We start from the raw sequence: 72,089 nt of genomic DNA on the forward strand, positions 1-72,089 counted from the left end.
ATGTCATGTACCGCAGACAGGGCATGGGGTTTTTAGTGGTTAAGACGACAACAAATGCACACCTCTGTCATCAGTCCCTAGTAGAAACCCGCATCCGTGGAGAAATTTAGAGAAACCAAAAAGGTCCTCAAAAACAACTGAGGTTTTGTTTTTCGAATAATGATAATGTACCGAGGAAAGCCATTATCCTATTTATGGTTTGTTGTTGAGACTCCCAGCCAACAGCACACCCATACTCTGTGCATACATACATTCTAATGATATGATGGAGCAGAATAAAGATATTGCAGGTTTGTCACATAATCCTGCACGGTCTGGCTTAACCAGCATATAATCACCAAGCATAAGAAGCCTTTGCAACTTTTAATGACTGCCAGGCCAGTGCCTACTAATTGCTGTAACACGACTGCACGTGACACCTAGAGAGAGAAGAAGGAAGAGATGGAGGGAAGGGTTCCGGGGACAAGTCCAAGGAACAGAAAAACTGAATTCAAAACAATTAAGTTGAAACCAAGTAGCAATTTTGTACTGTTATGCTAAAGGACAACTGAGACTAATTTGATTGACTAAAGGATGAAAGAAAAGTCTGATCTCAAATACTGTAGAAAACCATCCGCTGCTTTTATCTAGGGATGGCCAGTCAATAGGAAATTTTAAATATTAGGATTATGTACCACTTTGTCTCATCCCAACACAACCACTGAGGTGCAGATGGATTTCTGAACGATCATTCTTATCATCCTTTACTTGTGTGCCTTTGTTGCCAAAGTTTCCCATTTTAAAAATTTGGGCATTTTAAATATAGGTGCCCTGCCTCTCATGCCCACCTAGTGTGACATTCTGAACAGTACTTTTAAAGGTGATAACTATTTGGAGTTACCCTTGACTAGGATCGCAGATTCCTTTAAATTCTTGCTCTACAGTCCTCCAAATACTGGAGGCACTGAAAATTAGAGGTCACTATTGTCAGTTGAGTTTTTCATGAGTAGTCCAGAAATACATAACAGGACAAATTAGACAAATACTCAAAAGAGTTTTATTAGAAAACAACATGTGAATTTTTGATACTGCACAAGAAGGGACTGCCTTGTATTTCAGGGTGTATTTTCAAAGAGCATCAAGTTTTCCAGCATTTTAATGTTAGATTCCCACCTCTCCTGCATAGTTCTGTGCCTTAAGAGATAAATGAAGGAAGGCCGGGTATGCTTGAAGTGGCATCTGAGGCTCAGATGGGTTTTTATCCTCACTGCACAAATCTAAGTCCCCTTTATAGCAGGTTTGCCCTGGATACAGCCTCTGAAGGATGTCTGAAACAGCACGGGAGAGCAAAACAACTCTTCAGTATCGTGGATTATTAGGGCTCAGTGCTCAAGCTCATTTCCCAGCTCTTTTCTTTATTTGGCAATGTAGACAGACCCTTAGAATCCTAGCACTGTCTGTGGAAATGGACAAGTACATCCAGAAGCCAATTCATACCCTGGTAAACTTGCCTTGTCGTCTTCTGGAAATGCCTCTGTCCCTCCACGGGCCATAGTAGGAGCCAAGGCAATTTGGTGACTAAATCCTCTTGTAAATCTAGTCATTTACAAAAGAAAAGAACAAACAGATTCCTGTGGGATTTTAATTTTTTTTTCACAAATATTTGAAGAGCTATCACATATTTATGAAGATGTTAAAAAGTCAATAACATTTGAAGCACTTTAGAACATATTAGCTTATCTGAAATTTCAACCAGAAATACATTGTTTGTTTTCATTATTAACAGGCTCTAAGGGCTTCTGATCAGAAAAAATAAACATTTTGTATGACTTTGATGACCAAACATATATTGTGAGTTTTTCAGCTGTCAGTTTTGAACAGTTTTTCAACAATCTGTAAGCAGAAATGTCTTTAGGCTAACAGCTTCAACAGTATTTTTGAGCACAGCTCACTAAAAAGAAGAATTTCTATGTAATGAGAAAACTGGACATGTCCAAATCTCTTCACACTTCCAAACGGGGGAAGAAGTACAAAAACTGTATTTTAGCGAAGTTACTACTCAGGCAAACATCTAGGCTATAAGGTCAGATCGTATCTCTGCTGCATGACACCCACAGATATCTGTGATACATCTCATAGAGAAAACAAATTGCAGTATGTCATGAGCCTTGAATGGCAACTGGAAAGCTCTGACCTTCAAAAACAATGGGGCTCCAACTCTCAGGAAAGAATCCCTTTAACATTTCCAAGGACATGGATTAGCATTAATACCAAATCAATCATTATTTTTTCCATTGGGGTTCTATCAAACTTACCAAGCATCTGGGTCTTCCCATCTTGAGGCATCAGATGTTATGCATTGAAGGAAACATTTCAGAAAAAGAAAAACAAAAACCAAAAAAACCCCATTTTCCTGTGGTAAATTTTGATTTTTACTAGAACCACATTTTCCATTTTTAAGACAGAATTTCCAAGCAACTCTTAAGTGTACTTAAAAAACATATCCATAATCATCAGGAATCATTGGTTGGCAAACGGAAAGAAATCTCAGGTAGAAAAACAAACACTGAGGGTTTGCAGCCTTTTATGGTTTCATCATAGGTATCACGATAGCTAGCCTTTTTCCCCCCTCTAACACCCAACAGCATGAATTCGCTCACTGTCTCAGAAACTTACAATGAAAGTAAAAATGTGAGCCATGAATGCTCAACCACCAGCAAGCAAATAAAAAAAAACTAAAATAAAAAAACCCAAAGCACATTCTTTGTACATCTCTCAGTCTCTCAGTTTTGGCTGGTTGGGGTCCTGACTCATGAGGAGTGTCGAAAGTCTGGGGTTGCCAAAACTGCTTTCGTTTGTCACTAATAATCACTCATCCCGACAAACATGTGGTTTACTGTCTCACGGCAGGCCTCCAGTGCTAGGGGCTGAGGTTCCTTGGTGAGACAGCGTCTCCCAAGCTCTCACGCCAGGCCTCCAGTGCTATGGGCTGAGGTTCCTTGGTGAAACACCATCTCCCAGCTCCAAGACACATTCTTCTGCATTATTGGAATACGGGTTTTTTTAAGCATCAAATGTAAAATAAATAGGTCTTTCCATTGACAGATATTATGATTTTTATTTTTTTTTTTTAAGATTAACTTTGTTATCCACAGAGGTTTTGCAATATTTCAAGACCACTGATAATGGAGCAGGATGGAAAAGAACACAAGTACATCCAGTCTGCGCTTGAGTTTAATTACTTTTTCTGCTATGGCTAGGGACTTCTGAAATTGTTCTTTTGGTGGAAATAAAGTTAAGCAGTTGGCCTTTCCTGACAAAACACTCAGCTGAGCCATAAGGGCTGAGGAAAAAGTAACACAGGATGAGCTGACAGTTCTATTGAGTAATCTGGCAACCAAAGGTACATTCTTCAGAAGTGCCTGGATGAGCATAAGATTCCATGATTCTAACATGGCTTCATTCTCTACCTTCTCCCTGCTAGGACAGTCCCAAGACTAGTTACTTGTTTTCTATACTGGCTCTTGCAGACAGATTCAGGCTGTCTACAAATCCCATCTGCCTTAGAACAGGCAATGCAGAGCCCTTCTATGGCAGCCGTTTCAGGAAGAAGCTCCTGCAAAAAATAATCCAGTCTAATCTCTGTTTGAGAATATCTCTATACAAACAGGCATACCTACTTCAAGTGCTGACCACAATCAATATCCATTTCCTCTTTCTAGATTCTTCCAGTAATGTGATCATCTCAGAACTGACCCCAAAAATAGTCCTACAAACACACCATGTAAACAGAATTTTAGTGCAAATAGGAACAATTGTACCAAAGGTGCTCTGGGTAAAGATGCTAGGAGCAGGATTTATGTCTGATAACATCAAATAACTACTATATAATCATTCTGATATAAGAATGTTTTACAGCAAGTACAGTCATTCACTGGAACAACCTCCAAAACAATGTGGTAGAGCCCTACCACTAGAGGTTTTCAGGATGTGACCGGACAGGGTGCTCAATAACCTCATTGAGGTTCCCTTTCCCATGAAAGGTTGGAAGGTTCCTTCCAACCTGGGCTAGCCTACGATTCTATATATCGGCGTATTAGCTAGTAATCCAAACTCCTTTATGGTTATAAAGATAGAGCAAAATTAATTTGACTTCTTTTTTAAATGTCTACATGAAAATGAAATGAATTGAAATCAGAAAAGGAGACTTTTCTGGGTTTTTTTGTTTCCACAAGGAATTTATGGCAACCGATTCCAACATATGCTGCAGTCCTGTAGTAACGCAAATCACTGCTTTTGTGCCTACATTTCCCATGAACATTTCAGCTCTCATCAGACTTTGCTTTTGAAGTCAGTGACTTTTATTATATTGCAGGTTTTATAGCCAGGGTTTTAGCTGTACCTCAAATCTCTGCTGTAGTTCAAAACAGGAGAGGGAAGGACTCCGAAACCCTGCTAAATTCACTCGGGAGGCCAGATCTGGTCTGCTCAAACAATGCCTAAAGGACATGGACTCATGGAGAGCCTATCAGAAGACAAGTGAGATGCCCCTAATGGCATCTCTGTATTCTATGGCATTTCTGATTCCGAACCTCAAAAAAACTAATAACCCATTAAGGAATGCTAACTATTTATTTTCTTCTGGATTCTTATCCATTAGTGTACCAAAGTGGTTGTTTTCCTAACAGGCGTTCATTTTGATAAATGCATTTTACTGACCCCTTTTACAGAGGCCAGACATTGGAGGATGTGTAGAAATTTCTGCAGAAAATCACCTCCCTGTTACATAGCAAGGACACTGGATGGCTCCATCTCAGCCATCCATAAGTCATCGTAATTTGGCAGATGCATTGGCTTTTAAAAAAGCTCAAGATAAGAACAGCCACAGGGATAATAAGCCTTGTCAGCTTCATTGTGATGTTCTTAGTAAGTCAGTCACAAAGGCGTCATCTTCCCATAGGATTCTTGTACCTCCAAAAATCGTTTATTTAAATAATACCAGCAGTCTTACAATTTTTTCCAATAACTAAGAGTGATCTCACAGTTTAAATAACTATTAATTGGAAATCAGTACCAAAAATTTGAGCATCCTATTTTGGCTTTGAAACATAGACTGGGGCCATCTGTGATGTCTACACAAACACATCTCTCCAAGTAACCCACAAGCTCTACAAAACTGTGAATTTGAGAACTCTGTCTATCTTCCTTCTGTTTCTATCTAAAAAATCCTGCCAAAAGCTGGAACTGGTGACACTGCAGCAGACACTGCACCACTCTTTTGTAAAGAGCCAAAAACTGTGGACTGCCAAGCTTCCAGCGGTAGAGTCTATACCATATAGTCAGAGATGCAGAACTGTGTTTACACCATGCACACATTTTAAGCTAGGCTTAAGCCTGTGTATTTGCACATTAATAGCAATTCAAGCATTCAACTAAACATGAGCTTATGCTCATAGCCCATTTGAAGAACAAGCACACAGGCATAAGGAAGATGATGCTAAATTTAATGATACAAATAAGCACATTAATCTTTGAAAATCCATTGCTACTGTCGGGTCTTACTAGACCTGTAGTTTTAACTTAAAACCTCTGTCTGAACTTCTATTTCTAGTTCTGCAACTTGTGACATTTTCTTCTTACGTAGTACACTGGCTGGAGGTGTGCATGTACAAGTTACAAGATCCATGTATTTCTCGGAAGATTCATTTTTGAGCACCCACCTTACAGCAAAGGTGTCTGGTTTTGGTTTGGCATTAAAACTCTGACGTGTCATATTGCCTATTTTTTGCTGTCACTTAGATTTTCCCAGCTACAACACCTCTTTGTTGTTCCAGTAATTCCTGCCTGTTCGCTGACCCATATCACCGCGATTCGGCAATCGAGCCACACTGGGTGCACCACTGGTGCATGTGGGTAACCTCATCCACCTCTTGGCTGACTGCTCTTCTCACTCTCTTGCAACACTAATCAAAAGGGAAAATCCCCTTTGGAGAAACCCACCTCTGTCATCTTTGCAGCTGGGTAAATGTGAATTGGCTTTTAAATCTAGCACTGAAATCACAACCTTAATCATAACATTTGTAACAAATTCCTATAATCTGGAATTGCAACTCTTACTATGGTGAAGAGAAAGGTGACAGGATTTTAAACACAGCAAGGATTTAAAAAGTAAATTCAGTTGTGAACCAGGTTTTTATTATGAACCAGGTTTTACTGTCACTTCTAGAGCACAGTGATCAAAAGGAAGTGCAGTAGGACGTAAAGAACTAAAAATGGGTCAATATCGAGAGGATATACAGTCCCTGACTTCTGCTCATTGGACACAGCTAATGCTGAGTCTCTCCGATATTGTTTTGGTACAAAACATTTTCTTCAGGGTCAAGTGGATTGTTTCTAATACAGGGTGGGAAGCAGGTGGAAGATGTGCAGCATCACTTAAGGCTACTGAAAATAAATATGCATCTATCTCTCAGATATGGCTCATGTGTAAAGATTTGATAGGAAAGGTTTGCTTCTTAAGATGTCAATAAGCACAACTTTACCTTAGACTTCCAAGGCTGTATTTTCACTCAATGTAAGAAACACAAACATTTGAAACTTCCTACCTACTAAGAGATCTAAGACCTACTCTAAGGAAAGAAAAAATCTTAGCATAGGCAATCTTTCTATAGCATTTTAAAGTCTTGATTTTGTGTCATTCTTCTCCTTAACAGATGCTTGGAATTGCCCGTGATTAGTGCAAAGATTAGAGCTGAAGCACAAGAACTGGTATAATACCATGTGTGAGCTAGAGAGGTACAGAAAAATGGAGTAATACAAAGCAACAATAAAAACTGCACCGGATGTACTCACTCATCACCGGGCATCTTACATGATTAATCACTTGTCCTCATTGTAACAACGAAGCCAGGAAATCCACAAAACCTCAGTATGTATGTAATAGTGCATTTCTAGCTAACAAATTATAGCTATCGAGCTACAGAAAGAAGCATGCACTACATTTACTATAATTTAACATACTGGCCTTCCCTAAAACCTGGCAAAGTTTGCTACCATGCAAGCCTATAGCATCAAAACTATATATTTCAGTGAGAGTGAAAACATTACTGTTTAGCATGAGAATCAGCCAGAAAGTGGCCAGAAAGCCAAGATGGCCCAGGACAATTTGTATAAAGTAATTCATTGTGAAGGTGTTTGTGATGGTCCAGCTATGCCAACACATCCATCACTAACCATAAAATCAGAGCAAATGTTATAAACAGGTTGTGGTGGTGTTACCTGGAGCCAAAGCGCAAGCCTGGCTGCATTTCCTGTCAAACCACTGACCAGCCCTAGTGCCGTTTGGAAAGTATGGCTGACATCCGATTGCTGGCCGCCCAGTGAGGTTCACCAAACCACCAGCAGTAAAGTGGTTATGCTGCTTTCTTCAAAACATTTTTGTGGTTTTCTTGAGGACGTAGCATTCATCAGGTGAGTAACGTGGCCAGGATGGTTTTATCTTCTTGTTGCCATTATCTGTGTTTCAGTACTGTTCCAGTGGGCCCCCTTCTGCTTGGCCATCTATACATTGTATGAAGAACCATTCTCTGGTGGGGCTGTAGGCATCAAAACAATTTTTCAGGCTAAGGAGGAGCATTTTCACTCTGAACTCCCATTCACCAAGCAGGAAATAGCACCCAGTTATTTATATAACTCTACTTACAGTATATTTTTATTTCTTTCAAACATAACTTAAATATCCCTTTTATTTTTTAAGCTGCAATTTTGTGGCAATCCATAACCAATACTTTCTCAATCATACAGGACTACAATCCTGGAATGGTTACCTTCAGGCATTCTCAAGAGGTGGTTAATTAGCTGTTAAATTGGCTATGCACACCTCAATTAATCCATGACCAGCTCCTAACATGCCTGTTAACATCCATCTGCCACACACCATCCTCTGCTCCTGACCTGTTTCCCTGGAGCCTCATCAATCAAATTCAGCTTGGCAGGAGACAACTCTTTCGCATGGAGAAGAAAGGAAGACCATTCCTACCAGCTTCATGGGCAGAGGGCAGTTAAGTGTAGTCAGCTTCACAAAATGAGAAACAAGGAAGCATAAGACAGGAGACTTGCCCAAAAGACTTCCCAGGAGCTCCATGTCAGAACTGTGTAGGGAATTCCCTTATTCTAGCCAAGCAGTGTTATAGACATCGTGCTCCTTATCACAGTCTTCACTGCTCTGGCTTTTATGCCAATGTAATGCTGTTAAGAAAACGGTACAAAGAAGAATAACAGCACATGGAATTTCCAATTTCATTTCTTGTGTCATCTTTGGGAAGTCCTAGACTTTCTGGCCATGAAGCTACGGGTTTGCTACCACCGTGAAGGTAAGTCATCACCTAGAATAGGAAGACAGACATGTCATCCTTACAACTCATCACAGAAAGATGTCCAAAACAGACTCGGGTACTTGCCTTACAATGTGATCAGCTTCCAAATTATGAGGTCTTTTCTACATTCAACCACTTTGGGACAGTCTCTGGATGATTTCTGAATTTGCCTGAAGAGGCACACAGTTTTCAAGCGTTATTAAAGAAACGAATCTGAAATTGTAAAATACTTGTTTAATTTTATTTAGGAGCATAAGAAAAATGCTAACTACCATGGTATTTGGAAAATACAAGGAAAGTTCCTCATTTTAAAAGTCCAAAGTTCTTCAGAAGGGCCCAGGATCACTGTTTCACTTTACAGAGGAGGACACAGAAGGGCACGATTTGCCTCAGGTCAAAACAAGGCATCAGCTGAGGTAGGTACCAAACACACATTCACAGGCAAATAAAGCCCTGCAGGTCTCATGTATCTTGTCTGTCTCCTCCGACAGACTTCAACCGATTTTTATCAGCCATGTGACTAAGCCTTGTTTGCAGCAGTCCACTGTGCACACTTACACAGAAAGGGAGAGGCTGAGCAGCAGAGGGCTGGCTGTTTGCCTTCTCCTGGCTACTATGCTCCTGTCCAGACTGACTCTTCCCAAAGGAGATCTCGCCTTCTCTGAGGGTATCAGACCACCTTCAGGGTTAGAGAAGTGTCTGAGGTCAAGAGACCCTCTAGGAGCAGCAGAGAGCAACATCAAAGCCAAGTCAGAGAAGCCAAAGGCAAAGAAATTCCAGGTTCCACAGTACCACGTGGGGTCAGTACAATCTGAAAAAGGGGGTTGGTCTGGGGAGAGAGAAGGGAGAAAAAGTACCACCCAGCAAGGACATCATAACCAAGAAGAGAGAAAACCTTTGCCACCTTTACTCTTCTCAACATCCCAATACTGTAGAAACTACAGATATAAAAAACAGATGGTGAATTTATGATGTGTGTTTGAACACTGGACTTGCAAACAGAAGACAGTTGGTAAGAAGTTAATTTATGCTCAAATAAAGTGAGCTGCCAGGATCAAGACTGCGCTATGACCACAGTTGATTATCTTTTTTTCCCCTTGTTAATTATACACAAGCTTTAGTTTTAGTGCACTTCCAGTCTAATTATTGAAAAAAGGTTCATTTTTTAAGAAAAAAAAATTACAAATGAACGATGGTAACAACCAGCCTTCTCGTTGTTGACATGCATTCAGATTAATCATTATTTCCCTAATTAATCTAAATCACTTGTCCAGTGTAATTTAGGTGACTGCAGCAAGGATGACTTCTACATGTACCTAAATTTTCTCTTTAACTGTTTTGGTAAGCTAATACACAGAAAAAAATAAAATGTCAAATTGTAAACACACAAATTACAAGCTGGGCATATGCCACAAGCAGCAGCATTCGAATACTTCAAGTGGAAGAAGAAAATATCACAAAATAATTTTAAACAGAAATTACCATTACTCCTCCTCTGAAACCATGTCTCTAGAAGCCTCTCAAAAGCACTTTGATCATACTGATGAGGGCCCTCCAGACTCCTTGGGGAATTTCCAACACCCACCTCTATTTTCTCAGGCAGCCACAGGGAAAGAGGTTTTCTTGAAGATGTCAGCTGTACTAGGCTCATCAAGATGGCTCAGGCTTAACCCTTTCATGGCCCTGACCACTCTAAAGATACCATCTTCACATTGTAGTTCATGGAACTAAATTAGGACATAAGCCAATTTTCAAATCTTCTAAGCTAACAGGATGAAAACTAGGCATCACCTCTTGTGGCAGAAATATTAGCTAAATATCTCACCGTCCTGCTTGGAATCTCTCTTATGCCCAGTGTCTTTAACTCATCTCCAACACATACTGCAAAACATACTGTAAAGAGTTCTGTTCTACATGACAATAGAGCACTGTCAGTTCTCAACATAATTCCTCTGAATAACTACTTTCTTATGAGCTTCTTTCACAGTTTGCTTTCCATAGAGTCATAGTTCAACTTCCTAAAGAAACATTATGCATCTCCTCTAAATCTACCACTTCCAGTGGGAGGTGGTGGCTCTTGCTGTATTTATGACCATACTGTGTTAGCGTTGAATAGTAGTGTTGATTTTGTGTGGTTAATCAATCCAGTTGCAACACCTGCACAGAGGACAGTATTACAGGGCGATCATTATGAAAACACATTCTTCTCAGAAACAGACCCTGTTTGTTACTAAAAGTTTCTAGCTAGATAATCTGAGACCTGATGTAAGTGGCTGAGACAACTGGGATTTTGCCAGCTTTCAGAAGGAATAAGTTTTGCTCTGTGTCTGGAAGCTGCTGCCATGCAGCACACTGGCTATACACCCACACAAATAACATCATATATTAGAGCTACATTATACTTCAGTATCAGCTTAAAAGTTACTTTCAGATCAGCATAAAATCTAAGGGTTTTGCAAGCAGTAAACTGGGTTCCAAACCAAAGCAACCACAGATTACTTTCCTACAGGAGTGAAAAACTCAGCCAAAAGCAAGTTTAGATCTTCTTCACTGCTTCATGATTTCTGGTAGGCAAGCCTTATTCCATAGCCTTCCAGCTAAGATTACTTCCCTTGCTGGTTTTTAACCACTTCCGCCAGGCAAGAATGAGGCGGACAGAAGTCACATCAGGACAAAGAATAGGGTCAGGAAAGAAGCAGAAGACAACAGCCATACTATAAGACTGGGCAAGGGTCAGGAAAAAAAGCAAAATCTAGCCACAGCCACAAGGAAACTGGAGGAGGAGACTTGGAAGTTTTCTACAAAGTGAAGACTGTACACAATAAAGAGATTGGCAGTTAAGTGGTCTACAGGGGCAGATATCAGAAAAAAATACCATATTATCACAACATTTCTTTCCTCTATATTCATCTTATTCCTGGTTGACGCACTGGAACTTCAGGAAATCAAGTCAAGTGACTCGTACGTATGTTCTCTTTTGCCCGTTCCTAATTAAAAATACAAAACCAAAATAAAAAGGCCATGCACATCCACAAAGCTCCTTCACAGTCCTAAAAGAAGCAGCAGCAACTTCTAGAGAAATAAAGGCAAAACAAACTACGTATTTTAACTACATAGAGGCTAAAGTTTCAGTTTTCACAATTCCTGTGGAAAGGTGTTGCGTGGTCACAGACTAGATAGCCAGTATCTTAACCACAGACATGGTCTCATGCCTGTCATGGTTAGTTCTGCTGCCCCAAGCAGTCACACGCTTTGTGGTTCGCCTCAACAACAGGGGAAGAGACAGCATTTGATTAATATGGTGTTTGATAACCAGTAAGGTTAGTACACTGGGTACATTTCTTCAGCCTTGGCATTACTAACTTTCCATAGCCACCTTCCAACCAGAGGCTTGAAACATGGAATTCAGTCACACCAGAAGCTCAGGCTACAGAGCAACAGGAAGGTCTGAGAAACGGCAGCAGGAGATGGAGTAGCACACACTGAGTGAAGACTACAGAACAGCTGGAGACCTAACTCTCAATTTGATACACCAAGGTTAAACAAAGTGCATGGATGCAGTTCTGTGGTTGAACAAAGCCAGCCAGAACTAGACTGCTGAAAAAAAAACAAAAAAAGAAAAAGAAAGTCCAGGCAGGAAGAAAAGAGCTCAGATTAATCTTCCACATGAGTATCCTCTCCTCTCCCTTCACAAAAATCTCCTTTTTTTGTTCCCAAACTCCCCACTCGTCTTTTTTTTTGGCTGTATAATATTTTAAGAATAAGTTCAATTTGTTTACTTGCTTCAGCTCACATATATTTTCTACATGACTGAACATAAGGCATTACCCAAACAAAAAAATCATCTAAATAAACATGGTAAAGAAACAAAGGAACGTTCCTTTTGGAAATAATCTCATAAATACTACAGAAGCCTCCTTTAAGCAACCACTGCAAAATAAAGAATCAAGGAAAGTTATGCATGCTTACTGGTTTAAAAATAACTTCAGCAAAAATTTCCCAATTCTTGAACAAAAACCTCACTGCAATTATTAAATTCACAACATATACATCAAAAAAAACCAAAACCAAACAACATTAAGAGAACTATTTGCAACCGCAGTACTTTCAAATCTTAGAAACCGTATCTGTGCATAACATCTCTGCTCAGCATTACTATTTTGGGGTACTTGACAATGTGCTGTTTGGCAGATTTCACAAGATACCAAAACATTTGAGGATTTTGAAAAGCCTATGAACCTTTGTTGCATAAAACGTTTTCATTAACAATATATTCTTGCATTTATCCAGAAGAGTCTAAAGCTGGCATTTACACTGATCCCCCAAATACTGTACAATGTGCCAAAAACCAACCTCAGCCCACATGGAAATGTCAAGCCAACCTCCCTAATCTAGCTTCCAGGCAAAATGAGACTGACGTAGACTGGTTATTACGTTCTACTTGTGTTGATATATTAGTGTGGATTTCTTGCCCAGTCTCTCCTCACAGAATCCATGAGATGCATTAGCTTCATGTAACCAGAACTGTGGGTTTACCTTTAAACCCAAGGACGGTAAAACAGCATTCTCTCATTCTTCCTGAACACCAGTTTAATTCTATAAGAAGAATGCCATCTACTGATACACTATTTAGTGTACCATCCTTCAAGAGTCTTCACACAATGACTGAACAAGACCAATGGTAGCTGTGTTAGCTGTCTTAGCTAATAAGAAAAATAATATTCCATGAATGTACAAGAAATGAATGACAATGCTCTCGAAGCCAGTGAAATGTGTTTTATTTTAAGCCACTGCTAAAACAAGGACAAATTTAGTGCAACCTGGAGTTCATTATCAGAAAATTGAGTATAGTTAAATTACTAAAATGGCAAAACTTGTCACCATTATACAGTACGAGACCTTCATATTCATTGAGTACAGTTACACAAACATTTATAGTTATTCAAACTGCTTTTGGTATACAATTGCATCACTAACTGGGTTGTGAATTACTGTAACACTGCACAAATAAGCAGCAGTTCCAGCAAATTATAATAAATTTTAGTATTAAATACTATTCAGACATTACAACAGAACAAAGGCCCTCTAAAACTACAACTCCAGCTATACAACACAAATGTACACAGACGGTACAAATAAAGTGACTACAGTGGCTTTGCTCTGTATTTCCCTCTTCAGAGCTCAAGCACAGCAAATGCTCAACAGTAGTGGCTCTTACTGAAAAGCCAAACTAAAAATCATTCCTGAATCTTGTATTTTTCTTTGCAAATCAACTGCATAAAACCAGGGGGGTTTGCGCTGGTGACAGTGTTACTACTTACTGTGTTCCCATCTCCAGCAATAGGTGGCTCTCTAGAAAAGGTCCCAGGCAAAGTTACATCAGAAAATGTTAACATTTAAAATTTGATACCATTTTTGAGAGACTTAATCAGTCTCGGAATGTCGGTTGCTGGGTTTTTGGGTTTTGTTTGATTTGTAAAAACCTTACACAATCTTTTAAAACTCAAGAAGAAAGACACTATATAGATTACATTCACTTACATATCTTAGCTACTTTTTCACATCCTTATTTTGAGACAGCAGATTCTCCTTAATTTTAGCATAAGGGTTCGAGTTTTGTTTGGTTTTTATTTTAAGGCTTTATGCATACTTTTATAGTATTTATGCACCCCATTCTGAATGTTTAAACTTGTTATGGCCACTTTTAACTTTTAATTTATAGAGGGACTATTTTCAAAGTGCTTTTTCTACAGAATCTTACAAAACATCTGAACACTCCAATTTTTCAGAATACTGAATGTATTTATGAAGTGTTAGAGATAGGGTGTCTTATGGAACAATAACACCATTGCATATATTTTCCTCAACCTCAAAAGTAAATTACCAAGTCAGGTTTACCATAAAGGAAAAACGCAAGATGAAACTAAAGTCATCTTTTTAAGTTTCTTTATAATGCAGAGCTGTCTTGTTTAAACGGACCAAAATGTGCCCCTTAATCTTTTTACAGCTTTCATTTACACTTCTGTATTTGTGGTCAGGAGTTTTAAATAAACTCAATAATAGCATCATTTAAGACTCGCGTTAGCAAAGAACAGCTTTCTCGCCAATACGGCAGTCAGCACCAGTTACCTATAGCCAGTTCCATTATTAAAATTGATAAATTGTAATAATTTTACCAGGCTAGTTTAATGCTTTCCCAGTTTTCATAGAATGATAAAATGGTTTGGGTTAGAATGGACCTTAAAGATCACCCAGTTCCAACCCCCCCGCCATAGGCAGGGACACCTCCCACTAGATCAGGCTGCCCAAGTCCCCATCCAACCTGGCCTTGAACACCTCCAGCAATGGGACATCCAAAACTTCCCTGGGCAACCTGTACCAGTGCCTCCCCACCCTCATAGTGAAGAATTTCTTCCTAATGTGTAAATCTAAATCTAAATCTTCCCCTTCCAATTTAAAGCCACTCCCCGTCGTCCTATCCCTACATGCTGTTGTAAAAAGTCCCTCCCCGGCTTTCTTGTAGGCCCTTTCAGGTACTGGAAGCTGCTTGAGCCTTCTTGAGTCTCCCTTGAGCATTCTCTTCTCCAGGCTGAACAACCCCCAACTCTCTCAGCCTGTCCGTATAGTTAGAGGTGCTCCAGCCCTATGATCATCTTCATAGCCTTCCCCTGGACCCATTCCAACAGTTCCATATCCTTCTTATGCCAAGGATTCCAGAACTGGATGCAGTACTCCAGGTGGGATTCCCACAAGGGCAGAGGGGCAGAATCACCTCCCTGGACCTGCTGACCCTTGCAAGGTTTGATACCCATGAAGAAAAATTTATTTGTCCACAACAACTTTAAAACAATGTGTGCAGAAAGTTGGTTTGTTTTTTCATTTAAGTAAAAAAATAAAGTATATTAGAATATAGTCTCCTCATGTAAATTTGGAAACTACACTACTTTCCTCGGAGGCTAATAAATCAATTTCTGCCTTAATACAGCACCAATCAAGAATTCCATTATGTATTTGATCCAGGCTCAAAACAAGATCCCATTTATAAAATAATTTTTAGTGCAACTATTGTCTACTTAACTTTCAGAACAGTTGTAAGCTTTGGGAATCACACAATCTTCTGCCTTTCCCCAGAAAAGTAATTAGAAATAAAAAAGAGACTTCAAACTTTATAAAACCCACCATACCAAATAAATCAGTTAAAAAATGGTTGTTCCTGTGATGGTGGTGTTTCTTTCGTTCATTTTTCATTTGTTTGTTTTTCCCCAAACATACAGCTTTGTATATTTACAATGCCTTCAATATCTTTCTCAATTTGTTTTAGGACATGTATAGAGACACTGTATCACCAGTACTACTGTATCCTCATGTCCTGAAATTACATTTGATGAAAATGCAAGGGTCCAAAACCCAGCAAAATTTAGCCCTGAGGCACTGTTTTTAGTATTTTATTTTCTTGACCTTTCAATTTTATAGGATAATTTGAGCAAGTACATTATTACTGGGTTAAAGGGAAAATATTGCAGCCAGAGAATGGTTTCAAATTTTTGTCTGAAACAACATCAAAAGTCAAGCTTAAAAAAAAATAAAGTAGAACAGGGCAGGGGGTGAAAAAGAAATACAGACAACTTTTGTACAATTTGTAGAAGATACTTGTTACTGGCCCCGTCATCTTCCAAACACAGGAATTAAGATAATATTCCCACCCACCCTATCCCTGCCCCAGCTTTGGGCTCTAGAGAAAAGTAATTCACGACATGTGGCATTACACTACCTATAAAAACATAAAAGAGCTTGTAATGGTCTTTGGTCTTTTTGACACGTGGCATATACATTTTTTCCATCTGTGAAATGATATATGAAGTGAGGTAATAAAAGCTATAAGCATAACCATTTTAAGTCAGTGGCAATAATCTACAGTGTAAGTTCATACTGGTGAGATCTCATGCCCATAGAAATGCATATATAGATCCATGTATGTACGCACATCAGCAAATATCCATATGCGCATATACAAAAACATTAAAAATCTTTAACTCCGCAAAAAACATGGACTTTGTGAGATCCAAGGCAGAAATCCAGATGACAAATGAGGACTGCAACAAACCAGTTCTCTGTAAAAAGACCAGTTCTCTGTAAAAAGACCAGTGGAATGTCTTCCTGAAACACAGACATTGTGAAGAGAGTGCTCTTAAGTTTATCACTGACACCTCAAAGTAATTTAGGGAGCAGGGGAAGTCAGAATCGTACACATGCCATTAAAATTTATGATTTGATTTAGAGATCTTCTCACTCCTTGCTTGGGGTCAGAAACTTGTGCACCGTATGTATCAACAGTACATTTTCCCATGGAAAATCTATTAATTTTTTCTTCATCCAAAATAACTAAGACTCCAGGATTGTTTTACAAGTGACACGAGATTCAAGATGGCAATCTTGCAATTACCAGCACATGCCTTTTTCTCTGAAAGGATGTTTTGTAAACAAAACCCCAAAAGCATTTTCAAACCACAGGATATGTAAAGGTCCAGATTTCCCTTCAGAAAGAAAGGCAAGTCAGCAGTACTGGTGAGAAACCTGATCAGACTGCTAAAAAGATTTGATTAAAAGTGCCTTTAAAAAAAATTAAGTGAAGGTAGTTAGGAAAAATGAAAAATCAATTTGCAGAAATTTCTCCTTTATATTTTAATTAGCTTTCTTTGTTAAACACTTAAGTGCTCACTGAGTAACAGAATTCTTTTTATTATTAAAAAGAAAATTTATAGAGAGAGGCTAAGATATAAAGAATTAGACTTCTCAATGGCCAAATCCTCAGAGGAAAAGGTTTCTATCTGCCACTTTTAATGGATCAATGTGAGAGACCAACATACAAATTCTTCAGCACAGAGTTAATGTCATAGAAGTAACTTCATATAAAAAGCTTCAGTAAGAAATTTAAACTTGAATGGCAAGCTTCAGGAAACCTTGCTGGAGAAGCATGTATGAAATCATGCTCAGCTACACACTCTGCCCTTCCACCAGCTCCACAATAGTCAACAAAAGGGAGTATTTGCACCCCAGCAGTTTCTTAGCAGACTGTCACGCATTCACATAAAGATAAACTTGATAGATCTGGCTAAGGAAGCCAGACTGTACTAAGTGGCTGCTTGGGCAGGTCACAATTTTCTTCTGGGCAATGGTGCCCTTGGGCACATAATATCTGGTCAACATTGGGGCAGGGAAATGTTTCACTGGCTGCAGCAAGGTATTCCAGAACAGATTTTTGCAGAATACCAGTGCTCTTAGTCCCACTATGAATATAGTACACATACAAGTGGGAAGAAGAGCTATCCTGGCACAGCGGGGATCCTGAATATCACGCCTCAGACTGCCTCTTCTGAGCTACTATCATAGACACGGGATTTTTTCATAAATATTTCAATGGTCTGAACGCAGCAGTAAATACTATTACGCATGAGTGGACAATACCAATTATGGACTGAATAAACATACCGTGTGCACAGTATCACAAAGCACAGCACAGTTATTTGACTTTCACCGCAAAGTCTTTTAAATGCTGACAACTACTTTAACATTCATTAGCTGAAGTTTACTTTACATATCTGTGTTCTTCCTATCTCCTTTCAAAAGAGGAATGAAGTGAAGAGCACTGCATCTTTGGATTTTTCAGACATTTTCCAGAAGCCAGCCAACCAAAGACTTATTTAGAGATTGCTCTCCATCAGACACCTTCTCTATCATTTCACAATATTTCAGCACTGCTTGCAAGAGATCTCCAACTTTCCAATCTCTTTCTCGCAGTCTTCTGGAAAGCTAAAGGGGAGACAGTGGAACACAAAACAAAATACTTTGACTGTCACATCCTGATTAACAGTTACAGAAGTTATTCTTGAAACATTAGCTCATAAGAGATCAGTTATAATAAGTTAATCATTATTCCCACATCTATAAAAACAAAAACTTCCTCAAGAATCAGGCACTTTTCTTTAGGGCAGTTTTCACAAAACTTTCTTCTGAAGGGAGCAAAATTCTCAAATGATGTGGTGCCACAGGTATGAGGGCTGTGGTTCATCAGGACTGCAAAAAACAGGAAATTCTGAACACAAGATTAAGACGTTTGCCACCCCTCCCATGCCAATAATGCATATATAAAAAGACAAAACTCAGTCTTAATAAAAGGATGTGGATTTTCTTTTCACAATATGTAGTGTGGTTTGGGTGGCATAGATGCTACCCTCAAAGAAAACAGTGCCTTCAGGAGCTAGGAAATTATAACATCTTGGGAAGACAAAAAGGTGAGGGTTGAGTTAAACTACTGTTTGGGAGCAAAAAGTAGTGTAGTAGAAAAACACTTTTGGTTGCCCAGGGTCCCAGCAAAAAAAAAAAAAAAAAATCTTCTTTTGCTTACGCATCAAGCTCAGCTACGTATGGAAGAAAGCCTACCCTAAGACAAGGATGAATTTGCCAGTTTGCCCTGGAGTAAAAAAAATCTTTCAGTAAAAAAAAAACAAAACAAAACACCAAACCCAAGACCCACACAAACAAGATTTTTTATTCTCTGTAGCTTTCTGGACAACTGTCAACACTGCATTTAATAAACACAATTTAGACACTTACCCTACTTACTCTTTGGAACTGTAGAAATAAAATTGTCTTTCATAGTCCTTACCATGACATTCTATACATTAAGTTTAGAAAAGAATCAAAAACAGTGCTCAGTGTTCCACAGCTACAAAATTTAAAGTTCATAATGTTTCCTCTGTGAGAATCATCAGACTGCCACACGAAAATCTATTAAAAAATGAAAAGGATGACAATCCTTGGTGATGTTCCAACTGCAATAAGACAGGTGAGGGAAATGACTGAAAGAATGTGGGCAAAAAAATATGTATAGAACAATTAACTACTTGAGCTAACAATTAACTTGAATGAGGTAAAAAGATCCTCTCTAATCTTGAGTGCAATATATCCCGAACTCTGAAACGTTTTCCAGTGAAAAAAGTTACATCTTTTCTACACAGAGAAACTACTTCTGTAGTTATTTCTGTGAATTTTAAAATAGAACATAGGAAGCAAGAGCTTTATAGTCAACAACAGGCCACTTTGTAAATGCTATTTGTAAGTTTATAAAAGAACAGTCATTTTTCTTATGCCAGAGGATAGTCCACCTAATGTCCAAAGATCTAGTTCTGCAAATAAAGTATAAAACTTCTCTCCAAAGAAGAACATACCACCATGGTAACATGACAGACCTGGCACCTGGCTTCACTAACCTTTCTGTTTTAATTTAGAGTTCAAAGTTCAATCCTACTGTTTCTGTAGCAGACTGATTTCACTTGTCAGGCAAGGGAAACATCAGAGTTTAGTCACTACTGGCACCAGGAGACACAAAACAGCTACATAAGGTTTGATTAAAAATTGATTGTATATGTTTTTTTAATCCAATTTCTTGTATACCCACACTTCTCAAAGAAGTCAAGAACTATCTATTCTAATTTACTGGATTCTTATTCTAGCTCCTAATAAATGTAGGTTTTTTTCATAAGTAGGTATTTAACTTCTTTCTGCCTTGCTGAGTATAACATGTCCTTAAGTAAACATTCATCCACAGTTGTAGCAAGTAATACCTTGCCTGATACATGGCAGGAGTGTTTTTGTCTTTTATACAGCCACATCACACCAGTGGCTCATTACCTTCCTGCAATCAGCTAACACAAGCCTTTCCTCTGTTCCAGAATCCACCAACTACTTATAGTGAAAATTAGCGTTTTCAATACGATCTAAAGCCTAGGTTCATTCCCCACATAGCTGAGGTGAGTTACCAAAGTACCTATGAGACGATCAATCCCCCAAAGCTGGCAAGAGATCAGTACACAGGTCAGTCCAGTTTTCTGTGGGGCTGCAGTGCCCTCTGGAGGTGCCTGTCTCACTTTACCAGTGACAGAACTGAGAATGACTGTCTAATTCACCCTCAGCTTGGGTCAGAGATCATTCTAAACGGGAAATGGGATGGAACAAAAAATGGGTAATCCTTCCCTGCCCCCAGGGAGGAAAACAGTATTTCAATTCATTTTAAAATAACTGCATTTGGAGAACTGAAAAGTAATCTATAAAACTAAGCGAATCAATTTAACTATTCTAACATATTCAGGATTGCATGACTAGTGCCTGCCTGAAGGTCTTCTGTTTTATCTTTAGGTGTCAATTCACTATCAATTTACGACTGAAGTGTCAAATAGGAAAATATTATAATTTTTTAGGACTGCATACATAATAGACACTGCTATTTTCCAGAGTGCTCATCTCGGTATATCCTCTCATTAAGGTAGCTAGAATGGTGTTCAGGTACACAGACAGATAATAATATTTTTCGTGTGTGTCTTCAGGCACTGGCTCAAATACTAGCATCACAACTTCAAATCTGAAGTTGGCAGAAAAATAAGACGCTCAAGGGAAAATTAAAATTTAAAAAACAGGCACTTGTCATCTATTTTTTGTCCTTCATGTTATGTTGCAGTGTAAGATACAGGTGTGTGTCTCTCATACACATAGGAGATTACTATTAATATCTGTGGGTCCTACCACTATTCTGCCTGAGTATTTGCATCACTGCAATTCATGTACAGGAATAAATTAGATGGACAGATCTTCAAAAAATGGAAAGAATTACTCATGAGGTCAGAACAATTGCAGTCACTAAACCAAACCCGTTCATACCAAAAGAACTTCAGAGAATGCTGGGCCAGGCACAGGACAACAGAAAAAGTGAAGTATTTTCTTCATTTTGATGCTTAAAGTAACAGTGACAAGGAAGGAGCATATGAATGTAAGGTTAAAACCCAACACTTTCAAACAAAAATAGAAATAGAGGAAAGTATTCTCCAACTGCCTTCCAATTTATGAAAGCGTGAAGTCCACTCTTTAAGTGTCAGAAGTAATATGCCACAAAATAGATTTCTGAAATAATTCCAAATCAAACATACTAACCTCCAGAAATGGAGCACAGGGGATATATTTCAACTTGCCCTAAAAAAAAATTTCCAATTTTCTGAGCTATTTAAAATAAGAATATAAGACTTTGTACTCTTGAGATCAAATAAATATACCATACAGGTAGAAAACTAGCATTCTTTTTCTGGGCTAGAGAAAGAGAAGCCTTTCACATGTAACACAAGTCTACAGTAACTAAGCACCATAGATGCACACATTCATCTAAGTTTGTGAGCCTATTTTGTTACACTGACTTACACTTGACTTATGCTTTCCAGGCCAGTCACTCCCCTTTTCTCCTGAAACGATGACCACAGCTTTGGAAAGCACCAAGCTGAAGACTCAATACTAAATTTCAGAACTAAGAGCAAGCTTTTCCTTCCTTAATATACTGACACATACATTAAGTTGTTTTTGCCAAGATCTTAATTACTAAAGTCATACTAATGTCATCATTTTAACACTTTTTCACACATTACTAGAGCACAAAATATATATCTTTGATAATTTATCATTCCTATCAACATCACTATTAGAGACATTGCCTATATAACTGTTAAGTTAGGGCTTCAGTAGCCAGGTAATGTTAAAGTAATCCCTTGGTAGAACATTAAAAGAAAAATAAGTCAAATGTAATAAATGCCAGGTCATCATCTGGAGTTTGTTGTGCAGCCATAAAGAATAATTTTTATCATTTGATATGAATCAGATGCTTCTCTTGTGATGGAAGCACACATACCAAAATTTTGACCCTTCCCTAAAAGACACAAATTGCTAAAGCCTAATTCTTTAAACTTGCACTCTCTTTAGTCCCGTATTAAATTCAATCTATAAAACCAAAATAAAGGCATCTAAAAACGAAACAATCTTATTGAGGCTTATTTCTTAATAGTTTTGGCTGCAGTTGCTTGCAGACTAAAAACATGCTTAAAATTTAATTACAACTTAAACTGCTTTCTGATGAGAAAATGTGCATTTGCCAGCAAAAAAAAAAACTGAGGCAGAATATCAGAATATTAAGTTAGAAATTAATTTGCATGAGCAAGTTCTGAGAAAGATCAAATTTACGGACAATTAAATACTAAGTAAAAAATGATTGAAAAACTGTATTTTTCACTAAACAGAAGTGTTATATTTGTATCCTCTTCACAGTAAAACAAGGAAAACGACTTGCAAAACAAGTTAACTCAGCTTTGATTAACGCTGTCTTATTCATGGTACATGCGCAGGCTAAAGAGGCTGCTCCACTTTGGCCTCTCAAGATTTAAATAATTATTTTCCTCAGCAGCAAATGTCTCATTATTTTTATTCAGCAGTAAATAAAGTAGTAGCAGCTGGTGTATCACAGCAAATAGAAATTAAGCAAATCCTTCCCTTCCCCCCACCACCCTTCAAACCCAAGAACTTACAAAGACAAATTCCTTTGTAGCAGTGTCATGAAAGTGAAGATCAGACACCTCTGTTTCAGAAGCTGCCAGCCACTGGAGTGCCACTCTGAGCTGTGCGTCCACGAGATTTGGTTCCAGATCAATATTCACTATTTCTAAAGTCTTTCGTGTTTGCTCCAAGCCTAACATTAAAAAGAAAATCATCAAATCCATAGCTTCAGATTTTTTCGAAAAAGTCTGTGTAGTTCAGTGTTTAGACCGTATTATCTCAAAAACCTCAACTTAGTACACACAGATATAAAATGAAAAAAATTACACTATTCTGAATTATTTCCATATTTTTACATAAGGAAGTATGGTTTATCACATTTACAACTGTACGCAAACATAGCTAAGTACTAAGACATCTAAGCTTGAACATGTACTCCAAATGACAGGGGATTTAACACAACTTTTCACAAACTGACCAGGAATGACCTTCACATTATCATATCAGTCATCTCCACTTACAACTCCATAGCTTCATCTACCAAATTTTTTAAAAGTACATATTTCAGAATTCTTTCTTGTACAGGCAGACTGGTCCGACTGCCTGAGTTTTTCCTGACATCTATCCAGTTTTTCTACAACTCCTTTAAGGCATGAGTTCCAAAAATTACCACAGTATTGAAAGAGCAGTTGCATTAGTAACACAGATAACAACACTGTAGCCTCTCTGTTCCCACTCTGAATTTCTGTATCCAGCTGTCACAGCAATCCTTTGTTACACTCTCAGAACCAACCAAGTGTATGTGTGGTGCTCTCCAAGTTGTTCTTGAAGTCTCTACTTTCAGATTACTGGACCTAACTTTCTAGAAACAAGCAATATATTTGGAATAAAAACATATCTACATGTGTAATTTAACTCAATCTCACTACTCTTCCAATAAAGCTTATAAAAATTGGAAAGTTAACCAAGATGGGAAAGTTAACCAAGATGAAACAGATTCTCCCAGGAGGAAAAAGGGAAAGTTAACTAGTGAAACTGTCAGCATTAAGCGTACTTTTGCATAACAGCGTATTTGGCAAGGAGTCCCAAAATCTAATATTTAATAGGAGAAAGAACCAATTATAAACAATTCTTCTGACATTCAGTGGATGGAAAGCATTGTGGTAACGCGTCACTGGGAAATGTTGATATATTTTTTAGTTTTATAAAATAGATATACATTTGGCAATAACAAGGCTTTGTTGCAAATTCTTTGGTGAACAAGACAGTCAGCCTAAAAAAATCCAGATATTGCCAAGCACAACATGAAAAGAACTCACAAATGTGCAAAAGCAGGTACAAACAATTTCTACCCAGAATATTATTTAAATGGTTCTACAATGTGCAACACAGAAGATGTGCACCATGACCAAATACACTGTGTAAGCAGGTAGCAAAAACACTTATTTCGTCTTCAGAATATACCCAATACAAAGAAAAGCTCTGTTACAACTTGCTCTAACATCAGCTCATCTTTCAATCAGCCCCATGCACTGTGTATTCAGGCTTTTCTTATTTGAGTTAACAACCTTTAGCACTACAATCAGACTGGAACCAGTGCAGATATCTTCTACGAACCAGAAAGCTGTAACAAGATTCTGCATAGACCCTGTTTTATATTTTGCTAAGAAGAAAGACTATAGCAAATATATCGAATCCAAGTTTTTTTACTGTTTCTCGTGACTTCTCTTCCAAGGTTGCTAAGGCCAGTTTGAATAACTTCTTTACTATCTCAAACATAGCCATGCAAATGCATTACCATGGCTCCTTATCAAACATTTTACAAAGAAGTTATTCTATGCATATAATTTCACTCTTTCAACAATCAGATCACAGTTCACTACCTTATGTTATTAAGTACATGTGAGCTTCCCAAAGGCTGTAAATCTCAGTGCACTGAGGTGTATTGTAGGGTATTAATCTAAGAATATATTCTGACACTTGATTGACATATGTTATTATGAATAAGAATTACAGGGTTGTCATCTTGTTTTGCAGACTAAAAAGACAAAGTATTAACAAAACAATTCATATAGAGTGCACAGGTCAAGGACAGTAGTATCTGCTGAAACTGACATTACCTTCTACAGCATCCTTGCAGTCTTCATCTTTATCTTCTGTTCCATCACTGTATTTTAAAATTAAAACAAATATATTAAGATAATCCAATACATGCACAATAAATGTAGTCAATCCTAAGACTGTAATGAAGGTTAAAGGAAAGTAGGACCATACAAGAATTAAAAAGTGATCATGAAAAGAAGCTTTGCTTCTCACACCATTTCATGTTGGAAACAGACATATCATCAACTTCACAATATTAGCTCTTACGGAAAGACGGGAGAAGAGAGAAACAAGAGAAGGGTGGTAAAAAGAAATATTGCAATATGGAGACTTTTAAAATAATAAGAAAACATTCATTTTAATCAAGACGGACAGTTTAGTTTTGATTCATATGTGAGAAGATTGAGCCATCTTATGTCACAGGTATGAACAGCTATAGCTTATTGAAATTTTCCACAAGCTAAAGGAAAAACAGAAATCCTGTAGGAAGCAAGCTCTAGTTTGCTTGAAAAAGCAAATCTGCAAGCAAGACCATGCAAGAAAGAGACCTTTCATTTTGCAAGCAGAACACATTCATCAGTTTAGCACAGCAAAATTTATTCAGTATGGATTAATTAATGAAAAAATCATATTGTGATTACGTGAGAGGAGTGTGAATAATGTATCAGCATAAAAAAATGCACCATATTTTTATTTTCCAAAATGATGATTTCATGCATTAATTATGAGGAACCCATCTGGTTTTATATTTCTCAACTCAACCAACCTGTCTGATGTTGGAAAGGATAAATTCTCCTCATACATATCCCCTTCTAAACCAAGACTGCTCCAGCTACTGCTGTTACCATTACTGCCAGGAGAAGAAGAGAACACAGCTGAACTAGAAAACAACAATAGCTCAAACTAGAACCTTCATTTTCCTTAGAGCTGATTTGTCAATACATTTAATGCAAGAGCACTGGAACCTCCTAAATAGGTTTGCTGGAACAGAGTACAAACATGATTGTCATTGTATTTGGAGCAGCAATGTGCACAAAAATGCAAAACTGGCAAGTTTCAGTACACAGGTGAATGTATTCATTTGTTCTCATTAATTTTCCAGATCATTGCTATCAGTAATTCTATCCTCTGGTCTAAGCATATTGCTTGTTACTTACACAAGCTCAACAATTTCAATATGACTACTCAGGATTATGGATTACAACTGTAATATTTGCTTAAGGAATAGCAAAAAGTTCATAAAATTACACATTGTGAAGACAGCTGCACAAATAAAACAGTTCCATCTCATTCAAAAAATTCAGTAATGATCTCCAACAGCCCAATGAGAAGGAACTCTTAGAGCAAATAAAATATACTTTTTTAAAAAAAAAATCTGAATCTTGTTCTACAAGCTGATTTCCTAAAAATAGGGGAGGTTATAGATCACTGAAAACAATACTAAAAAGATACTCACAGTTCATAAACATGCTGCATTTATTCCATGACTATATTCAAGCTCATGCAAATTAAAAAAAAAAAAAATAGCATGTCCTTACACTGGTACATTTTAGGCATTATAATTAGCAGAGTTTGTTTAGCCTGTGCTTATACACAAGACTGAGCCACTCATATGATCAAATTTCCACATCTGGAAGCCTTCCAAGAATAGGATTTCAAGATAACCAGCATTCTTTGAGAAAGTTGGGTTGTCTGCTCTAGATAGTATGACAAGCCACAAAGCAACTCCAGAGAAAACCCACTGCAAGCTGCCTTCTTCACCCAAGTTTTGCGTGACTGTTAAAGCTCTTATTCTCCACTCATTCCACTCAAGACAAATAGTAAAACTTAAAACCAAAAATGTTGGAAAGAAACATTTCAAGAGACAGACAATCTCTTGTGAGACTTTGCCAGTGCATCACCTATCTGCTTTCCAGTATGCCTGCCTGGATCCTAATTTCAAAAGGCTAACAGGAGGTGAGCAAGCCTGAAACATGAACACACCCTAACAGGGAAGAAAAAAAAAAATTAAAGGTTGCTTATTCAGGCTACATGTGCAAAGAACAACCAAACAGCTCTCTCATTATGCAGAGGAAAAAAAAAAAAGGCAAAATAAAAAAAAAATCAAATTGCAGAAGCTTCCAAAGAAACTTGATTTGCACAGAAATGCAAACCTGGTCTTAAGACTGTTTATCAAGCTGCAGTGTGAGACTATCACAGTATATATGAACTATTACATTGGGCTCAAATTACGTGTAGAAAAGATTTAACAGAGCCTATTGATACCAATAATTTGCAGTCACACAGTCTCTTTTCAGTGAAAGTTATAAACGCATAACATCTGTGGAAGTAAAAGCAGCCCCAGTTTGGACGAAAGGAAAGTATTTGCAACCTAACAGAATTGCCTCATGCATACTACTATTTTCATTCGGTAAGAGAATAATATTTGACAGAGGTCAAACCGGGTCTGAAATAATAATACGTTTAACCATATTACACTACAGAACAATGTATCAGACTTTTTTCGTAATGTGACCTTGATTTTGTTGCAAGACGCCAAATTAACAGTCTTGAAAATAATGTCCTGCAACCACAGAACAACCAATAAACATAAAAGAAGTCATCATAATGCTCCTATAATGCTTCATGTAGCTCTTCAACTCGAGCCAGCAGATTAATTACAAGAAAAGCTTTCAACTTTTATATACATTCTGTATATAGGAACTATAACTCAGATTAGCTGCTTTGAGATTCTGTATTATGTACATACAGTCAAAGGCAAGAGGCTTCTGCTCTGAATTATAACCTAACCTGGATGGTCCAATTCACCCCTTGGAAAAACCTGCGTCTATACCCATACCTTTACATCAACTATAGAGAAAGCTTCAGATTATTTTATTTCTAAATTTAAGTTGCTAATGTTAGGCATTTGAAGTAGAAGATACAAGCACTCCTCTGCATAACTAACTTTACCAAGTCCACTAAAGAACCGCAGGGATCATGCTTTAATTCTTTCCAAATTGTCTTGCTCCCGTGTTTAGAGACAGTTTAATCCTCTGAAGTACTGAAGCACCATTTTTAGGTTGATCCCGAGACACAGAGGGCATGTAACATTTCAACAGAGCTACTATAAAAAACAAGTCCTTTATTTCCCGAAATAAAGCAAAGCAAGGAAAATTGAAGAGGATCGCTGTAGCTTGCATTGTTTTATTGTTTCCTTGGGACTGCGTTCCAAAAAAATTTCAGCTACCATTTATGGAATCTCTAGGTTTATTATTATGAAAATGATTTCCAAAAGGTCAACTAAAGGAGTCTCAAGAACCAGTATACACTGAATACTTCAAATGGTCTGGAAAATACTGGGGGAAGGGAGAGGTCCTCCCTCACCAAGCAAAACTCACCTAATGTTCACTATGCCATTCAATTACATCGTACCAGCACCACAATAAATTGGTCTAATGATAACTAGTACTGCAAAGATGGTACACACAAGACTGCTGACTGCTTCTTAGACACAAGGAAGCCACGTGCATCAAGAAATAGCTGCCAGGGGAGCAGTGCTACTAACAGTACATTTAAATGTCCTGAACTGACATGGCTTATGTGTAATCAGCAGAATGATTTTTTAAACAGATGGTCCTGGCCATAATGAAAAAAAAGACAAAAAAAACCAACCCCAATAATCCAAACTTTCAACTGCTGTAACTGCATAGTGAATGCGCCCTCTATGATTGAATGGCATTTTTCTGTTTAATTAACTAGTTTATGTTTAAAAGAAGATAAAAAAGCAATAAATCTTCACCACAGCCACATTTTTTTAATTTCCTTAGAATATGCTAACATTATTCCACAGTATTATTACTGAGGCTTCCTTTGTTACAGGAACATCCCCCCCCATCTATTTACTCCTTTTACCCGAGATCCTGTCACTTCCACCTGCTAAACCTCAGCGACACAAAAGAACACAGGGGCTGTCACCAATTCACAGTTAGTTTTGTAAAACAAGCTGGTCAATTTGTGCATGCCAGTTTCTTCTGCTGATACCTTGCTATCCAAATTATGCCTCCCCTTCTCCAAGTTAAATGCTAATTTAGGCCATTCCTCCTCTAATGAGCCACAGGTTTTCTTGCAAGTTACAGATATTACTTTCTTTTCATCTAAATCTGTTTCGGGGATGATAAAAAACAAATACAACCTGGACACTACAGGTCCAGCAATTTTTTCATGATTTTTTTTTTCCCAGCATCAACTAACCTGTATTTTATTCACTGTTTGTAACTGCCAGTATCCTGAATATTCTTCCTTATACTCTGAATTTCATCATGTAAGTCTAACTTATTTTCACTTGTTCAACAGATAATCCTTGATTAAAATAACTTCAAGGCACTGTATTCTTTTACAGAATTACGCAGTTGTATGAGTGGTAACTTCTAGTAGTGGTTTGATTAAAATATTTAGTTAAGCAAAATGTGAAAAATATTGTAAATATTTAAGTGAGTAGTTTCACTTTGGTACCAAATAACCTATTTGTACATTACACAAGGAAGCATAAATCCATATTTTCTATAATCTCAGTCATGCTGTAAGTACTACCTAAAAAGAAAAAACTCTCCCCCATTTCTGTTGTTCTTCAACAAAACGCTGAACTTTCTACTGTAACATAAGTGGTATATCAATCATAAAAACCTAAAGTTTACTCATTCCTCATATATTCCTTACATAGAAGCTGAGGCCACAACTCTCAATACCACTTCCACAAAGCAACAAGCAGAGACATTGTAGTTATTTTGAATTCCCATCCTAATCTTTGTTAGTTATCAATCAGCCAAGTGTAGTGAGAAGGTCTGTGGGAAAAGTAACTACCCTGACCAGGTAAGTTGCACTATTACACACCTGTAACTTCATGGTTAGTAGTACCTAAGTATTTCACCAATATTTGTTAGAACAGCTTACAAATTCTAGTCCCAAAAAAGGCAAAAAAAGCTGTTAAAGTGCCTCATGCAAACTAGGCTCACATTTCTTCAAGACTACATGAACTTATATAAAACACATGCTTAATGATTCATTTCTAAAATTTTGGAGCACAACTAATAATCAGTACTTTCAAGCTGTATTTTACACATGGTGCTTGTTTTAAAAATGCCGGCATCTTCTGCTAATATTTAAATTATCTATGCACAGTGTCACTTGATGTCACTCCCTGCCTGTCATAAATAACAACATATACTCCACAAATTTTACAGTGTGCGTACTATGAACATTTGTGGACAAAAACATTATGCAGGAAAACAGATTCAAGCACAATATTAGACCAAATTTTAATTAAAAAAAAAAAAAAGTCAGTGTGTTTTGAAGACAAAATAATCTCTTCTTCCCCAGTCCCCAGGAGAAAACTACTTGATGCCAAGTTATACAAAGCCAAGATCACTGCTTAACGGTACTAACACATTTATAGTTACCTGTCACTGAGGTGAAGAAAACTGCTGCTTTCATCAGGATGTTCATCTTCAAAACTCAGATTGGACCAACTGCCAGTGCTATCATCACCAATGCTAGGACTCATCTGCTGGCTAATAACAGATTCAACAGAGTGAAATCCTTCTCTTCCAACAGAGCTAAACAAAAATTTAAGACAAAAATATCACTGCGTTTCGTGATGGTCCGTGTTAGTTCATTTACAGCAATTTAACATCATTGCAAAGACAGTGAATTCCACTGAGAGAGAACAGGTGGGGGAATCCACTAATTTGTAACCTATTCTTAATATAAGAAAGGAGGAAGGAAATGTATGGGAAATTTGAACAAGCTTAGGTCAGGAATTGCTATCTGGAACTCTTTCACCAGAAGACAGAGTGGCACAAATAACTCTCTAATTTGGAAGAATATTTGCTATAAAGCACAGGAGGCAGTTTTGTGTTATAGACTATACCAAAGTACACTTTGGAAGCAGAAGACTGAAGTTGTGTGAACTTGTTCACCACAGACATTTTGGCTATTTCCTCTCTTTGCCTTCAGTACAACCAGCTAGGTGGTCTGCTATTGCAGACAAAGGGCTCAGGTACATGCTGGTGTTAAAAATGTTAGGAAACCATTTTTTTAGAAAGGTCTTTTTGTAGATAAAAATGTGTTCCTGCTTCAAGAAACAATAGCAACATATGACTCACACACAAATTTTTCCCTTGGGAATTAAATTTAAAATTTTATCCAAAAAACAGTCAAGCAATTATGCAGCCTTTAAAAGCAGCCTTTAAAAGATACTTCAAAACATCCAGTTTCATAACTTTAAAGAAGTTTGAACTCAGGAAAAAAGTTAAGCTAGGAGAACATGCAGTTATGAACTAACTTTCAGGGGCAAATCGATTATCTGAACATAGACAACATGGTAGAAAGTTCAAGGAGGATCACCCTACTACCAGGACAGCAAGCAGCAACTGTAACAGTCGCTATTTAAAGAGCCAACCTTAACCACGTCACTGAAAACACTTGCGTCCAGGGAGCAAAATTTTTTTTCAGAAAAACAGGTAGATTTGAAGAAAGAATTTAGCTTTCTGAACTGGAACCCATTTGGGGAACGCAAAGGTGATTTTTCCCGATTTTTATTTACAGTTACAGCAGCATTAGCAACAGTTCTTTTCAACATTCCTGGCAGCGTCTCAAGAAACACAAGCATCACATACCATATATTAAAAGAAAGGAAGAAATGCTTATAAATTTTGTCATGTTAAACACGTAACATTGCCTCCTTGTCACAGATAAAGTAATGAATAGCATCTCTTTAAACCTTACATTTTATTAATGTTGTATTCTAACTAGAAATGTTAAATAATATTCTAAAGAAGCGATTCATAAGAAGTGTCATCTTTGATACCGTAAGTATAGGAAAACATCACCACATTATTACCCAGTGTGTGACAAAAAATGGATGGATTCAATCCTGTTGTGCAGAAAGCCACAATATCCATCTTATTAGCACCTTCACGCTGCTAGAAATTTTAGTTGAATGCTTATACTTTCCTGCAAAAGTTAACCCCCACAAAACAAAAAACTTCCACTCATATCTACGGAACAAAAGCTAGTATCTAAATGTTTCATAACAAACCTTGAAAAATTTAATTCAGTCCCACTATGGCTTCTAGCCACTGAACGTAAAATAATCACTTTTATTATTCATCATGATGAATAATAAAAGAAAGTTTTAGCTATTGTGCAGAATTCACATACACACAAAAAGTAGATTAAAGTCAATATTAGTATAAACTGTAAACAAACATGGTAAAGATTGCTCTTGGACCTGAAGAACAGACTTCAGGTCATTCTGATCACTGCACAGTTTTTAAGAAACAGTTGTTGTTTGCCCCAAAATTACTGCAGCACATATTTCCTGTATTTAAGGAAACAGTATATTAGCCTTTGCTAAATACACAGGAATTTGAAACTCAGTTCCTTGTCTACTGTATTACTATTTCATAAGCTAAATCGTGTTTCAGTATTTTTCTTCTTAAATTAAGGGTGTTGTGGGTTTTTTTTCCCCCCTAGTAATAAGGACACTGTCACAACACAGCCATAATCAAAATAAAGCTTTCATCCATAAGCCAATGCCTACTTTGGCCAGTACCAAATGTTGGTTCTACTGACAAAAGCAAAAATAAATTACTTTGGTTTTCAGCACAGAAGAGGAAATATAGGCAGGTAACAAACCTGGATTCCATCGTGGATCACAGATCAAAATAAACCTGTAAAGTCTACCATTCTCTACCATAGGTAAAAATAACAGCATTTCAAGTTGAAATAGTAATTTGCACTTACTAGTCACCTACTGGAACATACGCACACTGACATTCATAAAAACCTTGGTTTCAAGCTCCCACATGTGACTTTTCTTTCCCCCTAGAGCTAAGTCATTTTAAATATAACCAGAAGAATGAAAAGAATATAAAGCATATATTTCTTGCAACAAATAAGAGAAAATAAATATTACCTTATGTTAATTGCCTGACCAATATTAGTCATAGCTGATGTCATTATTTCAGTAGTAAGGCTTTCAGCAAAACTGACTCCATCTTGTCCAATACCGCTGTCAGCCGTCAGACTTGTGTAACTCAGCTCTCCTGCTTTCCCTACGACCACAGTAGCCCCCTTGTCAGAAAACTCTGTCTTCTGCTCTACATCAACGTGGATTTTAGGAATATCAAGCTGAAACACTCTTTGTCTTTGACAGTCACCACCTAATCCAGAATGAAGGAAATGCCTCACTGGAATGGAGGATTGTTGTGTGGGTAGACGATGAGATGTACTTTCCGTACAGTACCGATGTTCCTTCATGCTGCAGCATCTACAGACAGTTCCAGAAAAAGGAGACAGTTTCTCAGTATATGAAAGCCTATCCCCACTTCTTCTGTTTTCAGCCACATGGAGAACAGCTGACTCTAAACTCATTTCTAGAGTATCGTCTGCTACTTTCCCAGCATATTGTTCAATGGCTTGAATTATGCCTTCACTGTAGCCATTTTCATTTAAACTTCCTGTACTATGATACAGTTTATGATCTGGGGAGAAAGGAAGAAATGTCCTAGAAAACCTTGTTTTAATAAGATCCCCTGTAACTTCATCAAATGCAGTCCTTTTATACAGACAGGAGTCTGTCAGAGACTTTGGTAAACACGCTCCAGACATTTTCAGTTTCTTCCTGACATCACAAGTGATATTGCGAGCAAGGGATTCTGTGAAATATAACAAGTCCGTGCATTCTGTTCTTGGTGTGCTGATACTCCTTTCATATGTTTGGTCATCACAGTGATGAATGCAGCTTTTCACTTGCTGTATCACATCTGTATTCGCTGCTTTGATCTGCTCCAGCTTACCATTTACCTGTGCATTTTGCCCAGGAAACGTCTTTTTGCTGTATCTCCATTTGTTTTTTCTAGCCGCTTGCTGTAACCCTGATTTGATAGACCTGTAAACAAGTTTGCTAGCATACTGATCCATTAACAGCTCTGCGTTACCACCTTCTCTTTTCAAAACTCGAATAATGTGATCTGCATATTCATCAGTCACACTTTCACAGCTTGGGTATTTGGAAGTCAAACCTGTCATGCCTATACCTTGTGGTAGAGGAAGTACAGATGAATCTCTCTTTGCCGGCCACTGGTCCTGCACTGCATCGCACAGCTCCTTTGAACTATGATCCTTATCGCCTTTTCTCAGATAAAGACACTCCACGTGACAGTTAATCCGCTTCAACCTCAACAGTTTACAATGCCTTGATTTCACTATTTTCTTGGCCTCGTTGATGACTTTTCCTGCCATATCACCTGCATAACTCCATAAAGAATTGCATGTCTCTTCTGGGATATTTATAGATGCAGTATATCCACATTTTTTGTTTTGCATAGCTAAATGAACCTGTCTATCTGCTTCTCTTTCATTTGTTTTACCATCTAAATGGGAAGCAGCCATTTCAGTTGCTATTGAAATGATATGGCTAGCTAAGTAATCTGCATACTCAACTGTTTTTTCCAAGTGCTCCTCTTTCTCAACAGGCATTTCAGAATGATCTTCATCTTCACTGCTTTCCACTTCTTCAGAAAGTGATTGCATGAGTCGCAACATAAATTCCTCATTTTCCAAAGAGTCATGCTCACTTTTAAACAAACCAGTAACAGTTGGATTGTATGGGGTAGAAGGCGGTGTTGCAGGTGCAAATTCCTTTGCTAATTCCCCCTTGAGTTTCTTAGATAGTTTTCTTAAGTTTCTTTCAGAACTACCTTGACATGGTACTAAAGGAGTAGGTGGGGGTGTATCAGGCATTACACAGGCATTGCCATCTTTGAGACTTGATTTATGTTCCACCCGCAAAGCATCTTCACTGCCAAATGTCACTGAGACAAAGCTATTTGCAGGCACAAAACAATCAGCCTGCTTGTAAGTCAAAGGTCCTGATGATGGTTTTTGAGTATCGTGTTTTTTTGAGGGCTTGTTTAAACATGTTATTGAGCTGCTTCCTGTGTCAGTAAAGTCCTCCAGAACGTGCCTAACAAGCGCCACAGAGGAACAAGGCAGTGGTGATTTTGAAGAAAACCTGTGTCCTTTTTGGTCCTGCCAACAATCCTTAGATTCTGAAAAACACTGAACAGAATGAGCTGGAGCAACAAGAAATTTACGTGGATTATTCAAAGGCATCTGTTGTTGGTCTTCATTTATAGAAACATTACTTTGTTTCTCAACCTCTTGCTTCTTTATCACACATTGTTCTTTTCTGCCGATATCTGTGTATGTCTGTGAGCTCACATTACTTGCTGAATTCTCGCTGGTGCTGCATAACAGAGTTTTACTTTCCTCCACAGATTGTTTTATCACATACTTGGCCAAATGATCTGCAAACACATTCTTGGGGAAACCTTCACCAATGCCTTGCCCATGAGGTTTCTTATCTGTGATTTTTTTTGTTAAAAAATCTGTATACTCTTCTACCGCTTTTGTTACCCTAGATGAGGTTATGGCTTCATAAGCTTCATTTACTATCATATCGACCATAGTTCCAGAAAAACTATTAATGCCTTTTGACCCACTTGTTAATTCTGAATTATTGTTGGTTCCAGATCTGTTATTTGTTTGTCTGTTAAACAGACAAACATTCTGGTTATGTAAGAGTGATGGAGTATTTTCGGTACTTTGACTGTGATCAGAAGTTAGATATATATTTCTGAAAGAAGTTACTTCCTCCTCTCTCTTTCTGCTTGTGAAAAATGGATGAACGGAGTCTTTGTATGTTTTCACACTGTCATCAGAATTTGGAGCAGTGGATAATTTTGCTTTACAAGCATCAGAGGAAACTCGATGTTGACTAAGAGCTCTTCCAGCTAAGGGCAGAGGTATTGAACTTACAACACCAGAGGTGCAAAACAGAGCTTGCTGTACTGTGTATTCCTTCTTGGAATCTTGGATTGGCTTCGGTGCTACCCTATCATTGAAATTAGGAAAAATTGTGGAAGTCTGCGTTGATTCTAACATACTTTCTGCGCTCACATATTTAACATTGCCTGTAGAAACACTAATAGCTGCTTGTGTTGTGAAGGCGACATCAACCTGAGACAGTTCAATAAAAGCCTCCTGAATGACAGATTCGGACAAATCTCTGGCATAGGATCTTACCACTTTGTCTTCATAATCAAACGATGAAGGCTGCACAGCTATAGGTGTCGAGGGATATGAAAACTGGCATACTTCCATGATTCCTTCAAACACAAGTTCTTCGGCAAGGTCTGCTGCAAACCGTGCAACAGCGTTGGTAAATATTTGTTTCTTTACATGCCGCAGTTCTTTCAAAGCACCAGCTATAGCTTCACTCACCAAAAAGTTTGCTATCCCATTAATGGCACGCTCCTTCAGGGAGATCGCTCTTCGTCTTCCAATCTCATAAAAAGCCATCTGAAAGACCGAAGAAGTCAACCTAGCAGCCAAATGACAAAGTGCATTGGTGCATGAAGAAACACCTTTCTGCAGGTCCTTAAATGCACTCCCAAAACTTTTTTCAACTAATTCAGTTGCAAATTTTTGAATGCTATCTCTAATCATTAGTGACTTATGTTTAGGTTTTGCTTGTTTATCTGGCTCCATACTAGCTTGCAGTTTGAGATCTGGAGCTTGACGTTTTTTCTCTTTCAAAGCAATCCCTTTGTGTTTCGCAACATTTCCTGAACATACCTGTTCTGATGAGGACTCAGAATGAAAAACATAACCCAGTATTTCAGATGAAACACTGTCAGCATATGCTGAATAACTATTATAGACTGCATCATGGTGATTTTGACTTGTCCCATCTCCACCAAGATTAATTCGACATAAACATTCAGAAGAACCACAGCTCCCTAGTGGACTGAAAGCTGACGATCTAATAGGGCTGAACAAGCCTCCATTCTCTTCCCCTGTTGTTTTAACTGGGCGAGGGGAATCCGGGACATCAAAGACGCTGCTATATGGCGATTCTGGTTTACGAGGAGTTGGTTTCTTCACATTGGCTGGGAGAGTGGGGCGATCAGACTTGAATTTCTGAGGATTCATTGTAATGCTTGCAGAAGACAACTGCTCGTGTGCAGTCCTCCTTTTCTGGGAGGGTTTCCCTAGGACGGGATCCCTAATAACTTTACAAGGGTTTTCCAAGACTTCTTCCAGATCATCGAACTGATCAAAACTATCAAAAAATTCACTTACTTCTGAGTCCGAATCCTCTATACCATCTTTCACTACTGGAATTTTTGGCAGCTGAAGTTTTGCCTTCAAGCTTTTTTGATAGCCTTCTTCATCTAAAAAGATGACAGGGCTTGGGCTGGACCCATCTGACTCAGAGGATTCAGCTGGAGAGGAGGAAAACAATGTTTTACATATAAAATTAACACCTTGATCAGGAGGATTATATGGCTTATAGAAACTCCTTTGTATCCAAGGATCAGAAATTGAGGTTGTAACTGAATTTTTTACTGAAGACAGTTCCTTAAGTCCCAAAATATCAATCAAAGAAGATCTGGCAGATGAATTTCTACGCGCAGAACCTACACGGATTTCTGAGTCAACAGCTTCTAAACATCGAGCAGGGATGGTCTGTGAAGCAGCATCTCGATGGTTTCGAGAAGTTAAGCTGCATGCACCTAAAAACAAACAAAAAAAATAAAAAAAAAAACCAACACACTGCTTCAAAACCAAGAATATTTTCACAGAACTACAGAGAACTGAGGACAGATATAGATGGCAATTGCCGGGTTTGTTCTTGCTGCCAAATGCTAATGATCTTTCATGATTAAAGCAACCTTTAATTTTTTTCAAATCCTATTATAACTTATCTAGTCACTAACAAAGTGGTGTATTTTTTTGGTACACGAAGTAGAACGAGATTCTGTTACCTGCATTTGATACTGAGATTAGAATCTCTGTTTTATGAGCTGACAAACTGTCATGAAGAGCAAAAGATAATAAATTTTAAATTTCATAACACCCCTTTACAAAATATGATTAATGTAAAAAAAAAAGCCATTTATTTACATTCACTTTCTCATGAAATCCCAACAGCCTAAATTTCAAATAATTTCTACAACTCAACAGCATGCAGGAACTTACCAGCACTTTGTATCTTTGAAGGCTCATCTTCATCTAAGTGTTCAAAAGCAGTGACAAAATCGTCCTCAATTGAAGAAACTGACTGATTAGTGTCATCATCTTCTCCATGGGACATCTCTGTTTGACATTTTTGCAATGAGTTTATTTCCACTGCATATCTTATGCCTGTGATATACTTGCTCAGCAAGGTAAATATATGATCAGCCTTGATCCTTGGGAATGAAAGAGGCAGTCTCATCACACAAAATACTTCAGGAAGTTGATTCTTGTAAAAAGAGAGCAACAAGAAAACAAACTTGGAATGATTTCAACTGTCAGGAGTAACAAGGGAGTCTTTCAATGCATGTTTATGAACAGTAAACAATTTATGAATGTTTTAAGGATAAGTAAATGAATGGAATAATGATATGAAAATAAGTGATTTTAGCTAACTTTTGTATTCTGAATAAAACAATCAAAGGGTTGTGTAACACAATTTTGATAATACATAGTCAAGAATTAACTAATTAAAGAATCTAAGTTAAAAATCTGTTGAGGAAGACAGTATTTCAAAGCATGTTTACGCTGAATAGTACTTCAGTCTAAAGAATATTTGTTTCTTCAAGGTATTTTTTACCTTATATGCAACATAACTAAATTTAACATATATGATTAGTCAATAGGGCTTTTAAAAGTTCACTTTAAGATTTATAATAGGAAATAATATAATTTAAAACATAATAATAATATTGGAAATAAAAATAAGGGAAATTATACAATTGACATTTATCACTGTAAATAATTTTTTAATAAGATGAGAGCCCACTGAGTCTTATGAATACTTGACCTTCTTATAATTTTTTGCACCTCTGTTTCAAGAACACTCTGCCAAAAACGAAAACTATATCAGAGCAGAGCAGAGATAGGCAACTTGACAAGTTTCATCTTCTTTCCAAATTGGCAGTGAAAGGGACTACAGACTAGCATAAGGATGGGATCAGCACCATAATTAATTATTCGTTAAATAGTTTCTGTTAGTAACGCAGGACTCGAAAGCACCAAGTTTATTTTGAGATTTTCTAACATTCAGTTGAAAGAAACCTCAGAAATATAACGGTAATACTATTGTGGCTAAGACTGCCCAAAACCACAAGCAAGACAAGTTGTGATACTACTAAACTCTTTATTAGGTCAAACATAACGACTCTGTAATTAAGGCAAGCAAGAAGCTACTAAATGTTTACCTGATGCTTCATGACATAAGGTTTTGCCGATGATTTCTTAACATCTTTTAGAAATATAACCTCGTTTTCTTTTAGTTTGCACAACTGGAGTGATTTCAGAACATCTGGAAGCTCCACAGAAACAGCTGCCAACTCCTGATTTAAGTATATAAACGCATTGAGAATACAAAGTGAAAAAATAACATGTAAATCACAATGTTTTTGACCTCATAGCCCCCCCCAAATAGCAACAGCTGCTAAATTTGGTAAACCTTCTCTTTTCTACCCTATTTTTTGTCCCATCCCCCACTTATTCTCTCCAACTGCGTGCTGTGTAAAGCTCACATGTGGTGTAAAGCTCACGTAAACAAGTTTTAATTCAGTCCATACTCAACTCCAGCACACTCTTCTACCAAAAGAAGAAATCGCAGTTGCTCATGGAAAGGAACAGGCTTAAAAGTCACAAAGTAGAATTTTGTAAGCACTAAAAAGCAGCTGCACATCCTACAGGGTACGTAATTAAAACAGAAGACTGAACTCGGCTAACAATGGTTCTCCATGGATCTCTACCTGCTTTTAGTGCGCTTTATTGGAATGATGTTTTAACCCCCAGCATAAAAACAAGGCCAAGGCACTCCTTTAAGCATGACCTTGGATAACTTTTAGGTTTACCTACTACAGAAAAGGCCCATGAAAAATTTAGGATTTTTTTTAAACAATCTCAACACTACTGATCTACATGATAGAAACCAAGCCTCCATAAACCTACTCAGCCCATTTTTTTCTAAATTTCATTTAACTAGACAATCATATAGTTTTCACACATACTTGAAAGAACGTCTAGCACTATTATCATTTGATGAATCAGCAACATTGATACACCTTTGAATACAAATGGATTCAAGAGTTTCTCTTTTTCATTTCCTCCAGCAATTTGTCTACTAAGATCTAGACAGAGTAGAAATGTAGAGCTGCACTGCAACCATGCATGTTATGGGTATATTGATATTTAAACTGCATGGGAAAATCATATCCTTAACTTCTTAAAATGGCACAGCACAACTCCATTAGTTTGAGGCACCCTTTTTAAAAGAGTATTTCCTCATTTAACTTCAGAACAAAACTTTAACGCGGGTCCCACCAGCAAGTCACAGCTAGTAAATTCAGTAAAGTTTCAGCTTTTCAGAAGCCAACTGCACAATTCTACAAAGGAGAAGGTTACAAACAAGAAACCTGATATATATAGGTTTTTAACAACAACAAAAAAAACACTCACAAAAAAAACTCAAAACCAAACCACAAACCCAGAACTAATCAACCCTCTCCCCAACCTCAATAACACCCACCACACAAAACGAAGCCCCCTTACACAATTTAAGTAAAGCGATGCAGACCATTCTAATACAAGACTGCTAATATTTCTAACAACTATAAAACACTGATCCTAATTATTAAAATAATTATTTTTTCAACCTTTCAACGATATTTAGAACTTAATTTTTTTAAATGCTCAAGATACACATGTCATTTCTCAAACACCCAAATTCCTCCATCTGAAAAATCAGGTACTACTAAGAAGAAATGACCAGTGCTAAAAAACATTACTTTCCAATACAGACCAATACATACAGTACCTGCAAATGAGCAGTACCCATCCCTTCAGCAAAACCTATAAATGTAATCTGTAAAATAAACACACAATTATAGTGAAGTACAGAAAGAACTTCAGTTTTCTGCAGATACTTAAAAGGTAAAAATTCAGCAAACTTTACCATAAGGCTTCATTCAACTGCATGAAAACCATACTTTAGGGTAGCATAGTTTGTTCAAACAGTAGCACAAAGTACTGCTATGCCATTTGACTCGTGAAAGGTCAGATCGAACTAAAAAGCCCTTACAACATTTAAAACCTACTACACAGAAATTTTTCTAGTGGCCTATTGGCTGGTATATACTCAGCAACACGTACAAGTCTCATTACATCTGTTAAAATAAACATGATTTTGCAAAGATCAGTGCTCATCTGTCCTTGCTTCAGGCTGGACACAAAAAACAGTTACAGTCTGAAATCTGTCCATGATAACGAACTGTAACACATGTGGATATACTGAAGAGAGCATAATGCCAAACATTATAGAAGTCACCATGTAAACTCATTAGCCAAAAGTCAAAACACAACAGATTACTTAAGCCACGTACTTGCATGCAATATCCAAGCAGATAAACCCCTAAAGTAAAAGAATGAAAATATTCAAATTCAAAAGGTCTTGTCAGGCTCAGAAACCCAGAGTATGCCAGAAATGTAACCTTTACCTCAAGTTTTTGAGCTTGTGAGCGGGGTAGATATTTTATCCCATATTCTCCCTTCCTCTGTCTACAGGTGTCTTGTATTGTTCAACAAGAACAGACCAAAGAGCATAAGTATTTTGTCTTATTCAGTGTCAGATCATGATCTATTTTGCATATTCAAAGTTTGTTTCAAATGCCACATTTCCTCAGTTCTCATTTAGTATTTCCTAATGACAAATCAATATAATGTATCTGCATGCTTAAAAAAAAACCAAAACCCAAAGCATTTAGTTTCAAAACAAAGGTTGTAAAAAAACAAATTTTGCTTCCAGTTTGTAAATATGGAATAAAGTACAAAGATTAAGAACTTCCACAGATGTTTGGACTTAAGGCTGATATGGCTTGGATCCAATTATTGCAGAGCACCATGCAAGAGACTGAAAGACTGAATGTTATGCATTGAAGTCACAGTTCTCAGTAAATTTGTAGCAGCTACTCCCTGTAAGGTAGTCAGTTGGTTCTCAAATTTAAAAACAGTAAAGAACACCACTGTTGACAAATGCTAATTATTAACTGGTTCAGCTACTTGATTGTGCACACATAGAATCATCGAATGTACGGAAGAGACAAATTCAGAAAATAAAATGGTGGAAAAAAGAATTCTGTTTTGAAAGTTATTTGTATTTTGAATATGTTATTTTAATGTGTGACCAAAAAATCCCCAGATTTTCTTTTAAAATGAAACTATACTAAAATATTAAAAATCCTGACTTCTTTATTTCAGAGGGTCTCACACCAGGAACCTACTGGTTATCCTTTATTTCAGTTATGACAAAATCATAAATTAAACAATGCTTTGCAGTAGCATTCCAAATAGCTCCAGACAAATTACAAGTCTCCAGTACTGTATTCACCATGTTAACCATAAACAATCCTGTTTGAGCATCTTGCTCTTCAACTCCTTCATCTTTTCTTCAACTCATAAATGTTTTATCTGTGCAATATCTGCAAGAAACCTTTCAACTTCTACATCTTTTAACCTGTACAGTACCTACAATATGAACTGAGTTTCTCCAGAGAAAAGGCAAAATAGTGAACAATTTAAAGGACTTGGAAAAAAAAACAGCTCTCCGAAAAACATTTTCGGAGGCTTTAGGGTTCATTGTTCTTGGGCTTTAGGGGAAATTTTTTTTCTTTTATGGGGGTTCGCTCTTTTGCCTTCTTATATGACCTTTCCTCTTCCTCAAGAGATTGATTCCAACCCTTTCCTTCTCCCATGGGATAAATTATTGTGTAAGATAGAGCAGTATGCAGGAGTTACAGCTTCACACAGATGAAGGCCAACCAGTTCATATGTACGCTGATGGGCCAGCATATTGCTGTCAGAGATCACACCACTGCTGAGTTTACCTATTTTTGCCTCCATGACACCACTAGCTTGGATTTCTTTCTTGTGCCCTAACTCCAGTTTTCACAGAAAAATAACCACCTTTTAAGACCTCTAAAATGTCTGAAATTAGTACACCAGTTCAAAAGGTTTTGGGGTGTAGAGGCCAGGGAGATGTAAAGGCCAACAGTCATTCACACTACTAGACTTTTCTTTAAACTAAAAATAGTGCCTGAAACATTATATTTGAAGGTTACCATCACCCATGGGTACAGAGGAAACTAATTAAAATGGTACAGGAAACCTAAATTCTGTTTTTTCTGAGTCTGAATAATTATCCTTGCAGCACTAACAACATTCCTTTAACATCGCTGTGCATATAGGTGTCCTTCCCGAGAAGAAAAAAAATATTAGTTCTGTAGCAGGATATCGACCCTTTTACATTTCCGTCAGAGGGCTCTCAAATGCTTGAGCAAATAAGGTAACTAATTATAGTCAGCTATCATTCTCCATAAGGGCCATCACTACAGGCATATAAAGCACGTTGTCAGTTCATTGCCAGGTATTTGCTACACACAAAAAACAAAGTGAGAGCCAGGAGGAAATGTTTGAGGGGGTTCATAGATTCTGGAGCATGGTCTGTCTGAATACACACAGACAAGCTTTTGTCTACTCCCTCACTGCTTATTTTTTTCCTTGCCTCTAATCTGTCACAGCTCTTAATTTTTCACAAATTCATGTTCTTGCCTGCTCCCCAAACATTTCATACCATCACAACCTCACCAACAACAATCCCAAAAGCCCTGATATTATCCAGGCAATCCTAGCTCATCTCTGCTGGTCATACAACCTACCTCTTGCCTTCTGCCTACTGCTTTTTATCCAATTATCCATCTTCTCTAAGCATTTCCTGAGTCTTTTTTGATTTGTTTCCCCCTATCTTGCCTCCACCACCTGGAAGGTCCAGGCCATCCTCTCCTTTAAGCTCCTTGTCAGGCCTGTCAACCACTATTTAGGAGTCTTCTAAATCACTTATTACAAGATACATTGTACATGTCGCTTCTTAATTTTTTCTTTTCCCTTTAGAGAAGCTGCTGTTAGTCTGGTAACTCAAAAAGCTCTAGTCATTCCTCCTCACAGCTATAGATTTGCCTAGACAGTCCTGCATTCTGCGTTTCCTTCTCCAAACCTCGTTTAGCTTTTGGCCCATCTGTATTAATGTAAAAGATGTCCAGATCTGCAATGCTGAGACTTCAGCTTTTAGTGCTGAGCACAGAGCAAGCAAGCACCATCACTTTAACTTTTATCTTCAGACTTGGATCACAATGTTCCGCTGCTTTGTTAGGATGCCATCCATATCACCTGGATCACAGGAGTGCTCACAAATCCAGTAGACCCAGTTATACAATTCTTACCAAATCATCTATCTACACATTTGGGTTTCTTTTAGTTTCACAACTAAATCCTACAAAGCAGAGAAACATCCTCTTGAAATGTCACAGCTCTTTTCAAGACAACAGTGACTATATTCAAGAATGACAACAGAGGGTACAGATTTTACGGCCAGTAACTTGCAACATTGTTCACATTTACTATTCTTCAACTTCCCATACTGCTTCAAGCTAAATCATTTCCTATCATGGCCACAGAATATATATAAATGGTCAGGTTATGCCAAACCTCAATAAAATTTTCTTGATCTTCCCGATTCAGACATTCTTCTGCTGACAGACTGCATAACTCTTTCCTGCTGTGTATCAGTGACTTCATAGAGTGCAGTACACCTTCACCAAAACTCTGAAAAACAAACAAAAAACATAAGACAAAAAAAATGCATTTTCAGTTTTGGATACAGGCTCCTTCCATCTATTCCCCACCTTCCATAGGTTTCACTATTCTAAGTACTATTTCAAGTTACTTTGTCTATAGGTCACCAGGTTTAAAGTTTAAATTTACTTTAGGACATGGAACCAAAGCAGGTGATTTGTTTTCTTGAAGAAAAGAAAGAGAGACAACTTTATTCCAGACGAAGCTGATCATTCTGTATTAAAAAAAAAGGTGAGAACATGCAGACTTGGAAAAAAGAAACAGATATCTCTACAAAGAAATCCAAGACCCATCTATTCCTTGAATTAAAGCCTGTATATGGAACTCTTCCATCAGCTTTTCCTTATAAAGGATGAAAAGCAATTTAGCCAAGAAAAGTAATGGAAGTGTCTTTGAAAGTTAGACATTCTCCTTTCCCATTCTTTGAAGAATATGAAACAATTACGACTTAATTCCATGTAAAGTGTAAATCCCATGTCACTTCTTGAAACACTTCTTATATTTACACTTATGGTGGCATGCAAGTACCCACAGATGGCTAAAAAAGGCTTAAGAATCTAAGACTTTCTCCCAGAGCAACAAAGTGCAGCAGAACAATAGAATTATCATCATTGGTATCTGAAGTCAAATAAAAGAAGAAAGAACAACAATAAAACCCAGTTCCTTCATCTTGTAGGGGAAAAACAACATCCTCTCACTTGTTTTAGGGAGTCAGCAATCTTTTTTATTTTAAAATTGTCATTTGCCTAGGAAATGGTAAGGTTAAGAAGGAAAATAGAGTCATATCGTTATAAATTTTCATCCAGTTATTTATTCTTTTCACAAGTGCCCTGTTAAAAATAAAGCAAGAAATGAGTGTGTCCAACTTATTACAAGTTATTTCAAATTTGCACTGCTTTTTAAACAATAGTATGAGTGTTAGATAGCCAAACTTAGTCAGAGAATGTTTTGCATTTCCGCAAGTGCCACAGCAAAAACAAACCTTCTGTGGTAAAAGCCGATCTTCCATATGTCCTGGGTTTGGCTGGGATAGAGTTAATTTTCTCCATAGCAGCTGGTACAGTGCTGTGCTTTGGATTTAGTAAGAGAATAATGTAGATAACAGAGCGATGTTTTCAGTTGTTGCTAAGTAATGCTTACGCTAAGTCAAGGATTTTTCAGCTTCCTGTGCCCTACTGGTGAGCAGGTGCACAAAAAGCTGGGAGCGGATAAAGTCAGGACAGCTGACCCAGGCTGGCCTAAGGGATATTCCATACCATATGACATTATCCTCAGTATATAACTGGGGGGAGTTTGCCAAGAGGACAATTGCTGCTCGAGACCCAGCTGGGCATTGGTCATCAGGTGGTGAGCAACTGCATTGCGCATCACTTGTTTTGTATATTCTTTTTTTATTATTCTTTTTTTATCATCATCACTATTGTTACTACTACTTACTACTATTGTTACTACTACTTCCTTTGTCAGCCTATTAAAATGTCTTTATCTCAACCCACAAGTTTTACTTTTCCTTTCATTCTCCCCCCCATCCCACTGGAAGGGGGCAGTGAGCAAGGGACTGAATGGTACCTGGTTGCTGGCTGAGATTAAACCACAACATATTACAGTTAAACCTCAAAAAATATTTTTTTACCTCTGTAGAAAAGATATTATCAAGTGGGAAGCCCAATTATTATAGCACAGCCAGTGTCACCATGCCTGCCCCCATGACGATACAAAATTAGCACAGAATTTCTAGAATGAGCAGACAAAAGAAAAACAAACTTCACTTCAGGATCCTTGAAATTACCTAAATGTTTTTCAGAATGTTAGCAAATAAGAGCCAGGCTACTACCCAGACAGTCAAGGAAAACTGACACTAAAGCAGTCAAAACAGTTATTTTTATGGAAAAGTAACAGTTGAACTATTTTAAAACACACTTAAGGCATTTATCAGGACATATAAAGTAAATTAATGAACTGTTCATCTAATTTCTACTTTCATCTATTCCTTTGTCCTCCACGTGTTTTGTTGCCATTTACCTTCACATTTTATTAATATATCTTTGTACTTTCCAAAATGTGCTGGCAGTGCATTCCTCTCTGATTCCCTGGATCTTCCAAATTTACAGGGGTGCAATACCAATATTGCTCAAAGACTCTCCCCCAGTAATTCCTCCACTCGTGTCAAACAAATCCTTTCTGACATCAAGCAAGCATGTTGAAATGTCTCATTTTCAGCTTCTACAATAGTTACACCAGCCATAGCACTCAAAATAGTAATTAAAAAAAAGTCATACAACATGACCTGCTAATTTTCTGCAGATCAACAGTGACACAGTTTGAGAAGAGCTCATCATTATTCCCCAGAAGTTAGGTTTTCTAAGGCTACAAACTATTACATATATCTTATTTGTAAGCAAATACTCTTCCCTAGTTTAGGATCCTGAAAGGCAAGATGGATAATTAGAACGGAGTATTAGGAACTACTGAGGTGAAGAAAAATTCAAGTTTTTTAAAAAATACTAAGCTTAAGTGGGAGAAAAAGAAAGATGCAACAACTGGAAAAATCTCCCTCAGGTCTGGAAGAACCAGCATACAAGACTCTGTAGGTCTGCTATCACACTGATGGTGGCACTACATAACGAGATAAGATATCCATATTTAAAAAGGAGAAGGAATGAAGTGATGCGTGTTTTTAAGATCACCCTAATCAATATAAAAAAAGTTCAGAATACAGGAAAAAAAAATGTAAACTGACAGGCACAATACATATATAGAGAAAAACAATCTATCTGGACTTTCATAGATTATTTACAATGCAATAAATGAAGAGTTAACAAAACCAGAAAAAGGCTCAGTTTACTGAAAAAGCTGGTTTTGGAAAAGAAGAATTTGCCCAAATGGACATAGCAAAGGGGTTTTCTGAGGGTATAGCAGATGTAGATCTTTAACTGGGTAACCAAATTCATCACAATTTATCTTGAGACTGAAGTCAAGCATCATCTTCATTAATAAATTTAATGAGGGGGAAAAAGCAAACATAGATGAAATCTGACGATAATTCGAAGTAAGCAAGCATTATCAGTTAAGAGGAAAAACAGTGAATCACACAGAAGAACTGGCTCAATGCAAGAGTATTTTAAAACACAGCCAAAGAGAGTTCAAACTTATGCCCTTAAAAACTAAAAGCAAGCTTTAAAATAAAATTGCAAATTCAGAAGCTGGGAAAGACTTGAGTTGACTTCCTAATCACATTATAGCAATGAATGGTCAATATGATACAACACTGCAAACAGCAAACACGACCGTAGTACGCATCCTCTAATGAAGTTGCTGACAGAGTCACTGAGAAGGACACTCTGGGTGATTGCACATACAGTATCATCCACATGTAAAAAGAAGATTAACTCACAACAAGCACAGAAAGTAGGACTATGAAGGATAATCTCTGGAATGCAGAGGCTTTCATACAAAAGCAGACTAAAACATTAGTTTACACAGTTTCCAAAACCCAAGGCTAACAGAGGACAGATTTATTGTAAAAATATCAAAAGAGTGAACACCCGGAAAAGAAAAAGCAACTGTTTAAGCTGAAGAATGACGTCTACGAAGAGGTATACAATTGCTGTGACTAGCTTCAGGACAGAGTTCATTAAATTCTTGGCTATTATAGCAGTTTGGTTCAAAAAGACTTAAAAACTGCAACAGGGCAGTTTGTGGGTTTTTTTAATTCCCCTTCGTTAACTGTGAGATTATGTTTCATAACTTTTTCATATTCTTATCAAAATTGTGCTTGTGACACCAAAGGGCTGGACTCAATTTCAGAGAAATCCTCCTATCCAACAGACAATGAAAGCACGTTCTCTCACAACTCCCATCTAGGAGACACACAACTACATTAAAAACTGAAAAGCAGCAAGTTCCCAAGACTATCAGCTCAGTTCAGGTGAAGACAAGAGGTCATTTTCACAAAAAGCTTGATTTCTTTTTATAAACAGTACAACTACTTCCAGTATACATTGACATATGGGGTAAAAAAGCCAAGCAATCTACAAAGCTGTACTTGCTGGGCCTGTGTACTCCCTCCTCACACAAATTTTAAAGTCACAAATCCCACAAGAAATCCTATTTCAATGGTGAGCACAGATTTCAAACTTACTAAGCTGTACTAGCGGGAAAAACAAAAATATTCTCAAACGTGCACAGAGCAAGACATATTTGAACAATGAAAACCCTGTCATGCCACCAGCTCAAATAAGCAACTCAAAAGTTTTGCATTGTCTCCTTTGTGGTGAGCAAATGAAGATGTCATTATCTACAGACCCTTCACAGTCCACTAGAGGAAATTTTGTACTAATTGGTCTCATGAACTGTCCTAAACTGCTCTCTAACATTTCAAACAACCCACAAACTTGTAAGATGCCACAATCTGCAGAGAAAGCAAGTTCCGTGCAGGAGACTCATCTTTGCTCTTAAGTAACAAAACAGCCCCTCCGGTTTTGATGTGCAGTGAGATTTAAACAGACTGTATATTTTGAAGTAATTTTGTAAAAAAGGAAACTTGGGCTTTAAATTTGCATACCACAACCATGCACTGTCTTCTAAGAGCTATTGCTGCAACAATTCTCACTAAGAATCACTAAGAGACGTAAATCAGAACTGAAGCTGTGAATCAACAGAAGATGAAACTGCAATTTTGACCACCCTACCACCTGGCTCTGCGAGAAAGGACTGAAGTTCCACTCTATAATCTAAGTAGCTGCCTCTCAGGGAAAAATCAAGAGGAGACAGCCACAGGTCAAAACATCAGAGTCTGACTATATGAAAATGTAGAATCCTGCAAGACACCTGTGAAGGGTCAAATTGATGCTCCTAGAACCACACAGTCCAGAATGCTCAATAGCAATTGACTGAGCAGTTCACAAAGCTAATATTTTAGGTTACCATGAGAATTACTAAGGGATTACTGGTCACCGTCATTGTTAGAAAGATGTTTCTGCAACCCAAAGATCAAAAGTCCTAGGGGGGTTGGTTTGTCTTGTTTTGTTCTTTAAATTGAAGAGGAAAAAAACCCAAAAAGTGTAGACTGAAGAAGTCCTCTAAAATCCAGCTCATGTTCAGGTTAAGAAAGCAAAATTACTTGACTGTAGTTAAAGAACTATACTTGAGCTGGAGACATAAAACAGAAGTTTTTATACCGTGTGTCTTAATGTGAAAGACTATCATTCATAATTACAAACCGCTTAATGTATGACAGTTAACATTCCATATCAGGGCCTAGAATAACTGAATACCTGCCTGGCAGTCTCATAATGCTTACCTTTGCCTTCAAGTAGTTTCTACACGACCTATACTACCAATACTGTTTCCTTAAAACAACAAAATCTGCTTGCAGAACAAAATAACGCAATTTTCACATGACAAGATATGCCCACTTTCTCCTCTTAAGTACTGCACACACTTGCAAGTAAAGTAACCAGGAAAGATCTAAAAAATACTCATCTGTATTTGACTACTTTTAAAAATACAGTTTGATAAATAAATTTGTCCCTTCAGGATAATCAAATGAAAGTTGTAGTTTAAGTCCTTATAGAAGTTTCAAGAAAATTCAAGAAAGAGTACTTATGTTCTCCAAGCTAAGCTGACAAAATCAAAAAGAATAAATAAATAAATAAACACTGTTGGAAAAAAATACTAATATCATTCATAAGTGCTAGACTTATTTTCTTTTTTCACCAAAGCACTGCCTTCATGTGAACACAAGAATAAGACAGTAAAGAAACCAAGATCTAAAGATAACGATATTACAGTAAACCCTAACATAGACATCACAGAACAGTTTTCAATGAACAACACATATTTATATTTTAATATATAACACAGAAACTTCAAAAATATGTGCTTAACATAAAAGTTATACTCCAATAAACACAGCAAATTTTAGCAAGTAAATACATTCTGACTTCACTGGACCACCTTAAAACAAAAGGCAAAGACAAAAGGTTAAAGCATGAACCCCTTCCTTAAATTATTCTCAGTTCAACTACACTAAATAAGCCAAAGCATAAAGCAAAGGCAGTTTCTTTGCCTCCCTGAAACGTTAAGACAACCAAAATTAAAATATATAAATGAAAAAAAAAATACAACTTACCCAAAAAGCCCCAATCAAATCTACCAGTTCACTCAGATCATTATTAGACTATTGTGATAAAGATTAAAAAAGCTCTGAAAATGTTTTAAAAAAGATACAGATAATTACCTTTTTCATAGATATTCTTGGTTTCATTCGATTGCTCTGAGCCCTGGAGTACATATCCATGATTTTTACCAATCTTAGTATTTGATGAAAGAAATCAGCTCAAATACCTATGAAAAACATTTATACTTGATTATTTTAATTTTCCTCATTTAGTTTGTATGCTTCTTGAAAACGCAAATAGACAAAACAGCAATCAATGAAAACAATTTAAAAGTAATTTAAAACTGAGAAAGATTAAACAGCACACAATCCATACTGAGTATTGCCTTTGAAAAAGTACTGCCTTAACGATTTCTAAAACAATGACATGTAAAACACACCATACAGTTAGTTTCAACATTTTTCTTCAACTAGATTTCAAGGCTGCATTGAGGGTGGGAGGAACATTTAAGTTAAATACTGTTCCACTATTGCTGGTACTCTGGGGAAGTTAATTAGCAGATTCCTGTACCATAGAATGCACTGGAACTACCCTTCAACAATCTCAAGAGGAAAATGTACTACTTACCCACTCAACCAACTACTGTTTAGCACTTCTGTCAACCAGAAGTACTACAGGCAAACATGTGACTCCTGTTTAGGCTAACATTTATCAACTTTCTTCTCTGGCACTGCTCTGAGCAGTCCTGCCTCTGCTGGCAAAACACTGGGGACCAAAGATGCATTTACCAGCACTCTCACTTCACCAAAGTAGGTCAGAAGAGCTTCTGCTTGAGTAAGCTACCCTTTACTATTCCTATTCTTACATCTAATTCTAACGACAAGAACAAAAAAAAAAAAAAAAAAAAAAGGCAATGAAATGAAACAGAATAATCTCGTTTATTTTGTTAATCTCTACATTCCCAAAACAGGCAATAAACATATGGCATTAATAAAGACAAACAGTATGCGCTGGGTTTTTAAGTTCTATGGAAGTTTTCATACTTCATCTTTTCCCATATTCACACAATTTGGCCAGGAAAAAGCTCCTACACGATACAAAACAATCAGGTAAGGAGCAAATGCACATAAAAATGACTGCAAAATAAGAAACAAACACCAAGACATCAGAGTATAGGTCTCCTTTGCACAACTGACCAGACTGGTTTTCTCAATCTCATAACAAGCACATATTTAACCTTTATAAGGGAAAGAAATCTTCATATGGGTTTGTTCTCGAGTCTCTGTAATTTAAATAAGAAGATGAGTAGTGGCATCAAGCAATTGTATTCTTCATCTTTCCCCCCAGCACCTCTAAAATTAAAACCTCCTCAAGAATACAATATCAAGAGATTATTAGGTACATCTATTCACATTCCACCTTGATTTCTGCTTTCCTTCATACAGATGAAATTGACAGAAGCTTAGGAAAAAAGTCACACTTTTGTAAATAATCTGCAACATTGGGGAGCACAGTATCCCTCTTAACTGGATGTCTGAAGTTCTGAAAACTAAGAGGATGACATGTAGCAGCTAGGTAAATGTTAGACAGATTATATATATGAAATACAACAAAAAAGAAACCCATTCCACTTGTCCCTACTGCTCTATCTTAAAAATCCACGCTGCTAAATCTCATCATAACAGGGAAACACTGTTAGACACATCCTTGTCCTAAGACAAGCCATCTATGGGAAAAGCTGGTTTCTTCATGCAGGGTCAAGTGAATTACTTGAACTCTACATCTTTGGACTGATCGCTCCATGCAGCAATTTTAACAAAGCCTGGCACAGCAAGATCATGCAAATGACTTTATAGCCATGTTGAATCCCACAGTATTTACTGAGGTACAGTAGTCTTCGCTTACACTGCCTTCAGACAGTAGGTTAAGCATTTTCCTGTTGCATCAGCTGGTAAACTCTGGAGACCCGGGCATCAACACAGAACAACCTGCAGTGTTACCCACCTCATGAAACCAACAAACTTCTAAATCACACCACAAATGCTCTGAAGGATGCTTGACAGAAACTGTACTGGTTTATCAACACACCACCATAACCATTTTGTCTTACCTGCATCCAGTCCTCCAGTAATTGAATCACGCAGGTTCTCTCCACCACCTGTAGCATCTCAGCTCTCTGTTGCCCATTTCAGAAAGGTCTGAAGGATCCCTCTTCTCCAACAATGCAACAAAACCTGCAAGTGTTTTGTAATATAAGTTTTAATATATAAAATTTTTATCCATTTTCAAAGAACAATGGTCCAATCATCTGAGAAGTACCAAAACTTTAGAACTAACTGGAAAGGAAGTGACTATCAGAACGGCCTGGAAATAGCACGTTTCTTGTGTAAATAAAGCTCTACAGTTTCAAAATTATACTTACTTCTGCATAGCATATTTGACTACTAGATTCAATTTAAACTCAAAATAAGGGGCAATAAATGGCAGAGTACCAGAAGAGGAAGAGGACCTTCCTGTTACTGAATAACTACCAGTAGACACAAAAAAAAAAAAAAAACAAACAAAAAAAAAAATCCTGTGAATAACTGATAAACAGCCACACTAAGTCCAACCTTTCCAGCAAGCTGGATCACCTTAAATACATTTTCCAGTGATTTTTTGAGGAACGCCTTTCTCATCAGACCATGTAATAAGCATTTAGTTACCTTTTCCAATCTTGTTTGAATGTATGTAAGGAGGAAAATAAAAGAGTGAAATCATCTTAAGGGAATCCAACAGGAATTTTGCCATGGATCTCACTTCTTTGTAGAAATTTATCCTATGTCTAAATTTATTAAAAGCAAGTGTGTATTGACAATCCCTGGCTGACAGAAAGGAAGAAAATTTATTTTTTGCCTGTGAAGTGCAAATGCACTGAGCAAATCTCTAAAAAAGCTATATGAGCACGTGTACACGCACACATCTACTTTAAAAGCATACAAGGACAAGGGGAGTTAGAGTCATATAAACAATAAATCTGAACCATACATAATTTGTTCTTATTAAATTACATTTCCAATAAAAGATTCTAACTCAGGGCAACAGTGTGTATATGATAATGTTTTTAAAATTTTTTTTTGCTGTAGTACTGTTAGAAAAAAAGAAATCTTTCTTTTCAAGCAGATGTAATTTTTTTTACTTCAATGCAATGACTTGAAGCAGCCAACAGAACTTTGCTGATGATTTACAAGTCAGGTCTAATCAAATACTAAACTGTGAAACATTAGTTCCAAATATCAAATTTAAAAATACCTTAAAAACAGGATGTATTCTTTCATAACCTTGGCAAAACAATTGCTTTTGAAAATCAGATGAAATAAGTCTACACCCACAAGCAGGCAGAACAGTCTAAGGGATCCTTTTCCGTTTCTTCATTCTAAAGGCTTATCACTTTCATTAATTGTGTTGGCAGCTTTGAAAAATTCTGTTTTAAAAAATAATAAGTTGTCTTTACGCAGCCACATTCACGCTAAGAAAGAAGGAGGGGGAGAAACATCTCTGTGAGTCAGCATTAGTAACAATAATGAAAGGCTGATTTTTCTTTTTCTTGTTTGGTTCTAACTGGTTTACATTGTATTTTTGTCACATAAGACACATGACATGAATACCAAGCTTCACCAGTTTCAAAAGTTTCATTTCCTCTGCCTAGGTCATCACTAAAAATCATTGCCTCCACCTTCCTCTCGGTCCTGGCTCTGGATTCTCAAATACGGCTTGAGAAAAGAATTACTACTCATCGTACAAGAAATATTCATTAGACTAACATTTGTGGTTTGTGCAATTAACTTCTAAGTTTCTGTCTTTTATTTTCTTGTGCATTTGTACATAGCACAACCAAACCAACAGGGGTGGGAGTATTATTTTCTTAGCAGGAGTATTCCCTCACACAACCTGATTTCCCCTAAGACAGAACACCAGATAATAACTTGTTTAGGAGACACTTTTTTTTTCCTCTCCAGATTATATCATACCAAATGATTAGCAGAAATTAACAATCTAACCTATTTTATTATTTTTCCACACTAACACTTTCCACCGCTGTACTACTTCAACTGCCCATAGATTTTAAAGAATCCCCAAAGAAATTACAAGGCATCAACCAAGACAGCATAATTTAACTATAATGCTCAAAAAATCATCTTGAATGCAGACCAAGAAGCTCACCTGAACAAATGGGACTAACGTTATTTGAAAATACTTACTCAAAAATTAATTAAATATTGGCAGTATCTCTCACTAGAGTCTAACTGGTACAAATCTGAAATAGTCATGCATATACGAAGCACATTAAGATTCTTCCCAAGTGTAACATTGATAAACTAAGTGTATTGTGTTACCACTGATTTTAGTACCACTGATCTTTCCCAAATACAACAGAACTTTTTTCTGTTCCTCCTTATCTTGCTCTGGAAATATCTTGGGGCTTCAATAAGAAAGCTGTAGTACCATACCTACAGTTCATAACTCTTCGCCTTTGGATACTGAGAGAAAACAGAGAAAGGTACTTCAGTCCCAATAAAGAATCACAGAACCACTGAGGTTGGAGAAGACCTCTAAGATCGTCAAGTCCAACTGTCAGCTCAATACCACCATGCCTACAAAACCACGTCCCAAAGTGCCACATCTACGCCCTTTTTTAAAACATCTTCAGGGAAGGAGATTCCACCGCTTCCCTGGGCAGCAAGTTCCAATGCTTGATCACTCTTTCGGTATAAAAATTTTTTATAACACCCCACCTAAAACTTCCCCTGACACAACTTGAGGCTATTTTCTCTTGTCCTATCACTTGTTACTTGGGAGACCAACATCCACTTCAGTACAATCTCCTTTCAGGTCGCTGTAAAGAGCAAGAAATTCTCCCCTCAGCCTCCTCTTCACTAAGCTAAACAACCCCAGTTCCCTTAGCCACTCCTCATAAGAAAACCCCTCAAAAGAGCCAAGAAAGCAAACAAACAATGCTCGCTGTTCCTCCTCCCTTCAGGGAGGAGAGGAATTGGGAGGAGGACGTGAGAGGGGAAGGAGGAGATACTTTTTAAAAAAGTGAAATGTTGAGAACGGGCTGAACTTCTTGAACCCGTGTGCATCAAGCACAAGGCAACCAAAGCAAGAGGTAACGTGAACGGATTTACCCTCCGGGCCTCCACCACAGCACAACGAGCACGAGTTGTTCTACAGCCCGGACCCCAGCCAACCCCAGCAGAGGGGGTCACCGGGCTCCCCACCAGGGCGCTCCACCTCTGGACCAGCAAGGGGACTGCAGGGAGGGAGGAAAGGGACAGGGAGGGGAGGAGAGGGAGAGAGGAGAGGAGAGGAGAGGAGAGGAGGGGAGAGGAGAGGAGAGGAGAGGAGAGGAGAGGAGAGGAGAGGAGAGGAGAGGAAGAAGGCAGAAAGGAGGAGAGAAAGGATGGAATTAAGAGAGAGAGAGAAAGAAGGCAGAAAGGGATGCTGCGAGCTCCCCTCCGGTGCCCGTGGGGAGGTGCGCGGCCCCAGGCCCCGCCAGCAGCGCCCCCCCCCCCCCCCAGCAGGGAAGCGCTGCGGGGGATGCTCCGCTCAGCCCGGGGCACCTGCGGGCACAGGCCGCGCCGGGCGGGAATGGCGGGTTCCCTCGCGCCCCCGGCGGGGCGGGACAGGGGGAAAGAGCGGGGGGGGCGCCGCGTACCTGCCCGCGTCCTCAGCGCGCGGCGCCCGCAGCCACTGCACCGCCCGCAGGCGCCGAGCGCGCGCCCGGCCCCAACTCTGGCCCCGCCCCCGCTGCGAGACGCCGCTCTCGCGACGCTTCCGCACCAGCCCCGCCCCTCCACACACGCAGTCGCGCGCACCACCCATTGGCGGGACGGGACGGGGGGGTGGAGCGTAGGGCGTGTCTGTGCGCGCGCCCGCTTTGGGCAGGGGGAGGAGAAAGCTAATCCAGTTCCAACTCTCCTGCCATGGGCAGGGACGCCTACCACCAGACCAGGCTGCCCAAGACCGCATCCAACCTGGCCTTGAACACCTCCAGGGATGGGGCAGGCACAGCTTCCCTGGGCAACCTGTGGCAGTGCCTCACCAACCTGATTGTGAAGACTTTCTTCCTAATGCCTAATCTTCCCCCTTCCAATTTAAAGTCATTCCCCTTAGTCCTATCCCTACATGCCCTTGTAAAACATTCCTCCCCAGCTTTCTTGTAGCCCCTTCAGGTACTGGAAGGTCACTATAAGGTGTTCCTGGAGCCTTCTCCAGGCTGAATAGCTGCAACTTTCTCAGCCTGTCCTCATAACAGAGCTGCTCCAGTCCTCTGATCATCTCCATGGCCTCCTCTGGACCCATTCCAACACTTCATAGAATCACAGAATCACTAGGTAGGAAAAGACCTCTTGAATCATTGAGTCCAACATCGAGTCTATGTCCTTCTTATGTTGGAGATTCCAGAACTGGACACAAAACACCAGGTGGGGTCTCATGAGAGTGGAATAGAGGGGCAGAATCCCCTCCCTCAACCTGCCATCCATGCTGCTTTTGATGCAACCTAGGATACATTTGGCCTTCCAGGCTGTGAGCACACTTTGCCGGCTCATGTTGAGCTTCTCATCAATCAGCACCCCTTTACTACAATGATCAGAGGGCTGGAGCACCTTCTGTACAAGGACAGTCTGAGAGAGTTGGGCTTCTTCAGCCTGGAGAAGAGAAAGCTCCAAGGAGATCTAATAGTGACCTTCCGGTACCTGAAAGAGGCTACAAGAAATCTAGGGAGAGGCTGTTCACAAAGGCTTGTTGTGATAGGACAAGGTGAAATAGGTATAAACTGGAAAGGGTTAGGCTGGACATAAGGAAGAATTTCTTCACCATGAGAGTGGTGAGGCAGTGGCACAGGTTGCCCAGGGAAGTTGTGGCTGCCCCATCCCTGGAGGTGTTCAAGGCCAGGTTGGATGGGGACTTGGGCAGCCTAGTCTGGTGGGAGGTGTGTCTGCCCATGGCAGGGGGTTGGAACTAGATGATCTTTAAGGTCCCTTCCAACCCAAACTATCCTATGATTCACAGGTGTTACGGGGTCTCAGCGGGCCAGGCCATGTTCCACACTCCTCTCACAGGGGCAAAGCCTGCCTTGTGCCTGCTTGTCTGTGAGAGGGACGCCGTGCATGTCCCCATCAACTCTGCCGCACAGGGTCTTCCCAGGTGTGCTCCCAGAGCAGGGCTAGATTGGGGTAACAGCCCCCCTCCGGGCACAGCCCCTGGGCAGCCTCTGCAGGTGGTCCTGCTCAGGTCCAGCAGAGGTGTGGGTCAGCAAAGGCATAACCAGGATCTGCTCTGCGAGGAGGGGGTAGACTTCAGAGGTGGGTCTTTCCTCCCCAGTCAGTCTAGATCATACAATCATCAAGGCTGGAAAAGACCTCTAAGATCATCTAGTCCAACCATCAGCCCAACACCACCTTGCCCACTAAACCATGTCCCAAAGTGCCACGTCTACAAGTTTTTTGAACACCTCCAGGGATGGAGGTGTTCACCTCCACCAGTTTCCTGGACAACTTTCTCCAATGCTTCACCACTCTTTCAGTAAAGAAATCTTTCCTGATATCCAATCTAAACCTGCCCTGGAGCATCTTGAGGCCATTCCTCTTGTCCTATTCACCTATCACTGGACTGGATGCTGGCGTTTGGTTGCTCAAGATAACCTTTCATATGCCAGGTTTGCTTTCCAGCTGGCTCGGCAGAGTAGATGGATTAGAGGCTGGAGCGTGGTTTTAGTTAGAGGAGGAACAGACAGAAGAGTGTTAAACTAGGACTGAAACTGCTGTGTCCCTCCTCCCTCCCCACTCCTTCTTAAACTCAATGCTGCTGGATTTCTGTATGTGTTATTTATCTCGGTGAATATGCAATTGATTTTCAAATGCTCATGAGTTATAATGAGGATATGTATGTAAGCAAATGTGCTGTTGGGGCCTGGAATTCGTTTCTATTTCAGTGGAAACAGTAGTCTCATGTAGTTTCCCAACATTACTCCATTTCAGCAGCAGCTCATTCACACATTATCCTGACAACAATAAGGAGGATACAAATCAGGAAGAATGTTGAATGATGTGTGATGGATGGCCTAACGTTGTCAGCTAATGACTGTCTCTCCCCAAAAGAGAGACTCCCAGAATCCAGACACATCTTTCTGAGACTCTGCATATGAAACTAGAGCTCAGGAGGAAGAACAGCAGCAACAGAGTTCCACTGTGATTACAGGCACAGACAAAGCAGCATGTGGTTGCAACAGCTTTTAGAAGACAGAAGTGAAGGAGCCCCTGAAGCTGAATTCAGCAAGAATCCAAACCTTTGCATACTGGGGAAAGGGACAGGGAAGAAAAAAGGGGGAAAAAAAAACATAAAAAGAAAGTCTAACATGCCTACATTGCAGAGAGAAAGACATGACAGAGAGAGACTACCCTGACTTCCTTATCAGTTAACACTTTTCTGCTGGGTACCACCTGAGCCCTGTAGAGAAAACATGAGAATTTTTGCTAGTGGACCACCATTGCTTTTCTGGACAGTCCTGGTTCTGTGTAGCTTCTGTTTTTACTTAAGCTGTGGCTTTTAATTCTGTTTAGTACTTGATGATGTGCTCTTTCTGGGCTGTGTAATCATTTTACACACTTTAGAAGTCAGAGGATGTATATGCATTTACTCATTTTGCCAACAGGTAGAGGAACTACATTTTAATTTACCCTAAAAATAATGACAAAGTGCACCAGCCATGCACAGACAAGACAGATAAAAGAAACGGGATTACTGGTTCTAAAGTATGTCACAGTGTTACCTAAGTGGAACAATAAAAGGTTTCTCTCATTCCCAGGGACTGCAGGTCTCTGTAGCACAGGGAAATAGTAAATTAATAATAGAATCAAATTTAACTAGTTTAGTTAGTCATCGTTTCAATGCCCACTGAGACCAGCCTGACTTGGAAATGCACTGTCATTTGAGTAAAGAAATTTTAACAGTTTCACACATCTTTGGTTAACCAAAAAAATACCTCTTTTTGACCAACTCCTTCTTTCAAAATACTTCTCAATTCTCGTAAAAACAAAACATTCTGTAAGAGAGGTTTGGTGTTTTTTGTGTATCAAGACTTACAGTAAGTAAAATATTTCCAAAGCAAAATAGATCTGGAAGCAATGTAAACATGAGAAGAGCATGCTTTAAAAATAAGTTCAAGACTTTTATTCCCTTTGTTTTATAATTCCCCTTAGACTATTCAGAATAATGAGTTCCTACGGCTCCTTGCCAAAACCTTGAAAAAAATCAAGATTTCTCTCATCAGGAAACTATGAAACATAACCCACAACACGCCATTGTTTGTCAGAAAAAATGTCGGTTTTGAACAATAATAAAAACAAGGATAGCTTTGAAATAGTGAGGGGGTGTTGGTTTGTTTGGGGTTTTTTTTTTACAATTTGTTTAAATGCTTATTTAAAATTTATTGTAATGCCTATGTAAAAGCTTGGGAAACTTGGCTAGACAACCAACACTTCTTAAAGTTTATATTAATTATGAAAAATCAGCGTGTACATTTCTAGGAGCTCGTATTTTGTGTTCTGTTTATTTTTCTGATTTTCAGGGCAGAGCCTCACCGAATAGAGACCATCCCACTGCAACTGGCCAGGGAGCAGGGCAAGCCAGGGACAGCCCCAGTCTGAGGCATCCAGCACCTGTGAGGACAGGGACGGGTCAGGGCGAGACTGGGACATCAGTCCTTGTGCAGGGGTCAGGATCAGGCCCAGTAAGGGGAATCGGCATCTGGAGAAGCTGTCTGGGCAGCGCCGTGCACCTGTGCTGTTCTCTGCCTGCTCTTTTGTTACAAAAAATACGCATATTCAGAATCCTTTTGTCAGAACTGCTGTCATGTCCCCAGCACCACCCTGAGTCACTGTCTGCACCTGTCTTTTAAGCTTGATATTTTCCAAATCACTGACTTGGAGCAACTTGTTGAAAGATTATCTCAGACAGTTGTGTGTGTCATCTCTCTGCGGTATTGAATGCCAATTCTATAAAAGGAGATAAAGAACTAGCCTGTGACTTTATGGCCATTTTCCACCCATTTTCTTACAAGTCCCTTACTTTTTTTTGTCCCTCTCTGTATATGAAAACTACACAGTTGCATGATTGTGTCAATGTTTGTGGTGGAGGGCGGCATGATACTACCTCTGAAAAATGTCCCTTTATAACTAAAGCCCTATTAAGTTCAGGCAAGACTTTAAATTACATCCAATAAACTACACTGGTGTAATTTATAATGTACAGACTGTCTTCTTAACGGCAGATAGGTAATTTATAGTCTTTGTATTCCTACCTTTAACAGGAGGAATAGCATATACTTCTTGACTCAAAATCTGGGTAAGACTTTTCAGTCATCCCCTCACAGCATGCTTGATACTATTTTCCCACTGAAAATGTAAATCTCATAATGTAATAATTTCAAGAATGGGTTTTAGTGGCTTATCTGTTTATAACATACCCTTCTGCTCCCCAGCATAGCTACCTGCTTCTACATTCACTCTGCCTCTGGACTGTGCCAGCCTGAACATTTGTGAAATCAAGCAGTAAATGAGATTGAACTGAGAAGATTAGAAAACAACCCATTTTCCTTCCTTTTTGCTGATCCAGTGCACCAACATAACAGAAGTGTCAGCGTGGCACTGCGGATAGCACAGAGGCAACTGAGAATGGAAACAGTTTAAATGGGCTGCTTCTGCCACCAAGTGCATATCCATGTGCTCACTTGCATTGCCATGTACACCCTGCTCACGTCTCCTTGAAAACACTCTTGACAACACCTACCAACTATAAAACTGGAACTCTTTGCCTGAATGCATGATTTCCTTAGTCATCTTGTCATGAATCTTTGGCCTGGGCTGGACCATGGCATTTGTCTCTGACAAGGGTTTGGTTTATGGCATTATGGTATAATGTAATGGCATTTTGTGGTTTCTTTTCACTGAACGTTTCACAAATCTGTTTTTTTCCAGTGATATGTTTGAGAAGTGATTTTTGTGTTTTCATGGTTATTTTAACTCCTTTCTTCCACAGTAAAAGACTATATTTTTATATTTGTAAATGCGTTGCAGCTGTTAACTGGGTTTTATTTCCCTGGAGTTTGATCCATAACCTGTGTAAGTCATCTTCATATGCATAAAGAGCATAATCCGCAGACTGCATACTCAATCATCCCTCAGTTGGCCAGTTATGTCCTACTGACAAATGAGCTCTCAGAGCCACCTTAATAGGCCTTATAGTGCAAACTGGAAAGCGTCACAAACCCACTTTATCAAAAGATGCATTGTGCTGCATAGGAACAGTTTCAGATGCTATGAGATTCTTATCCAAAGCCTTGGAAGGCTGTCTAGAGTCACATCCTTTCTGTGCATTGTGTTCACTTAGAGGATATGATAATGCCGTCACTGTGTTACACAAGAGTGTACAGCAATAACTGGAGCTGGCTGAGAAGCGAAATTTTTATTCTACAGGAAATTCCAGCCTGTCAATATTTTGTTTCATTGAGCACTGGAACAAAATGTGTTGGTTCTGCAGCCTTTCTGGCAAAAATGGAACAATCTATTTCTTTGCCAGCTGACAACCCTGGGGAGCCAAGAAACCAACTGAGTAGTCGGCATATTGCCAAGGGAGCTAGATGGCCAGTCAGCTGAGCTACAGTCCGCAGCCAGCTTGGTTGTATTTCTGACTAGCAGCCACAGCCAGATAACAACCTAAGAACTGCAGAAAGTTTTGATGGAACCAGGACAATCCAGCATTGCCGGTGCCAATCTGTTCAATTAGAAAATGATCAAACACCATCTCAACAAGCGACAGCAGTCAGGAAAGAATGTAACCGTATTGTCCTTTGATTCCTTATGGCTATCTTCACCTTTTTCCTTGTGATTTATGTGCACATTTATTTCTAGAATGAGCTGATTAAATCAATTAATTTTTCCTTAAGGATCAGTAATGATACCCAAGCCTATGAGGGAGTTTTCAGGGTGTCCTTCATTGTTAGTTTTATGATTATTCTTCTTCAAATAACACTGCATGCCAGCAATACCTCGAAGAATCTGCTTGTGTATGCTTCCTACCCAGAAGGAAAAACTACTGTAGATTATACTCTATAAGACTGAAATAAACTCGTGTGTCTGCTATCAGATAACACACTGTCTCATTGTCTTCAGTCCATACTTGTAGATGAATTTAAGTCAGGATGAAATAGCCAGAAATGCAATAATGAGGTGGATACATCTTCCCCACTAGGTAAAAGATACTAATCTTTAGTAAGTAATTAGTAATATTGATGTCAACAGCGATACAGAGAACCCCCTTTGTTGTCAAAACTAGCCCTGCTCAAGTGCTAACTTTGCTTTATGTAACCTGAAACATTGCAGAATTCTGACAGTGTTCCAGTTCATTTCCTCTTTTGGGGTGTTTTTGGAAAAGATATTGGACCAGTTTGTAAAAATAATTATGCCTTTGCCTTCCTGTAGTTTACAGTTCTGGTATCATTGTAAAAGGTATCAGTTGCTTTTTCAAAACGTTTAGATAATTTCTGCTGTAGAGTAAACATCATAATTTCCTAAATCTCCATATCCCGTATACTTCTCTCGTTTGTTTCCAACCAATTGCTGCCTATATTTCCTCTTTAAAGCCCAGAGACCTCATATACCATCACTACTTCAATGGTGGCAACTCCAGGAATAATGAATTCCCTTGTAAATGCTTAGTAGTAATTAATTTTTTTGCAACTTCATCTATTTAAGTACTCTGTAATTCTCCTGCTGTGAAATTAGAGGGACAACAGATGCTTTACTGAGCTACATTTCAAATCTTGTTCCTTCCACATGTAAATAAACCTGCCTCTTATTTTCTCCTTCAAATTCACCTACTGTGCAGATGCTAAAGCAGCCTTAGTGTATCCCATCCTCTTACCATCTGGGTTCCAAATGAATTTCAAGGCAGTTACTTTGCTTTTCATCGCCCTTTCTATTTCCTGTAGATGGCCCAGTTTATTCCTGTTTATATAGAGGTTATTCTTGAACTGACAGTCTTTTGCATTGTGAGTTTTCTCTCCCAATGAAAATAACATACTGTTCATGGTGTGCTTTCTTCTTCCTAGTGGATTTGTTATACAGCTTGCACTGCTGCAACATATCTTAAAATGTGCTCTTCATCTCAGATGGAACAACTTAAGCATATGTTTAAGGTTTAAGTCAGTCTCAATCAGTATGTTCATTTGGGTTGCCTTGTTTTATATTCCACACACAAATAACTGCTGTCGGGTGTCGTTTAAGTCTCTCTGACTCTTAATTTCCTCAGTGTTGCCATATACTAAGAGATTATTTCATTTCCTGCCTGATTCTATATATATAAGATAAATACTCTTTAAAATAATACTCTTTAAACACGAGCGCATTTAGCGAGAGTGTTATTGTCTTTTCAATCAAAATATTGAGGGAAAATAGCAAATTCTTATACTGCTTGGTGACACCTTTTCAGCCATAATAGGAGCACTCTTAGGTTCTCCCAAAATTCATTTTCAGTTCTCTCTTAAAAAAAAGAAACTATGAGTGACAAGGAGTCAGTCACCTAAGACAAACTAGGAATGCCTTACTCCTCCAATCACACGGTTGTATAAAAGCTCACTGTAATATAAAGAATCCCCAAAAGCCTTATGTCAGAGGGGAAATTATTACCCCGGGGGAGCGTAATGAAAAAATCCCCACCCCTTTCCAAGGACCTCTTTGTAAATGACTATTTGGAGATGGAAGACCTTGGCCAGAATGAGACAAAGAATGGAAATGCCCAAAAGATAAACTGTAAGTTCTTCCCTACTGCTGTAAGATTTCTGAGCTACCTTTGCTGAAGGCGATTACATTTTCCCAATGAAAATTTTCCAGGAAAATTTCTCAGCTCAGCAATGTTACAATTAACACAGCCTAAAAAAGTTAAATTTTTCAACTGTCACTGAAGCAGATCAGAGCAGAAATGCAGAATGTAAAGGATGTCTGAAATGTATTTCTACTACATATCTAATTTGAGTAAAATATTGGGAGTGGTGATTACCCATGTACACTCCTGATGTACAGCATACAGCATCTCGGGTCTGTTGTGTCAGTAAAAAATTCTTCACAGAAAGAGTCATCGGGCACAAGTATGGCACTTTCTGGAAGAAGCATCTCCATGATTTTGCTTTGACCAACAAGACAGCATGCGAATGGAACAGATCGTAGCTTCTAAGAACAAGACTTCACATTTTTCTGTTGCAAACAGAAAATACAGTATTTGTTGCAGAGGGAAAAAACCCATTACACAGTATTATCAATAGTTACAGCTCACTTAATAATGTCAATAAATTGAGATTTTTTTAGTCAAATGTAGCTTGAAATTGTGCATTAATGGGCATTTTTAGACTACGTACCAATGATGTGTTAATTATTTTTCAAATTGAGGAAAATATTTTTTAAGTCTGTAGAAAAGCAATTCACTTCTTTATGGTCAATGAGGCTTTAAAGCCATGGAAATACATATATTAAAAAAACCCAAACTATTTTTCACTGATTGAAAGGGGAATAATCCATTGTGAAATTGCTCAGCTTTAAGAAACTGCATTAGGAATATTTGGAAACACAATAAATTATTCTAAAATCAAATTGTTTGAACTTTAACAATGTGTCATCATTTACAATTGATAAGACACTGTCCTATCTATAAATTAATGGAAAATGAGAATTAATGTTTGCTTTCAGATAATTGCCCAGATCACATGCTGCATAATAAAGCAGATGTACCAAAGATAAGTCAGAATTAGGTCCTAAAAACTGTATTGTAAAGGTATTAAATTTTTTTCCTTATCTGCCATAAAGTTTCCAGAATTACCAGCAGCTTTTCATTTCATTGGCTTTGAATACGTGGAAATGTTGAGGCCCATCCCTGCAATACGGTTGAGTGGGTGCAGTCAAAAAGGTTTCTGAAGTGTTGTCCTGCTACTAAAAGTTAGGTAAGGATTGATCAGCTGTGTTTTTCTGTTCTTGAGGGGCAGTGAAAATGAGGTACAGGAAAGAAATTAGTGGCTGAAGGCTCTATAGTACTCACATTTCTTTACTTGATGCTAAAAAGTCTGTGATAGTTGTTAAGTGTAGAATGATCCGATCCTTTATGAGCTGAAGTTAATAGTAGGATAAAAATCTCTGAAGGGTAAGTTACAATAATGAAGTGGTGATAATTCTTTAGTAATATACCCTCTAAACGCATCATACCAAAGGAGAAAAATGGAAATGGATTTCATTTCCCCTACAAGCCTATCGTTACTATTTTTATATTAGAAAATGCAGTTACGTTAATCTGATTTAGCTTATCATATTCAAAACTATGTTGTTTTTTCAGGGCATCAAAAGCATTTTTTATGAGTTGAAAACTCATAATATGAATGGTTAGTATGGAGAAGAACATCAGGGTTTCAGGAAATCACTGAAGAGTTTGCATGCAGCTTTTTTTAGGAAATTTATCTTCGTATTCCCATCCCTGTTTTCTCAGCTCTGGCGACACAGGTTTGCCTGAAGGCACTGTTTCCCCTCCTGCCTCCTTCATCTTCCACGAAGGGGAACCCTTTGGAGCTTTGATTGGCTGATTTTCCTTATCAGAAAAAACAGAGTTTTTTTGACGAGGCACAGTGTTAGAACACACAAGTCCGCTCTCGATAGCTGTTGTGCTTCAGGGGAAGAGCCTAAACCTGAGAAATGGGACACGTGCCAAGATCCAGATTATGGCCTCCTTTTTTGTTTTGTTTGTTTTGTTTGTTTTTTTTTTTTAATTCGAGGCATTTATTTTGTCCTCTGCTATCTCAGGTGTGCCAGGGGAGGATAATTTTCTGTGTAAATACACTTGAAAAGACTGCAGACACCTTATATATATATTGATGACGAGTTTCCAAGTAAACTTAATTTCACTTTTATAGCTGATAAGTTTTAAGATATTAAGATTAAAAAATAGAAATCAATATTTCTAATTAGTTTAAATAATAAACTACCACTTAGCATGGCTAAATGGCATTTCTGAGGGTAGCCTATATGCACGTGAAAGAAAAATACAATCTGTGCTAGGGATAATGTCTCTTTTACTTTAAAATAAAATAAGGTGGGTATTTCCCAGTTCTGTGCTTCAGAAATGCAGGAAACTTGTCAGGGCTAGGAATGCTTCTCCCTCTATGAACTGAGGAAGAGAGTACAGTAGAGACAGACCATTATGGCCCCCCCAGACTTCAGGAGCATCTGGGAGAAGGCAGAAGGTGAATTTAAAGCTGTCATGCATTGGACCCCCCTCCCTCTGTGCTGCAAAGCACTTGGTAAATTATCCCCACACAGTGATCTAGAGCAATTCTGAGATGGTTGTGTACAGCTCCTTGTAAAGTGAGTATGTCTTGATTCATTTGAAAGAAAAAACTAATTTAAAAATATTAATATACTGTGCGTACATGCAGGACTGCTGTTTTTCTATAATATGAATCATATTAAAAGACTCACTGATATTCATCAAGTGTGATCATGCACACTTTTTTAACTCAAAATCCTTTTACCATGGATGATACAGAACTAACACAAGATGATCCAAAGTCAAAAGTAAAATTCTGGCAACAGGAGAAGGCATTGAGGAGGACAATTACAGATTTATTTTTTTGTCCACTTTTGCATGTACTATTTTTACCAGGAACAAAATATTCAGTCAGTTTTACATAGTAGGTCTCCCTGGAAATACCTGGCAAGAAGCTGCACAAAGCACACATGCAGTTCACCGCATTTCTCTTCAGGAATGCAAAGCTTGCTTTACCATTCAGGCTCTTTCTGAAATTTATGACTGAAAGAGGCTTGATTAGACCTCTTCTTCTACTATATTTTCTACCGCCGTAGGAATGTCAGCATTTCCAGGCTGGATCTCACAGTCCAGCCTATATTCTGTCTCTGACAGTAGTTAACAAAAGATGTGTTACATGAAGGCACCCATTTTCTAACGATGACCAGTTATAGAAAACATTTATTTATAACTTCTGACACTTAATTTTCTCAAGTTTTATATTGTGAGAGATGGGATTTCTACAAATGTTCTTATAAGTGATACAGAGTTGATCCTCTGGCTAGTGCTAAATTTCCTCTTTTTTTTTTATTTTTTAAAATGGAAGTAAAAGCTCTGCACTTCTTTAAAAGCAGATTAGAATGAGAAATTACTGATTTTTCACTTTAACTAAAAGGCTGAACCCAAGGAAAAAAAAAAAGAGAATGTTGTGAAATGCATTGGCAGCCCTGCAGGGCTGAATTTAGCTGTGCTACAACATATACAGGGCCGAGTAGCTTAGCATTAACAGTTCTTATATAAGCACAAAAAGCCCCAAACTCACCTCTCACCTGAGATCACCGAAAGAGTTATCCAATCTATCCAGTGCAAAATTCAAACAAGGTTGGCCATCGCCGGTGTTTAGACACACCATGAAAAGTGCTATGGGATCTTTAATGACTGCAAATGGTTTCTGTCCCCCTGGGAGGAGGAAGGAAAGCTCCAGCAATGCTGGGCTGAAGTATCTTCCTGGACACTGGTTACATATCAGATCAGACAGCTACAGAATTAGTAACATCATTCCAGGCTATGGTTTTCATCTTTCTTTGGAGATGTCACATTCCGGTATGGAAACTACTTAGCTCATGATTTTTTAATAGCACTGTAAAGGACTGGGTCTTTTTCTCTCCTCTAATAGCCCTTTGGAGTTATTCTGGAGAAGGAGTTGTCAGTATTTCTACCTTAATTCTGTCCTTCCCTGGAGAACCTGAGGATGCAGTTTCTGCCAGCTTGCTGGTGGTGAAAGGGGAAGACGGTGCTATCTTTTCCTTTTATCATTTCTTTTTTCTCCCAGTATGACTTCCTCTTTGAGCCAGTCCTGGTGCTAATGTTTCTATCAGTTGGTTTAGTCCATTAACCCAGCGGATCACTACAACATTGTGGTGGTCATCACCTCTCCTTGAGCATGTTAGGGAGTTAAGATCATTGACAGAGAGGTCTGACAAAAAACATTGCTGGGACTAAGGAAGCAGCAGAGAGCGAGACAGAACAGGCACATGAAATCACAATCTAAAATTTATGTGGTTTTAAGTTTCACTATAGCATAACTCACAGTATGTCTTGAAAAGTAGTGGGCAGCTCTGTGTTTTAAAGGGAGTGTGAGTGAGGGAGCAAACCAAGCTGTTTGCAAGCTTATCTCTGTGCTGAAGCTCTGCAAGCACTAGGTGGCCTGCTTTGAAAGGAAATGAGAAATCCCATCCATCTCAGTATACAACAGAGGATGAAAAAGCACAATTTCTACAAGTTATGCGATTATTTTATAGATCATGCTATTCTGTGATGAAATCAGGGAATAACAGTTTTTATTTATTGTGGCACAGTGAAATCATGGAATATTTTACTCACTTCATAAGTATTAGCGGTGATATATCAGATTGTTTAGACACAAGATCAAATTAATAAATGAAAAACTATCTGTGTGCAGGCTCTTGCTGTACATTAGTTTAAACTTCTTTCATAGCTATGTACTTGAATTACTTCTTAGTTGCTGTGACAGATGCAGTTACCACAGCTTAGCTGATGTCGTACCCTATGACGTGATCGTGAGTATGAGCCATCGGAGACTGTACTTTCAACTCAACAAACTGCAATGACAGCCGGTAAGGATTAATTCTGTATATTGAAACAGTATTTCCTGTGTTTTCAAAGTGCCTTTTCCCCAGCCCCAAACTCAGTACAGTATAAAACCTCAACATCTCTGTAAAATGATAGTCATATGCTTGAAGGAGGAGACACCACCAATGTTGCTGTTGGATGCCTTCAAAAATACTGAGGGTGAAAGGAGGACAGAAGGTAAGAGATGCACCTGTCCTCAAAGTGTGATGTTATCAGGAGGCTTTTTGGTCCAATTTTGCTTTTTACTATCAAAAGGGGAGAGCAAGACAAAAAAGATGGGATTCAGAAAGAGAAACTGCATTTTAGCTCATGTGTTTACTGTCTTCTGGGAAAGTTCTGATGGCAGTTGTAATTTGTGTATCGCTAAAAGAGAACAACTTCTGTTCTAGGTCAGTAAAAAGAGTCAATGGGTAAAGAAACACTTCGACTGATTGTAATGGTCTTGGACCACTGAAAAAACCCCCAACATTTGTATTTAAAGCAAACCAAGCTTTGTTCTCTAACAAGAAACTGAAACAGCATTGTTTTACCCACCTTATCTTGTCAATGATGCTTTAGGTGCCAGAATCACCCAGTGCCCAAGGCTTGGCTGCGGCAGAATTCTAGCATGGCACACACACTAATATTCTCATATTTCTCTGTTTAATGTGGGAAGTGGGAACCTAATAGCAGCAAAAGGTGAGTCTGGAAGGCTGAATGGGAATATTAATGCATTGGTAAAATGTCATGTAACATCTTTCGATTGCTGTGCTTCCTCCCAGGCAAATTGCTTCTGCCAACCCAAGGGGAGCCTGACAAGACACAAATCAAGTAAGTCTACTGAGGATAGGAGTGCTCTTTAAATTAAGGGAAAATACTTTTTCTTACCACTTCCCTAGGGATTAATCTGGATATCAGACACATTCGAACTATGTATTAGATGAACAGATGCAAAAGAATCACAAGGATTTATGTTCCAGGCTTTTCTTCATTTAATCCAGCAAGGGAAAAAGTCTTCAATAAAATCCCAGATTGACTGGCCATCTAAGAAAACATAAGACATTGAATCTTGCTTTCAAGATACATTCATACATCTCAAAATATACACATTTTGAGAGGAGATTTGTGCATAAGAAGTAAGCCATGACCTACTGTCGATCCTGCTAGGAAGTGGTATGGTTTAATAATTTAACTTCTATTTGAAAACTAGCACTTCTTCAAACCTTAATTGAGCTCAGTCAGGCATTAGCTATGGTTCTTTTTGACTGAGAAGTAAATGGTGATTGATTTCCCTGACATAATTAATCGTTATTGTATTTTTCAGGAATTTAGGCTCATTTGCCCAGCTATTCTTTCCACAGTATTTGGAAGACTTAACTAATATTCCTATCAATATTTTAAATAGGCTCAAGATTCTGGGAATTACAGAGTAATCATTTTCATGGCTGAGTGGCCACAGGGAGATGAAATTTTATTGAAAATTTTAATGCTGAAGATATTTGATTCGTAAAGCACTATGTACCTTCCTAATACAACTGCAGGAAGGTTTTACTCTGAAACTGTAAAATTGCCTTATTCATTTCTTGATGCTGAGGTGAAGCAGGGCTGGCACAAGTATCGCCTACTCCATTTCCCTATTTAGCTGTCTTAATTCTTTTATAAAAGAATTTATAAAGTTTATATATAACTTTATATATATGTTTTTATATATTATTAAAATATATTTTATAAAAGAATTTATAAAGTTTCTTTAAGAAACATTTGATTTTTCTTCATATATAAACTCAATTATTTTCTTCTGATGAGATAAATAGGATAACAAATGACAGAGGTGTCTTTAACTGGCATCTGGAAAATAATTACAGAACTCAGCTGGATTTTACAAGGCAATCGATGCTGTCTGATGCTTTCCCACCTCATGATCTTAAGTGTCCTCTGTGTACCAACACTTCCTTGGGTTTATAGCATGCAGATTACCTAAGAGAAGGGGCTTAAAACAACGAGGTGTGCGAAGTGGAGGCCCTGAAAGGAAAAGAGAGACCGAATGACAGAGCAGAATCATGCAAGCTCACCTCCTTAGAAAATCAGTGCTTAGAAAAGAAAACCCCACCTCATAACACAGTGTTTTATTCAAATGCATAGGTTTTAATTTTATGAAAGAGTTGCCTAAACACCTCTGGGCAATGGGAGGTGATATTGCCCCTCTGTTCCTCTCTTGTGAGACCTCATCTGGAATACTGTGTCCAGTTCTGGAATCGTCAACATAAGAAGGATATGGAGCTATTGCAACGGGTCCACAGGAGGGCTACAAAGATGATTGGAGGGCTGGAGCACCTCTGCTATGAGGACAGGCTGAGAGAGTTGGGGTTGTTCAGCCTGGAGAAGAGAAGGTTCTTACAGCGACCTTCCAGTATCTGAAGGGGCTACAAGAAAGCTGGGCAGGGACCTTTTAAAGGCATGTGATGATAGAACTAAGGGGAATTGGAGAGGGGCAGATTTAGACCAGATATATAAGGAGGAATTTCTTCACCGTGAGAGTGGTGATGCACTGGCACAGGCTGCCCAGGGAAGTTGTGCCTGCCCCATCCCTGGAAGTGTTCAAGGTCAGGCTGGATGG

The 72,089-nt window shown here is 38.3% G+C and overlaps 1 protein-coding gene across 10 annotated transcripts; it reads right to left on the bottom strand.

Annotated features, from left to right (window-relative positions):
• Window positions 1-1,060: 1,060 nt before the first annotated feature.
• AKAP11 (A-kinase anchoring protein 11) lies at window positions 1,061-56,521 on the bottom strand. 10 transcript variants are annotated; one of them, XR_008448848.1, is made up of 14 exons: window positions 56,436-56,521; window positions 52,848-52,971; window positions 50,857-50,963; window positions 44,469-44,585; window positions 40,747-40,794; window positions 39,134-39,268; window positions 37,911-38,175; window positions 32,779-37,444; window positions 30,260-30,415; window positions 25,588-25,671; window positions 24,839-24,885; window positions 22,751-22,911; window positions 7,258-8,567; window positions 1,061-1,575 (listed from the first exon to the last, which is right to left on the bottom strand). XR_008448848.1 is itself a non-coding variant. In XM_054060535.1 (13 exons), the coding sequence occupies exons 3-13, from the start codon at window positions 50,914-50,916 to the stop codon at window positions 1,558-1,560; spliced, it is 5,757 nt and encodes a 1,918-aa protein (XP_053916510.1). In that variant the 5' UTR covers window positions 50,917-50,963; window positions 52,848-52,971; window positions 56,436-56,521; the 3' UTR covers window positions 1,062-1,557. The 10 variants fall into 10 exon arrangements, 7 of the variants coding, with proteins under 7 accessions (XP_053916510.1, XP_053916504.1, XP_053916478.1 ...); XR_008448851.1 differs by lacking the exon at window positions 7,258-8,567 and having other exon boundaries at window positions 1,062-1,307; window positions 1,491-1,575; XR_008448847.1 differs by lacking the exon at window positions 1,061-1,575 and having other exon boundaries at window positions 2,295-7,574; window positions 8,439-8,567.
• Window positions 56,522-72,089: the final 15,568 nt, after the last annotated feature.

Source organism: Cuculus canorus, chromosome 1 (genome assembly GCF_017976375.1).
Source record: "Cuculus canorus isolate bCucCan1 chromosome 1, bCucCan1.pri, whole genome shotgun sequence".
Lineage (NCBI taxonomy): Eukaryota > Metazoa > Chordata > Aves > Cuculiformes > Cuculidae > Cuculus > Cuculus canorus.

Bases quoted from the DNA above. Each gene is read 5' to 3' on its own strand.
- AKAP11 (XM_054060485.1), bottom strand. From the start codon at position 50,916: ATGGATATGTACTCCAGGGCTCAGAGCAATCGAATGAAACCAAGAATA. The intron at 44,586-50,856 runs GTAATTATCTGT...TTTGTTTTTCAG, and splicing joins CAAGAATATCTATGAAAAAG to AGTTTTGGTGAAGGTGTACT. The intron at 30,416-32,778 runs GTAATATTTATT...ATTTTTGTTTAG, and splicing joins GGTCAGGCAATTAACATAAG to CTCTGTTGGAAGAGAAGGAT.